We start from the raw sequence: 67,158 nt of genomic DNA, 5'->3' as shown, positions 1-67,158 counted from the left end.
CCGAGCGGGGCTGGGGGTGGCTAGTAACTGAGGAGCCGTCGGGTTCCATGTTCTGCGCAGGCAGCTGCAGGGCCAGGCTGATCCCCCCTCCAAGCCCTTGGGGTGGGTGGGGGGAGTCAGGGACAGGGGTTGACTAGACACAGGCCCCAACCCTCCCTGTGAAGATTGCCAGAAAGGGTCACACGACCCGACCCCCACTCCCCCCCGTGCGGTCAGACAGGGCAGGGCTAGGAGGAAAGTCTGACTCACTGAGAAGAGAAGGAGCCCAGGGTGAGAGACAGGGCCCATGGGGAACAGGAAGCAGCAGAAACAGGCAACAACTGGACACCCCCCCAGCCGGACACAGACACCCCCAGCCGGACATGGACACCCCCAGCCGGACACAGACACTCCCAGCCTAACACAGAGACCCCTAGCTGGACACGGACACCCCCAGCCAGACATGGACACCCCCAGCCAGACACGGATACCCCCATCCAGACACAGACACCCCCAGCCTGACACGGATACCCCCAGCTGGATACACATACCCCCACACTGACACAGACACTCCCAGCCAGACACGGACACTCGCAGACAGACATGGACACCCCCAGCCGTATACACCCCCCCCAGCCAGACACGGACACCCCCAACCGGATACACACACCCCCAGCCAAACAGGAACACCCCCAGCCTGACATGGACACCCCCAGCCGGACACAGACACCCCTAGACTGACATGGACACCCCCAGCTGGACACAGACACCCCCAGCTGGACACAGACACCCCGAACCTGACATGGACACCCCCAGCCAGACACAGACACCCCTAGCCTGACGAACAAGCTGGGGTCACAAAGTCCAAACCAGCGCTCCCTGTCGGATCCAAACATCCACTAAACCCATCTCCTAGGGCACCGTAACCTGACAGTACCTGGACCCCACCACCCAGCCCAGCCCAGCCCGCCCCCAGCCTGCAATGAAGGGGCAAAGCCCAGAGGGTCCCAGCCCAGGGACGCAAATCAGGCCTGGCCCAGTGGGGCCGTCCCCCGGCTCACCAGGAGGGGGGCAGAGAGCTCCCTCTCCGGGCAGCCCCTGTCCGGCTGAGCCCTGCTGGGGGCTGGGCCACATTTCGCCAGCAGGGGGCAGCAACGGGCCAGACGCACCCGGTCCCCTTGGCCTTGCTGGCGCCGGCATCGCGCCGGGGGCTCCCATGGCCTGAAGGGGGCCCTGCCCGGACCCCCCCCAGCCTGCGCGGACAGCCCGCTCCCAGGGCCTGGCTGTGGGTTGCCAGCTTTTTAATCGCACAAAACCAAACACCCTTGCCGCGGTCCCACCCCTTCCCCGAGGCCCCCACCCCACTCACTCCATCCCCCCTCCCTCCGTCGCTTGCTCTGCCCCACTCTCACCGAGCTGAGCAGGGGCTGGGGTGTGGGAGGGGGTTCGGGGTGTGGGCTCTGGGCGGCCCTGACCTCAGGCAGTGCCTGGGAAGAAGCCGGCATGTTCCTGTGGCCCCCTAGGCATAAGCGTGGCCAGGGCAGGACCAGCTCTCGGCACCAGCAAAGCAAGCACGTGTGTGGGGCGGCACAATTCCAGGGGCGGCTCCCCTGATGTGGGGAGGGTTGGATCAGATGTTCAGTCACAATCCCCCGACCCCGCTCCCTGCAGCCCGGGCTCCTAGCACCACACTGGGGCATTGGTGCCAGGACTGGGATCCCTGTGTCTGCAGCACGTTGTTTCATCCCGGGGACTCACCCATGACCCACACGGCGACAGACGCCCAGGCAGTGCGGCTGGTGACGGGGTTGTGAACCAGGCACTCGTATGTGCCGTGCTGAGGCCAGGTCGTGGGGCTAAAGCTCAAGCTGGTCCCGGTCTTCTTCATGTCGGTGCCGTTGAGAACCCAGCGATAGCTCGGGGCTGGGACAGAGTCGGTGACACACGTCAGGTTCAGAAGTGACCCGAAGGTTAGGTTGATGGGTCCAGGCGGGTCTATCCTGGTGGAGTCTGGCCCATCTGCAGAGAGAGAGGAGATCAGGGGATGGACGGAGGGTCCCAGTATAAACAGTGGCTATGCCTCAACAGAGAGATGGCTGCATCTCATCACCAGGCCTGAGAAGCCTGTATAAACAGCCCCCATGATCCACTTCAGAGGCAGCTGCATCTCTGGAAGGGGCCCTCCATAAACTTCCCCTCTGCCCCATGCTGGGGGAGCTGCATCTCCGTGGCTGGGCGATGCTAGCAGGGTCAGGGGCAGCGCGGCCAGGGGACGGGGCTGTAGTTACTCACAGGCCACTGTCACGGTGCTGGGCTCGCTGCATTTGGTGCTGATGAGCTTCCTGACCTTGCACTGGTGGGCACTGGCGTCGCCCCGGGTGACACCCAGCACCGTGAGGGTCCGGTTGTCAGGGGACAGCCCCAGCCGGTCACTGGGTGTGAGGGACACCCCGTCCTGGAGCCAGAGCACGGTGTCAGCGCGAGGGGAGCTGTTACACATGAGTGTGAAGGTCCCGTTCTCCAGCACCTGGACTTGGTCAGGCGTCACTGTGGGCCTGGGCAGCATTTCTGGGAACAGAGAGAACATCACAGGGGTGAACAGCACCGTGGGACTCCTGACCCACAGCCCCGTGGGGGATTCAGCCCCAGCTGCCTGGTAGCAGTAATGAGCTGTTATCCAGCCATAAACTTTAGCGTAGGGCTACTTGGGAAAGAGTGGAATTCTGGGAGCCGGGACTCCTGGGTTCTATCTCAGCTCTGGGAGGGGGGGTCTGGTGAGTTAGAGGAGTGGGGGCTCTGAGCCAGGACTCCTGGGTTCGATCCAGGCTCTGGGGGGTGGGGCGTGTGAGCTCTGCGTGGGAAGGTCTGTGCACCTGGCACCAGGGGGCCCTGGGTGCCCATGCAATGCAGATAATCAATCGCCATAGCGCCTGGGGGGCAGGGTCACTCCCCGTCCATGTTCAGGTCCATGTAGGCTGGGTCAGGTTTTGGCTCCCAGTTCAGGGAGGGGCAAGTTGGGGCTTGAGGGTCCAGAGCCCCACAGTTTGGGGGGTCACCATTTCTCAGGTGTTGGGGTACCTAGGTTGCCCCATGGTGTCTGAGTTTGGGGGGAGGTTCCCCCCGTGACCTAGCCGGGTTCTTCCCAAGGGGGAGACACCCAGAGCCCCATTGCTGGGGTGGGAATGGGAATGGGGAAGGGGCAGCTCTCGGGGGTGACATTTACCAGAGACACGCAGATACACTGTGATGGCAGGGACAGGGCTAGTCGGGCTCTGTATCTGCACTGTGTAGTTCCCGGTGTTGTTGAGCGTTAACCCCGCAATGTGCAGGGAGCAGATCAATCCCGCTGTCTCCCGCCCCGTGTGGGCCAAGCCATTAGTCTGAACGAGGGGTGTTCCTGGGTCATAGGTGAGGATCCGGCTGTTTCCATCAGCGGTCGCTGATTGGTACCAGCTGCAGGACAGGAAGTCCTGTGGAGGATTCTGTGGGACCAGGCTGATGCCCCCTCCCACCACGGGGCTCGGCGGGGTGAGGACGATGGTCACTGGGGTTGGGGTCTGGGCCAGTGCTGGCTGGAGGCAGGAGCCCAGGATGGAGGCTGCAGGGGGGAGACAAGAGAGACAGATACCAACTGGCGCCCCTCACTCCAGACCTGCAGCCCCTCTGCTTTGATTTGCACTGTCGCCTGTTACAGCCACGTGTGTCCCAAACACCTGGGTCCCATGGTCTCTCCGCCCCACCCCGCGCCTCCCAGAGCTGCCTGGTCTGTCAGGGATTTGCCCCATCACCCTTGCCTGCAATGGGACCCACCTGAGTCTCTGCATGGGGCTGGATCGGGGGGAAGGGAGTTCATGGGGGGGGCTGGGTATGTTCCCTCACAAATGCTCTGGGACAAAGAGACACAAACAGCTGATCCCTGCTAATCCCCCCTATGCAAAGCAGGATCTGCAGGGAACAATGTGGCATCTGATGGGTCCCATCCCAGGGCTGTGGGGCAAAGCCTTGGGGGAGCCCAGGGAAGAAATCAGCCTGGGGAAGGAAGCATCGGAATCTGCTCCTACCAGCCCAGCCCTGGGGACCCCCCCACCCAAGCTCTGCCCATGCCCCTCAATCCTGACCCACAGACCCCTGCTAGCCCGGCTCCCCCCAGTTCTGCTGGTGCCCCTCAATCCTGACCTGCAGCCCCTCTACTTTCATTTGCAATGGTGCCTATTGGAGGCCTTTGTGTCCCGGGCACCTGGGTCCCAAGATCTCCCCTCTCCCTGCCCCGTCCCATTCCTCTGACCTGCCAGGAAAATCCCTGTCCAAGGGCTGCCCAGTCTGTGGGGGATTCGCCCCATTGCCCTTCACTGCTGCGGGACCCACCGGGACCTGCCAGGGCAGCAGAGATGCCTGGTTCCCAGCTGGGGGCAAAAAGCAGAGCTGGGGAAAGTGGGGGGAGGGAGCAGAGCTGGCACGAAGCACCTCCCTTGCCCCTCCCAGCCCAGGTATGGGGCAGGGGGTACGGCCCCTTTGGCACCGTGCCCCACCTTTCCTGACAGCCCTGCCTGGCTCCACTGCTGGGGGGGGGATGTGATTCACCTGCCCCCACCTCACAGGGGGGGTGATAGTAAATCTAGTCCCCACAGCGAGAGGCAAACCCAATATGAGCTCTCCAGGACAACTGCTCATGTCCCCAGAGATGGGGCTGGTCCTGATAGGTGTGTGTGTGTGGGGTCACACTGGAGGGGGAATTGACCGCTGCTGAAAACAGGAGCCTCAGTTACTCCCCCCACAAGTCACCCAGTTCAGATCCACGGCCCCTGCGCATCACAGGGTTAATGTGCCCCGACCAGGACCCCAGCCCTGGACAGATCAGCCCGTCTATGGTGGGTGCCTCCCCCGGTCCCGCTGTCCCCATTGTTCTCATGCTCGCCCGGGGCTCCATTCTGCCAGGTGTCACGGGGTGGGAGGGAGTCAGGGCCCTGCACCCCCCACTTCCTGCGATTCACCATGACTCTCAGCCAGCCAGTAACACAGAAGGTTTATTAGACGACAGGAACATGGTCTAACACAGAGCTTGTAGGTGCTGAGAACAGGACCCCTCTGTCTGGTCCATCTTGGGTGGCAGGGAACCCAGACTCAGGTCCTGGGCCTCCCCCTGTCTCCCCAGCCAGTTCCAAACTGAAACTCCCTCCAGCCGTCTCACCGCGCCTCCCCCCGGCTCCTTCTCCAGCCTTTGTCCAGTTTCCCCGGCAGAAGGTGCCACCTGGCCCCAGCCCCCTCCTGGCCCAGGTTATGTGCTGGCCTTCAGGTATTGTCCCTCAGTGAGGTCACCCCCTGATTTCCCATCCCCATCTAGTATCAATGCAGACAGTAAACTAGGAAAACTTCCTTGCAACATTCCCAGGTTAATATTCCACACCAGGTGCTTCACACAGGACAGATTTCAGAGTAGCAGCTGTGTTAGTCTGTATCCGCAAAAAAAAAAGGAGGACTTGTGGCACCTTAGAGACTAACAAATTTATTTGAGCATAAGCTTTTGTGAGCTCACTTCATCGGATGCATTCAGTCACAGGACAGAGATGCGCCCACACCGAGGAGCTAAGGGTGTCAGGGAACGGGGGTGGGAATCCAGGACACCAGGTCCCTTCCCACAAAAACCTCTGTCAGTGCTGACTCCAATGCCCAGTGTGACACTAGGGGGCACTGGGCTGCAAGGAACAGGGGCGCAGAGCAAGAATCCAGGAGTCCTGGCTCCCAACCCTCCCCAGCTCTAACCCACTGGACTAGATGTCTTCAAGTCACCAGGGCCTGATGAAATGCATCCTAGAATACTCAAGGAGCTGACTGAGGAGAATTACAGACTAGTCAGCTTAACTTCTGTGCCCAGAAAAGATAATGGAGCAAATAATTAAGCAATCAATTTGCAAACATCTAGAAGATAATAAGTTGATAAGTAACAGTCAGCATGGATTTGTCAAGAACAAATCATTTCAAACCAACCTGATAGCTTTCTTTGACAGAGTAACAAGCCTTGTGGATAGGAGGGAAGCAGGAAACGTGGTATATCTTGACTTTAGTAAGGCTTTTGATGCTGTCTCGCATGAGCTTCTTATAAAGATACTAGGGAAATACAACCTAGATGGAGCTACTATAAACTGGGTGCAAAACTGGTTGGAAAACAGTTCCCAGGGAGTAGTTATCAGTGGTTCACAATCATGCTGGAATGGCATAACAAGTGAGGTCCTGCAGGGATCAGTTTTGGGTCCGGTTTTGTTCACTATTATCATAAATTATTTAGATAATTGAATAGCGAGTACATTTATAAAGTTTGTGGATGATACCAAGCTGGGAGGGGTTGCAAGTGCTTTGGAGGATAGGATTAAAATTCAAAATGATCTGGACAAACCAGAGAAATGGTCTGAAGTAAATAGGATGAAATTCAATAAGGACAAATGCAAAGTACTCCACTTAGGAAGGAACAACCAGTTGCACGCATGCAAAATGGGAAATGACTCCCTAGGAAGGGGTCCTGCGGGAAGGGATCTGTGGGTCATAGTGGACCACAAGCTAAATATGAGTCAACAGTGTAACACTGTTGCAAAAAAAGAAAACATCATTCTGGGATGTGTTATCAGGAGTGTTGTAAGCAAGACATGAGAAGTAATTCTTCCGCTCTACTCCGCGCTGATTAGGCCTCAACTGGAGTATTGTGTCCAGTTCTGGGCGCCACATTTCAGGAAAGATGTGGACAAATTGGAGAAAGTCCAGAGAAGAGCAACACGAATGATTAGAGAAAACATGACCTATGAGGGAAGATTGAAAAAATTGGGTTTGTTTAGTCTGGAGAAGAGAAGACTGAGAGGGGACATGAGAACAGTTTTCAAGTACATAAAAGGTTACAAGGAGGAGGGAGAAAAATTATTATTGTTCACCTCTGAGAGTAGGACAAGAAGAAATGGGCTTAAATTGCAGCAAGGGCGGTTTAGGTTGGATATTAGGAAAAACTTCCTACCTGTCAGGGTAGTTAAGCACTGGAATAAATTGCCTAGGGATGTTGTGGAATCTCCATCATTAGGGATTTTTCAGAGCAGGTTGGACAAACCCCTGTCAGGGATGGTCTTCTAGACAATACTTAGTCCTGCCATGAGTGCAGGGGACTGGACTAGAGACCTCTTGAGGTCCCTTCCAGTTCTATGATTCTATGACCCCACTCCCTGAGCCGGGGATGGAACCCAGGCCCCTGGCTGTGGGGCAGTATTTGGGGCTGGGTCCCCCAGCGCTGTCTGTGGGGACCCCCGCTCCTGGAGGTGTCACAAGGCCCCAGCTCCTTCCCCACCCCACAGCTCCCAGGGCAGGGTCCACCAGCCACTGGGGGAAGTTTCCCAAGAGCCAGTGGGGGAGGGGCAGCAAGTTGGGTAAGAAACCCATGAGCAACAGCCCCAGATTTGGTGGGGGGGCGGGCGTGGAGCCCTGAATCCAGGGGCAGTTGTGGGGGGGCTGTTTCCATCTCCTGGCTTCCCCAAACCGTCCCCTTTGCCATCACATTCCTGACCCCCCTCCCCCACTGGGAGCGGGAGCCTGGGGGGCAGGAGCAGCAAGGAGTCTGTGCGTGTTTGCTGTGGGGAAGGGGGTGGGGTACAGAGAGTACGGGGGGGGAGGGGGCAGGACTCCCTTGCTCTGTGGGTTTCTTTCTTACCCAATATCCCCTGCCTCGGGGCTTGTTGGGCAACCCCCCTGCCCCGCCCATCCCTGTGCTTCCCCCACCCCGGGATTCACCAGCCGGGCACCCTCGCCCCAGCCCAGCTCTGTTCAACCCCAGCACAGACTGGACATGGGGCATCTCCCAGGCACCCCCCCACGCCCATACCTGGGCCATCTCCTGGACAGGTCCAATCCTGGCAGGTATGGGGGGTGGGCAGCACTGGGATAGGAAGGGGCTGTGGGTCAGGAGTGAGGGGCACCGGCAGAGCTGGAGGGAGCCCATGGCTGGAATAGCTGGGGGCTGCAGGTCGGGAGCGAGGGGCACCAGCAGAGCTGGCGGGATCCCATTTCTGACATCGTCCCTCCCCCCTCCTCCCCGCGCAGTCTGTGTCCTGTTCTCCTGCCTCCCGCTGGCCAGCGCTGTTGATTTTGGGGTGGCAGTGGTGCCCCCCCACCCTACCGTGGGGCAGATGGTGACCCTGCTGGTGGCGGGGGGGCCCGGGGAGTCGCCTAGAGCTGCACCTGGTACCGCAGAACCTCCACAGCCGAGTCTGATTGGATCCTGACCTTCACCTCCCCAGACACACGGAACCAGGGACCGGCGTCCACGGGGCGCGAGACCCTGGGGGGTGACTGCTCCCTGCGCATCACGGGGTTAACCCCCCGGGACAATGGGAGCTTCACCCTCGTCATCCGTGCCAGGGGTCAGTCCCACGCACTCTTCATGCACCTGCAGCTCTTCGGGAAGAGCAAGAAGGGGCGCCATGGGGCAGGGCAGGGGGCTCAGCAGGGGGAACCATGGCACAAGGTGGGGGGCTCAGCAAGGGCCACGATGGGGGGCTTAGCATGGGGTGCCGTGTGGTAGGGTGGGGGCTCAGCAGGGGGCGCCATGGCACAAGGTGGGGGTCTCAGCAGGGGCCACTGTGGGGGGCTTAGCATGGGGTGCCGTGGGGCAGGGAGGGGGTTGGGGGCTCTGAATAGGGGTGCCATGGGGCAAGGGGGTGGGCAGCAGGTTGCTCCATGGGGCGGGGGGGGCTGTCTCCCACTTATGCTCTCTTTGTTCGCAGGGTGACTGGGCGGTGTCCTGGTTTGCTGCCCCCCAGGGGGTCCTGGGGGTGTTACTGGATCCCAGCCCGCCTCTGCCCCGATCCCTGGCCCAGCCACCGAGCAATGCCACCCCCAGCCCCCTCCCTCCAATCCCCCTCCCCGCCCTTCCCCCCAACCCCTTTCTTCCCTCACTCCTTCCCCAGACCCCTCCCCCACATCCCCCTAACCGCCCTCCCCCTCCAGTGCCCCTTCCCCAGACCCCTCCCAAATCTCCCTTCCCCCCAGTAAACCTCAATAAAAGCCTGGAAACTGAGCCACAGCTTGTAGTTTGGGTCGGGGGGGGCAGGTAAATGGGGGGTCAAGGGCAGTCCCCACCTGTAGAGGGGCTGAGTGCATGTGGGAGGCGGGGGGGGCTGTGTGATGGGGGGTCTCGGGTCTCCCTCCCTCTGCCGTCTCCAGGTCACGCTTGGCTCCCAGCAGGGAGCAGGTGAGCCCCCCTGCGCCAGGGGTGCCGCAGGACCAGAGCAATGGAGCTGGGGGGGCTGGAGCCCCCCAAAAGGGGAACCTCCCCCCTTACCACCTCCCACCCGCAGACAAGGTCAGGAGGGGGGCGGCTCGAAGGGGCCCCAGGTCCCAGCCTTGCACCTGTGCACAAACTCCAGCCTCTGGGGGGGGCAGCGTTAACCCCTAGAACAAGTGCCACCCCCCAACAGGCACCAGCCTGGCCCCCCCTCACCTGGCTACACACAGACCCCCCCCCGGGGAGGCTTATTCTGCAGCCCGGCTTTAGAGTGGCACCAGCCCCAACCAATTCAGGGAGGGCAGGGGGGAGCTTTCTGCCCCATCCCACACACCTCTGCTCCCCACTGACCCTCCCCCCAGCTCACCTGCCAGTCCCTGCCCCTTCTTTGAGTTGCCCTGTTGTGCCCCATTTCCTGGGGGAAGCATATGGGGGAGGGGGTTAAGTGAGGAACCCACAGATCAAGGGATTCCCGATGGGGGTGGGGGGATGGGGGGAGGAGGGGCAGACTAGGCTGCAGGAGCGGGGGGCAGACTGCCCAGCATGTGGGGGGCAGGGTGTCCAGAGTGGGACAGAGTGAGGGGCAGCAGGGGGGAAGGGGGCAGGATCTCTGGGGTGGGGGAGAGAAGAGGGAGCAGGAGGTGAGGGGGAAGAAGGGCGGCAGGGGGATAGGGTTCCCAGGGCAGAGGGGGAAGGGTGGGGGGGGAAGTCATAGGGTCTAGCCTATACCCCAGCCTGCAACCAGCTTCTTGGGCGCGACCCCTCACTGGGCCGGGCCCCAGGGTTGGACAGAGGCCCGTGGGCTCCAGGACTGGGCTGCCAGCAACAGCCCCCCTTTTCCCCTGAGGGTCCCTGCCGGAGTGCGGCCCAGCCAGACCCCGCTGGGGGGAGGTGCAGAGCCAGGGGCCCCACTCAGCTCCGGGCTGCAGGCCCGGGGCCTGGGGGCAGCCCAGAGAGGCGGCCGTTAGCCGTGGCCCAGCCTGGCCAGCGCAGTGATGACCCAGCCCAGCCGTGATTGAGTCCATGGCTGGCTCGCTCACCAGCCCCTCACCGGCCCCTCTCTCAGGGGTGTCCTGCTGCTGGGGCCGGGGGTGGGGGAGGCTTGGCCAGTCCTCAGGGCGGCACTTTGTCTGCCTGGACCCTCTGGCACCTTGGGTCGGCTTCAGCCCAGTGCATGTCCCATGCTGCTGGTGCCCCACAGACGTCCCACTTCCTGCGCGGCTCCAGCAGGGGGCTGAGCCCCTTTTCCAGTTTAGATGGAAACTGAGGCACAGGCAGGATCCATAAAACTATTACAGAAAATTCTTACTTTTTTGGGGGGAGCGTGAAGCCGGTATCCCCGCCCTGGCTCCTTGCCCCTGTGTGGCCCTAATGGGTGCATTCATATACCTAATACTGCCCCCCCCCAGTCCTGAGGGGAGAGGCCAGGAGGTTTGGGCGGTACGGGGCAGTTATGGGATGGGAGGGGGAAGGGCAGGGGAGTTTGGGGGGTACAGGGGCAGCTCTGGGACGAGAGGGGCAGGGGCAGTTATGGGATGGGAGGGAGAGGGGCAGGGGACATTTGGGGGGGCACCAGGGTAGTTAAGGGATGATTAGGGGAGGGGGGCAGGACTCCGTTGCTCTGTGGGTTTCTTAACCATCATCCTCCCCCTGCTCAGGCCTCTTGGGCAACCTCCCTCCTGCTCCCCCCAGACCCCTTCCCACCCAGCCTGGCTGCCTCACTCAGTGCCAGCAACATTCGCACAACACAGACTGGACCATGGGGGGACTCCCCGGCACCAACTCCTGCCCCCCATGGCCCCGGGGCACCACCTGGATGGGCCGAATCCTGGCAGGTAAGGGTAGGAGGGAGCCCAGGGTTTGGCTGGCATGGGGCTGCTGGCTGGGAGTGAGGGGCACCAGCAGAGCTGGCAGAGGGGCAGGGCTGGGCTGGCAGGGGGATGTGGGTCAGGATTGAGGGGCACTGGCAGAGCTGAGGGGGGGCAAGGCTGGGCTAGCATCACGGGCTCACCGGGCGATGCTCTGGAGCTGCTCCCCACAAAGCCAGCAGGACTCTGGGGGAGTCTCCTCTCTGGGAGCAGCCTGTCTGCAGGACACACAGCTCACCCGGCTCCCCCCTTCCTGGGTCTGACCCCAGAGCATTCAGCATCCTCTGCCCCTCCGTGCGCTTCCCACAGCGAGTCCGCCCAGGCGGGGACCTGGGGAAGCCAGAGGGTCCTGCCCCCCAACTCCACAGTCAGACGTGACTCTCAGCCAGCCAGTAAAACAGAAGGTTTATTAGACGACAGGAACATGGTCTAACACAGAGCTTGTAGGTGCAGAGAACAGGACCCCTCAGTTGGGTCCATTTTGGGGGGGGCAGTGAGCCAGACAACCACGTCTGCACTTCACTCCACGTCCCCAGCCAGCCCCAAACTGAAACTCTCTCCAGCCCCCCTCCCCGGGCTTTGTCCCTTTCCCAGGCCAGGAGGTCATCGGATCCCTTCATTCTCCAACCCTTTAGCTCTCACCTTGCAGGGGGGAAGGGCCCAGGCCATCAGGTGCCAGGAAACAGGGTGTCGGCCCTTCTCTGTGTCCAGACCCCTGCATGGACCTGCCCTCTAGGGCTCTGCAATGATCATACATCCTTATCCCACCCCCTAGATACTTAAGAACTGAATAGGGGAAACTGAGGCACCCCCACACTACTCAGAGGAAACATTAAGAACAGTCCCACTTCGTCACATCCATATCTGCAGGTCTCCGTTAAGAGCAACAGGGGGCGCTGGGCTGCAGGAAGCAGGGGAAGATGCTCAATAAGGGGGGCACCATGGGGCGGGGAGCTCAATCAGGGGCACCAGGCTGCAGGGGGTGCCATGGGGCAGGGGGCTCAGTAGGGGATCGGGGGTCTGCCACTCTTCCTGCGATGAAGTCTCATCTTTTTCAGGTTGAACGGATGGGGCCGGGATTCGCCCCCAACTGGGCCAGCAAGAATTGGGGTGGGAGTGACCAGGCTCCCCCCCACATCCCAGCCACCAGCAACTCCAACCCCTCCCCCACCCCCCGAACCTCAATAAAAGTCTTGGGCAGCTGAGCTCAGCCTTGGAGGGGGGGGAAGTCAGGCATGGGGAGGGGGTGTCTCTGTGTAATGGCAGTCCCCTAAATCTCCATCCCACCCCCGCATCTCCCCCTGCCCCACACTGCGAGCCAGAACAGAGAAGAAGGGAGACTCTTGCAGAGGAACAAGGTTTAATAGCGGGGATGGTGCGGGTGGTGGCCCCCCCCCATCTGCTCCGAACACCAGCCTCCAGCTCTTCCTCCAGCAGTTTGATCCAGGCTCCAGCCTCGGAGGGACCCCAGAGCAAGCCCCAGGAGGCTGGGTTTGGGGGTGGGGGGTTCCTTGGAGATGTTGATGGGGAGATCCCCAAGGTGCAAGGTCTGGCGTGGAGGCTGAGGTCTCCCGGTGGGTTAGCGCTGCTGGGGGGGTTCCCCAGGGACAATGTGGGGGTGTCTCTAGGGGTTTCCATAGATGCTGGGAGGGGGTCCCTTTGGGAGGGTCAAGGGTGCTGTGGGGGGTTCCCAGGTTTGCTGAGGGGCACCCCACTGGGGGGTGCTCAGGCTCTGTGTGGGTGGAGCTGCCTATTAGGGTCCCTGGGAGAGTACCCCAGTTTTTCTGTGGGTGTTCCCGCTGGTAGGGGATTCCTCATTGGTGGGGTCCTTGGGGTCGGGGATCCCAATTGTGGGCTCCCTGCAGGGGGGGTTCCCCATGGTGGAAGGGGCTCTCCAGGGGTTTCCCCATGGCAGGGGCTCCCTATTGTGGGGACCCTCGGGGGGTTCCCCATGGTAGGGGGATGTCCCTGGGTGGCTCCTCGTTGGGGGATTCCCCACGGTTGGGGGTATCCCTGGGCGGTTCCCTGTTAGGGGGGTTCTCCCTTGTGGACTCTGCGGCTGGTGTCACCTCTGGATCTGGACATACATGGACCCCGCTCGCTGCAGCAGCTCCTGCCAGGGGAGAGGGGCCATTAGGGACAGACAGACGTGGGGGAGGATCTGGACACATGGACCCTCCCAGCCCCTCATACCCAACGCCGGGGAGCTGAACTGGGGGGACTCACCATGTAGTTGGGGTCTGGCTGGGGAGGCAAGGGGATGGCCTGCAAGACAGATGGACATGGGGGAGGGGAGAGAGATTAGTTATAACCTGCCTTTGACACCCCCTGCAATCCCCTCCAGGATTCCCCCTGCCCCCCAGCCCACTGGCAAGGAATAGACCCCAGGGAGAGGCTCCGACCCAGGAGCTTGTGGGGAAGGGGGGCAGGCTCGTTGGGAGGCGGGGGGGGGATGGGGAGGGCAGTACCTGGCAGTGATGGGGGCAGCATGCCAAGGTTCATGTGGGGCAGTGCCCATGGGGCCAGTGCCTGGCCCACCTCACTCACCAGGGGAGCTCAAGGGTCAGTTTGGGGGTTTCTCCTCTCTGGCTGGGGCAACTCCAACGGAGACTCCATCACCTCATAAATCGGCTCAGTGTCATCTGGAGAGAGAATGGGAGATAGAACCCAGGGGTCCGGGCTCTTGGCCCCACCCCAAACCCGGCATCAGGGCTGTGACTCACCCCTGGCAGATCTTGGTGGTTTCTTCCCTTTGGGATCCAATTTTCCTGTGGAGCTAAACAGAGCCAGGAGCTGACATGATAATCCCAAGGGAATCCCCACCCCACCTCACCAGGAGAAAAGAACCCAGGTGTCCTGGCTCCCAGCCCCCCTCCTCCTTCCTGCTCTAACCCACTACACCCCACTCCCCTCCCAGGACTAGGGAGAAAACCCAGGTGTCCTGGCTCCCATGCCCTCTTCTAAGCACAATACCCCGCTCCCTTCCCAGAGCCAAAGAGAGAACCCAGGCATCCTGGCTCCCAGCCCCACCTCACCCCCCCCCACTCTAACCACTAGACCCCACTCCCCTTCCAGAACCAAAGAGAGAATCCAAGCAGCCTCTCCTCCCACCCCACTTACCCTCCGGCCAGGTCTGACCTGCGCAGGACAAGGTGGTAGATGACCACGGCCCCCAGAGCTCCGATCAGCAAAATCCCGACCACAACCCCTGCCACTACCCAGCCCAGGACCTGCGGGGTGCTGGGGGCTGCTGTGGACGGCGGAGGCCCTGTGTCTGAGTCCGGGGGGGGCAGCGTCCTTGGGCCCAGGATGGTCTCCGGGACTGCAAGGAAGAGAGTTGGGGAGAGGTTAGTGTTGGGGGGGGCTGGGGTTTGGGAGGGACCCCAGGGAGTCCCTGTGGACAGAGCAGAGTCCTAGGCTGGGGGAATGAGGAGGGCTAGTGGGGTTTGGGGAGGGATCACCCTCTGGCTCCCCCTGGGGGCTAAAGGGTTGGGGGTCCACGGGGCAGTCTGTGTGGGGGATGGGGGTCTCCAAGACTGTCCCGGGGTGGGGGGGAAGTCTATAGGGGAGTCCCTGGAGGGATGGGGGCCATGGGGGGGGCTCTGAGGCAGTCCCTGGGGGTGTCTCTAACCAGCCTGCAGTCAACACCCTCCCATGGACCAGGCCTCTCGGCCGCTCTCCGGAGCATGATGCTGGGGAACGACCAGCACCCAGGCCAGGCCCCACTGCCAGTGCCAGCCCAACAGCCGAGTACCTTCCTCTTCGGCGTCTGTGCTTTGGGCTTGGACGCGGAGCAGACGCAGCGGCTGACGCTGCCCCTGCGCTCCGGCGCTGCCACCGGGTAAAGGCGTTCGAGCCGATGCAGCTAGGGCTGAGGATCCGGAACCAGGAGCTGTTCCCAGCCTTTGCCAACAGCCCCCTAAGCTTAAGGCTCTGTCGCTGCCCAGGGAACCTGCCCACAAGGGCCTGTGGACAGCTCTGAGCGCGCCGCCTGCCTGCAGCCATGATCGGCGCAGGGCCCATGGGGCTCTTGGCTGGCCAGGGGTTCTCTAGACAGGGGCTCGCTCCTGTGAGGATCTCGGAGAAGCCCGACAGCGGCTCTACACCCTACAAACCAACCCGCCCCAGCTCCATGAATTTCACACCCTGAGCCCCGGAGTCAGGACAAGGGACCCCGGTGTGAACGCAGCTAAGGCCACGGAAGAATTTGTCCCCTGACCTCACGGCCGCCACTCCGGGGCCTGGACTGACCAGGCTGACAGGAGCGTCTCTGCTACGCACTGCAGGGCCTAGCTGCGAGCTGGAGCGCAGACACGCCAAGGAACCAGTGTTCAAGGCTCACCCGCTCCTGGCGGGAGCTGTATGACACAGGCCACCTGCACACTGCACTTTTCTCAGCTTTACCATCCCGGCCACGGAAACATCCCAGATAAACGGTTACGCCCCAGGGACAATGCCCGATGAGTGGGGAAATGGGCCATTAACAAAGGCGTGTTCTGGGTCAGAGGAGCTGACACATTTAGTGGTGCCTTAGAAAGCCAACGGGGTGCGCAGCTCTGTTCTGCATGTCGCACCCAGGGCAACCCAGTGGGCTGGTTTGGAGCCCAACGAAGCCACACCCCAGAATTAAGCCAACCCAGCCCCTGGTACAGGCACACTGATCTAGCTACTGGCGCTTGGAGAACTGGCACTTGTGAACATGGATGGACCAGCCCCTTCTGGCGCTGCAGGATATGACCGCATGACAGTGCCACACCGCACTGGCTGTGCTACAGCAGGTCCGTGCCTGGGGTCGGGCAGGTGACCCAGCCGTGCAGCACGAGTGGCAGTTGCACGCGGAGACCCGTGCGTACGAAGTTCATACTGGACGTCTCGCAGCAGTGTGGGGATAACCCAGCATGGGAATGGAGCCACGGGCCGTTGTCGGGCGCGAGTTCCTGCGTCGCTGTCTCAGGCCGGCGACAGACCAAGCGAGCAAGTCGAACGGGTTTATATCACTGCAGTGCGATGAGCCACTAACCAAGGCTGGAGCCCTGCGCATGGGGAAGGGATGTGCCAGAGAGACTCTGCAGAGAGCATGGCCTGCTGGCAGGGCAAGCATGGGCTGGGCACAGCACGGGCCAAGGGAAGTCACTGCCCAAGCTTGCTGCGACCTGGAACGGAGCCAGCGGGCGGCCAGCGCCTGGTCCCTTGTGCCCCACACAAAACGCGATGGCTCATAGTGGTCATCCCAGCCAGGAGGTTTTGCACCGAAATACTGGAGTTTCCCACTATTGCAAGATGCCGCAGAGGAGACAACTTGTTTCCTGTCTGGCTGAGGAGAGGGCACAGCTCACATCCTGGCTGGATGCTTCAAACCTGGCTTTCCAGCTGGCCACAGCCGCTGTGCTGGGCAGGGAGCAGGCCAGACTGCTGAGCAGGAGCAACACTCATAAAAAACGCCCTGTGCCTCACTGTCCCATGGCAAAGCACCTCGCGGAGAGGCTGGCCCATGAGAACACCCCCGCACTGGGTCACAGCTAGCGCCTCCTCACTGACAGCACCAGTTAGCTCTGCTGGGCCGGGCCCTGGCTAGAGACAGCTGCGAACTCCAGAGAGACTAGAAAGGATCCAGCTGTTCCATAAACAGCGCCCTGAGCAAGTCACCTGGTGAACGCCCGTCTAGCGCCCTGGCTCTCTCTGGTCACTGCAGGAGTGAGGGCAGAACCCATCCATGCCACAAGGGCATGTGCTTAGGTCTGGAACATGTGTAAGCTCCTTGCTCCCAATGATCGTACGATGTTTACCCTGGTACTGTCTCCCGCGAGGGCTGCCTTGGTTACACGTCTCCAGCTGGGTGCGCCTGAGCAAAACCCTGTGGAGGGCTGAGCTCGTGTGGCCTGTTGGCATCACGCCGGCGAATTTAGTTGTAGTGGTGTAGACGCAACTCTGCATCAGTCAGTACCCGAGAGTGCTGAGGCTGGACAAGCTCATCAGACGGCTCAGGCTGAGTCCGACAGGCAAAGCCGCTGCAAGAACCCCAGCATTGAACAGAACTGAGCCTGGCACACGCACACAGATTCTGTGGCTCCCAGACCAAAAGGAGAAGAGGCTCCAAATTGGTTTGTGAGCTGCAGATTGCACCATCAAGCGCACAAAAGCCCCAGCCCTGGGGGCCTGCGGCCTCCCTCACTGCCTGTTTCATGGGGTTTAATGCGCAATAGCCCTGTACACGCACAGCTGGCACCAGTGACTTGGCTCCATTTCCAAATCTCACTGGAGCACTGGCTGGTTGACTTGCATAGGCAGCCCCGTGAGCCCCTTGGCAGACAAGCTGCTTTGGCTCAGGGGCTAGGTCAGTACCAAGTCACCAGCCCAGACCTGTGTAGTAGGAGAAGAACAGCTGCCTTTGAATGAAGGGAAGGGATTGATCGTCCCTCTATAACTGTAGCAGCTCTGCTGGGGCCCAATTCAGGCCGTCCCCAAGGGCCGCCCACCCAGCTGGGCTTCGCTCGCTGCCATGTCTCATTTGCTTTCAATGTTATTTTGCTACTAAACTCGTTCGTTTCTAGTAATTTTCTGGCCGAAGGACACGGAGCCTAAGAACAGCAGGAAGAAAACTAGTTGAAGTCACCGGCTCATTCTGTTATTTAGCCCATGTGAGTTTTATAACCTAGCCTGCCCACAAGTTCGTGGAGGGCTGTGGTTCTGGGGTCCCTCGGGGATGGGTGGATCCTGCAGAGGGTCCCAGAGGGTGGGGTGTCTTTGGGATGTGATTTACCACCCACTGCAGCCCCACACTGTTCCTCTCACTCCCCAGAGGGATGGACACGTTGGGGGGGCCTATGGGAGATTGGGAGTGTTTGGGGGAAAGGGCAGGCCCTTGGGGGGCCACTCACCGCTCACCCGCAGCTCCACGGTGCCCTTCTCATTGCCATGAGGCACCAGCTGCAGAGCGACCCGGTAGGTGCCACTGTCATTGGTCTGGGCGCCCCAGAGGAGCAGAGACCCGTTGGGAAGGCCAACCTCACGGCCCGTGAACTGCACCCCATTGCGCTGGGGGCGGCCCTGCCCAGGGAAGTAGCTGAAGATGCGGGTGCTGCCATCAGCCAGCTGCCCCCGGTACCAGTCGAAGTGACGCAGGGGCTCCAAGCCGACTTCCACGGACAGAGTGACGTTCTGCCCCACGGACGGCGCCTCCGGGATCACATGCACCACAAAAGTACAAACCACAGTGTGGGGACCCCAGCACAACAGGAGACAGCCTGACGGGTCACGGGAGAGGGAGAGAGATGGTGAAAGTGCCCCTCACTCCCGACACGCAGCCCCCTGCTAACCCAGCCCTGGGCTCCCCCCATCCAGCTCTGCCGGTGCCCCTCACTCCCGACACGCAGCCCCCTGCTAACCCAGCTCTGGGCTCCTCCCCTCCAGCTCTGCCGGTGCCCCTCACTCCAGACACGAAGCCCCCTGCTACCCCAGCCCTGGGCTCCCCCCCTCCAGCTCTGCCGGTGCCCCTCACTCCAGACACGCAGCCCCCTGCTAACCCAGCCCTGGGCACCCCCCCTCCAGCTCTGCTGGTGCCCCTCACTCCTGACCCACAGAATTCCAGCCCAGGGCTCCCCCTACTGCTCTGTGTCTCACCTGCAAACAGAACCCCCTTATATGGGGTGTCCCAGAAACAAGGCCCTCCCATCCTCCCTGGAGGCAGGAGCAGAGGGAAGGGTCACAGTCTGTGGAGAGAGGAGAAGGAACCTGAGAGGGTCCCAGTCGGATGCCTGGGTCCCTTTGCTGGAGTGCCTTTGCCAAGGGTCCCAGGCTCAGCTCCTCTGATGGGCTTTGGATGCGGGATCTCCGCCAGCCTCCCACCGGGGTGCAGGGCTGCGGGGGCGGCAGCAGCACTCAAGAGCTGCTGAACCTGTCTGGCCCTGAGTCACCCAGCACCTGGAACGTGGGCTGGAGAGGCAAGTGCCCTGGTGTCGAGCCCAGGAGGGGGCCTGGGAAACAGACTGTAGTGGGGAAGAGAGCCCTGGCATCAAAAATAAGGGAAGAGAACTCAGGAGTCCTGGCTCCCAGCCCACAATTGTGAGAGAACCCAGGAGTGCTAGGCCCTGGCTCTAACCACTCTACTCCTGTCCCAGGGCCAGAGATAGAACCCAGGAGTCCCGGCTCCCAGCCCCCACCACCAGACCCTTTTCCTTTCCCAGAGCCGGGGATAGAACCCAGGAGTCCCGGCTCCCAGCCCCCACCACCAGACCCCTTTCCTTTCCCAGAGCCGGGGATAGAACCCAGGAGTCCCGGCTCCCAGCCCCCACCACCAGACCCCTTTCCTTTCCCAGAGCCGGGGATAGAACCCAGGAGTCCCGGCTCCCAGCCCCCACCACCAGACCCCTTTCCTTTCCCAGAGCCGGGGATAGAACCCAGGAGTCCCGGCTCCCAGCCCCCACCACCAGACCCCTTTCCTTTCCCAGAGCCGGGGATAGAACCCAGGAGTCCCGGCTCCCAGCCCCCACCACCAGACCCCTTTCCTTTCCCAGACCCGGGGATAGAACCCAGGAGTCCTGGCCCCCACACGTAGGTGTCTGCGTCTTACCAAGTGCTGATCCCGCCCCCTCGGGGGGCCGGTGGTGCGGTCGGTCGGTCGGTCCGTCCGTCCGTCCGTCCGTCTCTTGTCTGCCTCCTTCACTGCAGCCTCCTCCCGTCTCTGACTCCTTCCCCCGCAGGGCCCAGGGCTGGGGCGGGACCTGCTACCTTCGCCTGTTCACGGGGCCTCTGCGCTGCTGGGGAGGGGGAATCGGTGCTGTCAGACCCCTCCCCGAATAACACGTACCCCACCCCGCCCCGCCCCCAGACTCCGGTCCAACCCCCCCCGGCTCCCCGCTGGGTTCCGTTTCTGGTGGCTCATTGGGGAGCAGGGAGCGGAGCTCTCGGCGGCGGGCTCCAGTCACACCCCGGGGCACCTACCCCGCTGCCGCAGCTGGGGCAACCCGGCCCCTCCGGGCACCGCCCTGAGAAACTGGGGGGCCCTCCGCCCCCCCACTCCATCCTCCTGGGTCAAGCCCCACCCCACAGCACAGCGCCCCCTGCTGACCCCCCTCCCCTCAGCCCCCGCCGAGGCCACTCCCCACAGCGCCCCTCGCTGAGCCCTCACCCCCCCTCCCCTCAGCCCCCGCCGAGCCCCCTCCCCACAGCGCCCCTCGCTGAGCCCCCTCCCCACAGCGCCCCGGACCCGCTCCCAGCTGCACAGCGCCCCGGACACTAACCCTGGCTCCGTGGGAGAGGCAGGCAGGAGCCCTCCTCTGGCAGCCCCCCCGCAGTGCCGGGGGGGGATTCAGGCTGCGCATTGTCCCGCCTCCATCCAACCACCCACCCCGTCCGCTCCCACACGGGCCCTCGACCGACCCGGACCAATGCGCATTTCCGCATTTCACCGCCAGGGGTCCTCACCCCCCAAATAAACGCCCTTCCGCATCCCTTGAGACGGGCGGCCGGAGTCGGGGGTCCTGAAGGACCGAGCCGTCAGGTCTCCCCGGTTTCAGAGCAGCAGCCCTGATAGTCTGTATCCGCAAAAAGAACAGGAGGACTTGTGGCACCTTAGAGACTAACACATTTAGTTGAGCATAAGCTTTCGTGAGCTACAGCTCACTGCATCGCATGGCTTCTATCCCAGCTATAGGCAGCGAGTGGGCGGTATAGAGGATGGGAACCAGGACTCCTGGGTTCTATCCCTGGCTCTAGTAGGGGAGTCGGCGTATAGGGATTTTTTGGGGAGGACTGGGAATCAGGGCACTCCCAGCTGCCCTTTTGCATTCTCACACCACAGCTTTTTTGCACACTCACCACCATTCTCCTAAAAGAAAAGGAGTACTTGTGGCACCTTAGAGACTAACAAATTTGTTAAATAAATAAATAAATGTGTTAGTCTCTAAGATGCCACAAGTCCTCCTTTTCTTTTTGCGAATACAGACTAACACGGCTGCTACTCTGACACCATTCTCCTGTAATCACACGCTCCAGCACTCACCACCAATTTCTGTCAGCTGTCTGTCCTTGCACACACACCCCCTTTTATCCTCACCATTGATCTTTCTATAGTCATGCAAGGATGCACTCTCTGACCCTTCTTGCACTCTCAGATACCCTGACACGTCCACCACCCAGTCCTTGCACACATACCTACAATGGTGCACTCACTGCACAGCTGTGTGTGCTGTCACCCCACTTTCACACTGGTGCATGCTCACTCTTGTGCTCCCCTGCAGAACACAGCCTCTCAGGGGAAAGGGGGGGTCGCTGCTGGCCCAACCTGAACCCCCCCTGCTCCTTCCCTCCACCCCCCCACCTGTCCCCTGCCCAGTGGGGGATGCAGGATGCAGAGCAGGGACTTTCCAAACCCATTGCTTCTGGTAAATCAGATCCTGCTCCCAGGGGCGGAGCCAGGGAGAAGGGGGGGCTGTTGGAAGGAGTTATGGGCGGGTGGAGGATGGAGAATGGAGGGTGCATGGACAGAAGGAAGTGGGGCAGAGGTGCACAGAGAGCTGAAAGCTTGGTGGTTGGGCCCTGTCCCTCTGTGCTGGGCCCCAGGATAGCTGGCTGTTCTTTCTGTTTGCAGGGCTTTGTGTGTTCTGCAACCCCAGTGCAGCTCGAGCCACCCTCCTGCAGCCAGCGCTGGCACCCCCACAGCCTGGCACTTCTCACTCACATGCACCCATGGGACAGGGATCCGGGGGGGGGACAACAGTATCACTGTAGGGGGAGCAGTGGAGATGCAGGGAGGGGTTACAGCAGTGGGAATGGGGGCAGGGGTCACTGCTGAGGTAGCAGTGGGGGTGGGGCAGGGATCACTGCAGGGGGAACAGTGGGGATGCAGGGAAGGGTCACTGCAGAGGGAGCAGTGGGGACGCAGGGAGGGGTAACTGCAGTGGGGATGCAGGGCAGGGGCCACTGAAGGGGTGCTGTGGGAGAGGGGGCAGGGGTCACTGCTGAGGTAGCAGTGGGGCTGGGGCAGGGATCACTGCAGGGGGAATAGTGGGGATGCAGGGAAGGGTCACTGCAGGGGGGAGCGGTGGAGCTGGGGGGCAGGTTAATTATCTACCTCCCCACCCCAGGAAATTCTCTACTAGATCAACAGGGCAAAGTCTCCCAAGGACCATCTCCCCTCCCTCCACCCCATTCCCAACCACTGGTCCTAGAGCCCCCTGCTCCCCCATCCCCCCCAGCAATGGGGTCCCCATGTCTCTGTTCTCCCCCCTGGCCTCAATGACTCAGTCCTTTGAAGTGGGCTCGGGACCCATCCCTGTCACTGGGGCAGGAGCAACACGGATGTGACTGAGCACTTGGGGGGAGGGGTGGGGAGCCAGGACTCCTGGGTTCCATTCTCAGCTGTGCTGGTGATTTGCTGTGACTTGAAGCAGAGTCACTCCCTCGGTTTCCCCAGCTGTATTTGGGGTCACAGCTGGTGGTGCTGGGAGCCTGGCTGGACCCAGGACACGGTCCCTCAAACCGTGAGCATTTCTCAGGCGCTGTGGGGGAGGGAAGGGGGGCACAGAGGGATGGATACATAGAGGGGGCTGGGAGGAGTGTGTGGGAGGTGGAGGGGGTTGCGCGGAGATGGGGGAGGGATGGACAGACAGGGGTGCACTAGGGAGGGATGGAAGGAGGGAGGGTGGATGAGGGAGGGATGGAGGGGTGTGGGGGGAAGTGGAGGGGGTTGAGCGGAGATGGGGGAGGGATGGACAGACAGAGGGATGGAAGGAGAAGTGTGTTGGGAGAAGGTGGGGGGAGAGCGGACTGAAACGCATCCACCCACAGCTCCCTGGGGGTCTACACAGAGACTCTGGATTCACCCGGGGGTGACTCAGACCTGCCCCTGCCCCGGCATCTACCCTGGGAGCGTGTGTTCCTGGCCCTGCCGCCTCCCTGCCCCCTTGCCATGGCCCCAGGGGGAGACTCCTCCCCACAGCTTCCCAGGGAGCCGTGAGACCCCCTGGCTCCCGGCATTGCTGGGGCTGGTCCATTGGGGACCCCCCACAAACCAATCAATGGGCCTCCTTTGAGCAGCTGGGCCCTAATCAATTGCTTCGTCTGCTTACGCCTGGTGCAGGCTCTGGCTCCGGCTCCCGGTCCCTCCTGCCCTGAACCGGACCCCAGCTCCCGACCAAGCTGAGCCCTGCCCTCCCATGAGCCTAGGGGTTGGAGAGGCCGGGGCCGGAGGGGCGCGCTCTGCAGAGTTGCCAGGAAGTCCTGCACTGAGAGCACAGGAGGGGCATGAGGCGACCAGGTCCGCCCCGCAGCCCCCTTCACTGACAACCCACGTCTCTCCGTGCCAGTGGCGGGGGTGGAGGGGATTAACCGGTCGCCCCGCCCTGGGACCGCCCCACTCCCCGCCCCTCCCTCCTCCGCCGAGCCCGGGGCGTTCCCTGCCGCTCCCCCCCCCTTCCTGGGCGTTTCCGGTGGGGAGGGGAGAGTCCGGGAAAGCGGGCGGTGCGCCCAGGGCGCTGTGCCAAGTGTGCGCCCAGGGCGCACCGGGGCTCCCCTGCTGCCGCTCCTGGGGGTGGACGAGGGGCGGGGGCTGTAATTCTCCACCCCAAGCCCGGGGTAAGAGGCGGCTCTGAAAGTCCCTAGCGTTCAGCTGAGCGGCCGGGGAAGTCCCGGTGGCCCTTCCTCTACCCCGGCTGCCTGCTGCAGCCGCCCTGGCTTCAGTCGGGGGCTGTGGGCACCCACGGGGCAGCCAGGCCGCCCCCTCCCTGCGCGCCCGCTCCCTGGAGGTGCCCCGGGCTGCAGGGGGCACCTGCGGAGGAAATGAGATTGCAAAAGGGCAGAACCGGGTTTGGCTGGTGACCCCTCCCCCACCCGGGGGGCAAAGGACCTAGGAGACCGAGCGGGGTTTGTTTGGTAACCCCCCTGCACCCCACCCCGGGGGCAAAGGACCCAGGAGACCGAGCCGGGTTTGGTTGACGACCCCTCCCCCACTCGGGGGGCAAAGGACCCCGGAGCCTGAGGAATGGCGGAGGAGATGCCCGTGGACCTGAGGACGTGGCGGAAGGGGGACACCCCCGGGTGCCAGGGGAGAGGGGTTCCCCGTCCCAAAGACCCCGGGGTGCAGCGGGCTCTTCAGGGCAGCGGGGCATTGCCTTCACCCTGGAACGGCGCAGCGGGGGGCCCAAGGACTCCTCCCCCGCACCCCGGGGCGCCGATCCCGGGGCCCCTCGACGAGGGGGGCAGGAAAGCGGAGACCTCGCTGCCCCTGCGCAAACGCCGCTATGCAGTGCAGGAGCCGGGCTGGGAGCGGCCGGGGCCCCCAGCCGGGAAGGTGCCCAAGACGGAGAGCAATGGGGGGCAGGAGGGCGTCTCCGGGGCGCAGCGCTCCCCCTTTTGCAACGGCTACTGCCCCCCCTACGTGGCTGTGGACTACACCCGCCTGCCAGCTCCCTATCTCATAGGTGGGTGACCCCCCTGCTCCCCATCGCCTCCGCGGGGGGACCCCTGGTTCCTTCCTTTGCCCGCAGACACCCAGGGCCTCCCCAGATGCTGGTGGGTGGCCAGGACGGGTGCCTCGGGCTGGAGATCCTCCCCCGCCCGGACGGCCGGGGTCCCGGGAAATGGGGAGTGGGGACGGCGAAGGATAGTCCGTGGCCTCGGGCCAGGTGAGGATTTCAGTAAAGCGATTGCTTAAGAGTTGCTCGCACGTAGCACTGGCCCCAGACTCCTGGGTCCCTTGGGGGAGTGGTTATGTGGGAGACCCCAATAAGTGCTGGGCCCGAATTCCTAGGTCCCTAGGAACGTCCCTTGCGATGTATAAGGGGGAATCCCTTATTTCGCTCACGCACCCCCATTCTTCTCCCCCCACCAGGTCTAACCGGACCCTTCCTGGTCCCGGAGCGGGCCCCCATCTTCCACCCCGTGGCCCCCCACCCCCTGCTGCCGGCCCCCCTGCTGGGGCGCCCCGCCACTCCCTACCCCCTTCTCTGCCCCCTGCAGACCCAGCTGGCTGCTGACATCGCTACGGCGATCAAGCAGGACGAGGATGGAGACACGTAAGTGTGTGTGGGGGTGGGGTGAAGTGAAATGGGGGGGGCGTTTAATAGCCCTGGGCCCCAAGCATGGACATGGGGGCAAGTGGCCCATCTGCAAGCCCAGATAGAGTGAGACAGCCGGCTGAGAAGGGGAATCCCCGGCCCATCTGTGTAGCCCCCCCCCGTCCCACCCCCTGCCGACGTTTTCTTCCTGCGTAATGGTCCCGTGTCTCAAACTTCTTACTGGAAGGGGAGGGGGATAGATTTCCTCCCCGGCTTCCTCTTCCTCCACCCTACACGGCCCCTCCCTGCGCCTGGCTGGGCACTGCTGTGGGAAAGCTTGCAGCACTGGGTTCCTGGCTGGGCAGTGACAGGGTACTCTGGCAGGGGAAGCTCGCAGCACTGGGTTCCCTGTTGGGCACTGACAGGGCATTGTCATGGGGGAAGCCCACAGCGCTGGGCTCCTGGCTGGGCACTGACAGGGCACTGTGTTGGGGGAAGCTCGCAGCACTGGGTTCCCTGTTGGGCACTGACAGGGCACTGTGTTGGGGAAGCTCGCAGCACTGGATTCCCAGCTGGGCAGTGACAGGGCACTCTGGCAGGGGAAGCTCGCAGCACTGGATTCCTGGCTGGGCAGTGACAGGGCACTGTCATGGGGGGAAGCTCACAGTGCTGGGTTCCTGGCTGGGCAGTGACAGGGCACTGTCATGGGGGGAAGCTCGCAGCGCTGGGTTCCTGGCTGGGCAGTGACAGGGTACTCTGGCAAGGGAAGCTCGCAGCACTGAGCTCCCTGTTGGGCATTGACACAGCACTCTGGCAGGGGAAGCTCGCAGCGCTGGGTTCCTGGCTGGGCAGTGACAGGGCACTGTTGTGGGGGAAGCTCGCAGTGCTGGGTTCCTGGCTGGGCAGTGATAGGGCACTCTGGCAGGGGAAGCTTGCAGCACTGAGTTCCCTGTTGGGCATTGACACAGCACTCTGGCAGGGGAAGCTCGCAGCACTGGGTTCCCAGCTGGGCAGTGACAGGGCACTGTCATGGGGAAGCTCGCAGCGCTGGGTACCTGGCTGGGCAGTGGCAGGGCACTGTCATGGGGGAAGCTCGCAGTGCTGGATTCCTGGCTGGGCAGTGACAGGGCACTGTCATGGGGGAAGCTTGCAGCGCTGGGTTCCTGGCCGGGCAGTGACAGGGCACTCCGGCAGGGGAAGCTTGCAGCACTGAGCTCCCTGTTGGGCATTGACACGGCACTCTGGCAGGGGAAGCTCGCAGCACTGGGTTCCCAGCTGGGCAGTGACAGGGCACTGTCGTGGGGGGAAGCTCGCAGCACTGGAGCCTCCCAAGCCTGAGCTGCCAGTGGATATCGAAAGTGGCCTGTTTGAGACAGGAAGTGGAGGTCAGCGGAGGGCTGGGAGCTCTTACTGGAAGCCCGGAGACGAGGACACCCCCTCCTCCACTCGGGTCCCGCTGATAAGAGGTTTCCTTTTATCGTAATTCACTGCTGGAGCGATTCTCTGAAATCACCTGCGTCCTTGGGGAGCGGGGGCAGAGGAGTGGGGGAAGCAGAGCAGGAAGTGCGGGGGTGAGCTGGGGTGACAGGGCTTTGGGGGGCAGGACATGGGGGGGAGAGCTGTGTGGCCAAATTCTGGGCATTGTGGGGTGTACCCAAGGAGATGGGCTGAGGGAATCAAGGGGCAGTGGGAAGGGTGGGGTGGAAGATGGGGGCGCTCAGACCCAGTGGGGATGATGCAGAGCAGGAGGGGGACCTTGCTAACATTGCAATGCTTGTTCTAAGCAGCACCAGGGTCGCTAATAGATCTGAAGGGGCCAGCCTCTCTGCAGGGGGGCTGTGGAGCCACGGCGTGGGGCTGGGGACTCCAATGACATTGTTGCACCTGCTGTTCTAGCTGGCATCTGCCCAGGGGTTGCTAGAGAGCTGTTGGTGAAGAGGAGCTCTCTTGGGATTTAAAGGGCGCTCCTCCCACAGCAGTGAGCACCAAGCTGGGATGAGGCTGTGACACTGTTGCAACTGCTGTTCTAGCCAGAACCTACCTGGGAAATTTCTGTGGCTGGGGGAGGGGGGAGGAACTTTCTGTGGAGCAGGGTGACCCTGCAGAGGTTCTACGCCCACCCCCACCCCAGTGATGATCTCTCCTTCCCCTGCCCACAGGGCTCTGCACATCGCTGTGGCCCAGGGGAACCTGCCCGTGGCCCAGCGCCTGGTTAGCCTCTTCCTACAGGGTCAGCGGGACCTGGACATCTACAACAACCTGCGGCAGGTCAGTCCGGGGGGCCTGGGGGTCCCAGGGCAGGATGGGGGGAGGCTGGGCTGTGATGCTAGACTGGTCCCTGGCAGCTGGGTATCGGGGGAGGGGTGCGATGCCAACCTGCCCCTATCAGGTGGCGCCAGGCTGACGGGGGGGAACCCGGGCACGACGTTCCCAGAACCCACGTGCCCAGCCCCGCCCAGCCCCAGCACAGACGGGACTTTCCCCGACAACTTCCTCCCCGGTTGCCTGGGCGACGCCCCAGGGTCAGAGCCTGAGTCACGGGGGAGGGGACGCAGACAGACGGACAAACACGCACCCCTGGAACCTGGAGCACTCATGGGACACAAAGCAGGACGTGGGCAAACCTGGCAGCGCTCGCCCCTCTCCCTCTGGCTCCCTACAGCACCTGCATTCCCAGAGCCCTGGGGCACACCGTGTTGCACACTCACTGTGCACTGTTGAGACACACACACTTCGACACACTCACTCCCTGCAGCACCCGTATTCCCAGAGCACTGCACACTCATGCACCAGGGCATGCTGCATGCCACACTCACTGTGCACTGGTGTGACACACATACTGTGACACATGCTCAGACACACTCGCTCCCTGCAACAAGCGTGTTCACGGACTTCCATGGGCATTGCACACTCCCACTGCGATGGCCCCATGCACCCTCCCCACACACACACACTCACTGCGGTGCACATGCCTGCTCTCACAGAGCCATGACTTGCTGGGACGTGCTCGCTCACTCACACACCATGGCACCTGTGAATACTCTTACACACTCAGCCCCCCCCATTCCCCAGAACCCAGAAGGAGCCACCAGCCCCACCCTATGGACAGGTGCCCCTCACTCCTGACCCACTGTCCCCAGCTCTGCCAGTGTCCCTCACTCCTGACCCACTGCCCCCAGCTCCCCGAGTCCTGGGCTCCCTCCAGCTCAGCTGCAGCTCCCAGTTACCCCAGCCCTGGACTCCTCCCAGCTCTGCTTGGGTCCTGGGGGTGGGGTCTCTAAGCTGGGGGCAGCCTCCCCCAGTCCTGTGTTGTGCGCCCCATTTCCCGTAAACCAGCACCTGAGCCAGCTCCAGCCCCTTCTCAGAATTGTCTGCGTCAACGCGGCTGGTGCTGGGGGCTGCGGTTAGCACCGTCGGGACCGGGCAGCTTCCTCTGGTTACAGGGTGTGCACCAGCCACTCACAGCTTGCGTGTCTCAGTGCTGCGAGCTTTGCTGTGGCAATGCCCTGCCTGTGCCCCCAGCTGGGAACCCCCTGGTGCTGCAAGCTTCCTTGTGAGTGCCCCCAGCTGGGACCCCCTGCCAGGCATTGCGAGCTTCCCTGCAGCAGTGCCTTGTGCCTCTCCCCCCCAGACCCCCTTGCACCTGGCAGTGATCACCACCCAGCCGTCCCTAGTGAAGCTGCTGCTCTCGCATGGGGCTTCCCCAATGGCACTGGACCGGCACGGCCAGACGTCGGTGCACCTGGCCTGCGAGCACGGCAGCCCCCGGTGCCTGCGTGAGCTGCTGGAGTGGGGCAGCGACCAGCCGGAGCTCGAGGCCCGAAACTACGAGGGTGAGCAGGGCAGGAGGGGTGGGGAGACTGGGGTCGGGAGGGGGCGGGGGAGGGAGCTTGCGGTTTTGAGAATTTTTCCAAACAGCTGAGAACTGGAACCAGGATCTCTGGAAAAGCCCTACGATCCCCCCCACCCCACCCCAGCCAGGTCAGCACCCCCCCGTCCCTCCCCCTTGTGCCTCTCTCACCCACCCCTGTCCTGTTCTCTCCCACAGCCAGGCCAGCCCCCCATACCATCCCCCTTCTCCCTCTCTCACCCCCCCATCCCGTTCTCTCCTCCAGCCAGGCCAACTCCCCGTCCCTCCCCCTTGTGCCTCTCTCACCCCCCCCATCCCGTTCTCTCCCCTAGCCAGGCCAGCCCCCCGTCCCTCCCCCTTCTCCCTCTCTCACCCCCCGGTCCCGTTCTCTCCCCCAGCCAGGCCAGCTCCCCGTCCCTCCCCCTTGTGCCTCTCTCACCCCCCTGTCCCGTTCTCTCCCCCCAGGTCTCACTCCCCTGCACGTATCTGTGGCCACCTCGAACCGGGACACCGTTCTGCTTCTGCTGGAGCATGGGGCGGACATCGACGCTGTGGTGAGTATGGGGGGGTCCCTGCCCCCCAGACATGGCACATGGGAGGCTGGGTACGGGGGAGCCAATCCCCTCCAACCCCCCCCACACGCACACGGGGGGCCGGTACAGCAGGGGCGGGGAGGGGATGCAGAGCTGGGAGAGAACTGTGCAAACTGAGGGGGAATTTCTGGGTGCAGGGGGTTGTGTGTACGTGTGAGTGGGGGGTGGCCTGTCTGTACCTGACGGGTCTGACCCTGCTGTGCACCCCACATAGGACATCAAGAGCGGCCGCTCCCCCTTGCTCCATGCGGTGGAGAACAACAGTTTGGACATGGTGGAGCTGCTGATACAAGTGAGGGCCAGACCCCCTCCCCCCCACCTGCTCCCTCTCCCTCCCTTCAGCTCCCCCAAATGTCCCCTTGCCCCAGCCAGGTTCCTGTCACTGCCCCCCCTCCCTCCCAGCCCCCTGCCCTCCCCTGGACAGGACACTCTGGGCAGGGGGCCGTTGTCTGTCCCATCTCACCCCCATCTCTTCTCTTCCCTACCCTGGCAGAACGGGGCAAGTGTGAACGCGCAGTCATACGCGGGGTGCACGGCGCTGCACGTGGCCAGTGGGCGGGGGCTGCTGGATGCCCTGCGGCTGCTGGTGCGGAACGGGGCCGACTGTGGGATCAAGAACTATCACAACGACACGGCGCTCATGGTGGCCAAGAACCGGCGGGTGAATGGGGGGGAACTGGGGGGCAGCAGGGGGCTGGGGAGGGGCAGCAGGGGGCTGGGGAGGGTCGGCAGGAGGACATGTGGGGGGCAGCACAAAGGCCCCTGGGGGGTTATGGTGAGGGAGAGGCGGGGGGTATAGAGGCTTGGAGGGAGGGTGGGGGCCATGGGAATGAGAGGAAGCAGGGATGGGGGAGGGGCCACTGCTGCCATGTGGGGATGGGGGGGCGCTAGGGGGTCTTGGGGTGGGTCGGGGGGGCTCCCAGCAGGACAGGGTAACACACTCCATCCCCCATTCCCAGGTGATCGACATCCTGAGGGGAAAGGCCTCCCGGCCTCCCCCAGCCCCCGATGGCACCAGGGATGGGGCCTCCCCGACACCCAGTTCAGCCAGCTCCCCGGGCGCCCGCCTGACCCCCAATGGTGAGTGCTGGCCCCCAATGCCCCGGCGCCCGCCTGACTCTCAGCAGTGGTAACACCCCGCTGGCCCCCCTAGCCCATGTGCCCACCCCCCAGAGCTCCCAGAGCCCCCTGGGGAGTGCCCTGTCTGAAGGTCACGCTTTGGTCTGCCTGCCCATGACCCCTGGAACCAGCCCCATGGGGAGATGCACCAACCCCCTCGCAGCTGCAGGCTCCCTGGGGAGGGCAGAGTTTCCCACGGGGCAGTGGGAGGGTCCAGAGGTTCTGGGGGGGGGAGTTGGGATCCTCGGGGGGGGCGTGTCCCAGGTTCCTCTTTGGGAGAGTGGGGTTCTGGGGCTGATCCCTGATGTCCCCTTTCTCTCCCCCCAGGTCTGCCCATTGCCTCCCCTGGTTCCCCACCTTCTGCCCCGAGCCCTCCCCACACCCCAGGAGCCTGCAGAACTGTCCCAACCAATCAGAGACCAGAAACTGCTGAGCCAGCCAATGGGGCATCAACCACTGGCCCCCTCCATGGGGTGAAGCTGGAGGGAAATATGACCCCGCCCACCCTGGGGCAGCCAATGGGCTCTGCCAGTGCCCCCAAGCCCTTTCTGCGATTGGCCGAAAGCCTGCTGGAACCTGCCCTCCATGGTGCCATCTATCCAATTGCATCTCCTGGCCAGGACACCTCAACCAATCACCTCTCGCTGCTGCCTGGCGCCTTTCACCCGCCCATTGTCTCGCTAGCCCAGGGGCTGCCACCCAATAGGATTCACCCGAGAGGTGCCGGGCTGGACCAATCACGGACTCCGCGTGGGGCAGGGAGCCCTCCCGCTGGTGCGGCCGAGGGGCAGTGGCTTCACAGTGGGGGCAGCTGACAGTGGAGTCCTGGGGGCTGCTGCCCCTCCCAACCCAGGGACCCCAGGGGACTCTAGCCCTGGGGATGTAGCACTGGGGTGACCATCTCCAAGAGAACCCTGCATCTCCGTGCACAGGACCCCGTCTGTTCCTGATGGACCCAGGCATCCGGGCCTCCTAGTGGGACCCTCACTGCCAGTGACAGCTGCCTATTCCCCTACAGGACCTAGGAGTCCGGGAGGCTCCATGGAGGGGGAACCCATATGCTCCTATGGGGCCCAGATTCCAGCCTGGGTGAAGCCCTGAAGAGAGTGCTGTCTGACAGTCCCCCTTGCATTTGCCTCCCCATGCCTGGGGTGCTGGGGGGGGGCAGTGTGTCCTCTCTTTGCTCTCCCCTCCCCCAGGAGCCCTGCCAGGACCCCTGCCCCACAACTCGGGCAGCCCCTGGGGAGGTCGCCGCAAAAGCCCAGGGTGGAGTTGGCGGAACAAGGCTGGGGGGTCACTGGGGGAGAATTGGCTTCACTGAGACTGGACTCGCAGGGGCCCTCTATGCCCCACCCCCCCCAAAGGCTGCTGGGAGCCAGGCCAAGCCCTCACCCCCCCCATTCACTAGCATTAACCCTTCTGCTCCCAGGCTGCCCCCTCAGTGCTCTCCTGGATGCAGAAGCAGGTGGGCAGTGGGATCCTGCTCACCCCACCTCAGAGTTGCTGCCAGTCACTGATACTTGAATCTCCTTTTTGGGGGGGGTTATGGGGGTAACTTATGGGGGGGGGTCTTTTCTAAGCCTCTAATAAAATATTTTTTGTACTTTTTATCCTGAGACTGAAAGAGACGTGGGGCTGATGGTGGGGGGGTAGGCTGTGGGGCTGGAGGGGCCCATCGGGCTATGAGGCTGGAGATGGCCACAGATACATGCAGAGGGGTGAGACCTAAGGGGAGAGAACAGGCTGGGGGGGGGTGAGAGAGAGGCACAAGGGGTAGGGATGGGGGGCCGCTGACCTGGCTGGAGGAGAGAATGGGATGGGGGTGAAAGAGAGGCAGAAGCGGGAGGGATGGGGGGATGCTCTGGGGCTGGATGGGCCTGTGGGGCTGATGGGGGGTGCTCTGGGGCTGGATGGGCCTGTGGGGCTGATGGGGGGTGCTCTGGGGCTGGATGGGCCCGAGGGGCTGATGGGGGGCGCTCTGGGGCTGGATGTGCCTGTGGGGCTGATTGGGGGCGCTCTGGGGCTGGATGGGCCCGAGGGGGGGCGCTCTGGGGCTGGATGGGCCCGAGGGGCTGATGGGGGGTGCTCTGGGGCTGGATGTGCCTGTGGGGCTGATGGGGGGTGCTCTGGGGCTGGATGTGCCTGTGGGGCTGATTGGGGGGCGCTCTGGGGCTGGATGGGCCCGAGGGGCTGATGTGGGGCGCTCTGGGTCTGGATGGGCCCGTGGGGCTGATGGGGGGCACTCTGGGGCTGGATGGGCCCGAGGGGGGGGCGCTCTGGGGCTGGATGGGCCCGAGGGGCTGATGGGGGGCGCTCTGGGGCTGGATGGGCCCGGGGGGGGGCGCTCTGGGGCTGGATGGGCCCGAGGGGCTGATGGGGGGCGCTCTGGGGCTGGATGGGCCCGGGGGGGGGGCGCTCTGGGGCTGGATGGGCCCGGGGGGGGGGCGCTCTGGGGCTGGATGGGCCCGTGGGGATGTTACAAATGTTTCTTGGAGGATCATCCAGGCAGCGGCGTCACCTAGTGGCCTACGGTAGAATTGCAGGCGGGTTCCAGCCGCAGCCCGAGGCAGGGGCAGGTGAGGCCACAGGTGAGTCAGAGGCACCTGGATTTACAGGTAAGTTCAGGCCCGGGGCGGGTTCCCGGTTGCTCCTGACTCCCCTCTTCCCGGCCAGGAAATCACACAGAGAGCTGCACAGGGTGTGACAGAACTGACAGCTGGTGCTCTTCACTCCTGACCCATAGCCCCCTGGCCGCCTAGTGCTCCTCCCTCCCCAGCTCTGCCGGTGCCCCTCACTCCTGACCCATAGCCCCCTGGCCGCCCAGTGCTCCTCCCTCCCCAGCTCTGCCGGTGCCCCTCACTCCTGATCTGCAGCCCCTTGGCCTCCCAGCTCTGGACTCTTCCCCCCGCCCCCCAAGGCCTGCCGGTGCCCCTCACTCCTGACCTGCAGCCTCCGCTAGCCCAGCCCTGGGTTCCCTCCCCACCCCTAGCTCTGCTGGTGCCCCTCACTCCTGGATCCAAAGGCCCCAGAGCTGCAGGTTCACACTTGCTCTGACAGGTGCGCAGTGTGTAAAAACGCCCCCACACTCCCTCCCCTCTCCTCAGTGGGGGGGAGGGGAGTGACCTGTCCGGATGTGACAGGAGGGTGGGGGGGGGCTCAAAGCTTTGCCTGTGGCCCTCTTGTGAAGCTGCTTGTTTGTGTCGCTTCCTCTACGTTTTTCTCTCTCTCTCTCTCTCTCATTCTGTCTTGTTCTTTTCTTCGTTCCCTCGTTCCCTCCCTCTCGGTCGGACCCGCCCTGCCCAACCCTGGGTGCAGGAAGCACAAACTCTCCCCTCCGGCCTTTCGCCAGCAATCATGGCTGCTGCAGGGGGACCAGGTGCCCGTCGGGGCCCCTTCGCCCTGGGCAGAGCCGCTCGGCACTCGCTGGACAAGACCCTGCAGGGGCTGGAGAAGCTCCAGCGGCTGGTGGAGCAGCCGGGGCTGGGGCTGAGGAACAGCCCCCCCCTGCCTGCCCCAGCTCCTGCCCCAGACGCGCCAGCACCTGCTGCTGATCCGAGGCCAGCCTGGGACCAGCCTGAGCTGCCTCTGGGAGGCCAGCTACTTCCCCGTCTACATCAACAATTTGCAGTGCAAGGTCAAGCAGGCCACCAAGCTCTTCAAGGGAGACCCGGAGGGAATTTTCCAGGAGGGGTCGGCCTCCAGGTACTGGCCCCAAGGGTGCACCGTGGGGCAAGGAGGCAGGGAGAGATGGGGAAGCCCAGTGCTGGGCTAGCAGAGGCCTGCAGGTCGGGAGTGAGGGGCACTGGCAGAGCTGAGGGAGGGACCTCTGGGCTGGGATAGCCGGGGGGTTCCAGGTCAGAATTGAGGGGTACCTGTCCAGAGGGAGGGCTGGCCATGCCTGTTGGACTCTGGTGCAAGGGCGCAGTCCCGAGTTACTGAGTAACCAGTTCCTATTGCAGGGGAAGCAGAAACAGAACCAACAACAGAAAACGCCCAGATCCAGGAACGCTGGCTCCCCGCACTCGCAACCCGCAGCCGCCCCACTCAAGCCTGGGTTCCCCCCACCCCAGCTCTGCTTGTGCACCTCACTCCCAACCCTCAGCCCCCCCACCGCAGCCTAGGTTCCCCCCCCCAGCTCTGCTGGTGTGCCGCACTCCCGACCTCTCCCCCACATACACACCATCTTCTTTCCTTCCCAGTGTCTGTTTCTGGGTGCCTGGAGTGGAGACTGTGGGGTGGGGCAGGGGTCTGTCTGTCTTTCCCCCCAGTCTGGGGTTGTCTGGCTCCAGCAGCATCTCTGGGCCTCTTTGATGCTGCAGAGAAACTGCCCCTCTCCCCTTCCCGGCCGGCCACCCTCCAAGTGTTTCCTGTTGACTGTAGTGGGGAGGGGAGAGTGGACCCCATTTTCACCCCCGCTCTCATCTCTCCTGCAGGAGGAAGCTGACCAAGCTGTCGCTGATCTTCAGCCACATGCTGGGGGAGCTCCGGGCCCTGATCCCCAACGGGCAGGACCAGGGGCACCAGTACCGGCCCAGCCAGCTGCCTGCCGAGGCTTTCTGGAGAGGGACATGGGGGGCACGGTGAGACCCCCGATACCTCCCCCTGCCACCCCTCCCAGCCCCCACTGAGGCCTTCCAGGGAGGGACATGGGGGGCATGGTGAGATCCCCGATACCTCTGCCCTGCCTACCCCCTGCCACCCCTCCCAGTCCCCCACTGAGGCCTTCCAGGGAGGGACATGGGGGGCACAATGAGATCCCTGATACCTCCATCCCCCAGCTACCCCCCCACTATTCCCCTCCCAGCCCTCTGCTGATACATGGACTCTCTGGTATCCCTGCCCACACTACCCTCCTCCCCCATGCTTGCTCCCCAGATATCCCTTTCCCTCTCCCACCCTGATACCCCCCTTCTTCCCCAGGGCCTCCCAACCTGCTACTTCCAACCCTCCATCAGCCCCACAGACCCATCCCCCCCTCACTGCCCCCTGCCCCCACAGGAGCCTGGTGCCGTGGAGCGAGTTCCAGGTGGGGCTGCAGCAGGTTCACCCCGTGGCGCCTGGCCCCATGGCCGCAGCCCTGAGAGCCACCATGGACCTGACCTGCAGTGACCACGTGTCCATCTTTGAGTTCGACATCTTCACCCGCCTCTTCCAGGTACGGTCGGGGGGAGGCAGGGCTGGACATGGGGGGCCAAGCTGGAGAGATGAGGGCTAGGAGGGGGAGCCCTCTGCTGCGCACCTGCTCCCTCCCTCCATCCTTCCCTTCCCCAGCCCGTCCTCCATCCCCCCAGATCTGCCCCATGGGCACATCCAGATTGCGGGGGGAGGGGGGGGCAGCTGCTGTGGCCAATCCCTCACAGTGCCCCTCCAGCCGGTTTCACTCTAGTCTCAAACCCCCCGCCCCTCCGAGCAGGGCCCAGGCGCTGGCCTTGATCCCCAGCAGGATGTGGCGTGTCTATCCCCGCTCAAGCTGAGCTGACCCGTGGGCGGTGGGGGGGGAGCACTGCCAGGGGCGGGCGGGCGGGAGGCCTGAGGGTTTCCGGCTCAGCAGCTGCAGAGCTGCAGTGGAGTGGGGGTGGGTGGAGAGACGCAGGGCAGATGGGGTGGGGGAGTCGCCCCTGGCAGCACAGAAAGGCAATGGGGGTCTGGGGGAGGGTCTGCACGACCTTGGTGTCCAGCGCGACCCTTGTGCCCTTCCAGCCCTGGCCCACACTGCTGAAGAACTGGACGCACCTGGCAGTGACGCACCCGGGCTATGTGGCCTTCCTGACCTACGACGAAGTGAGGGCGCGGCTGCAAACCTATTCTAACAAGCCAGGCAGGTACGGACCCATGGGCAGGGGGTGGGGGGGTGCTGAGTCCCTGTCCCACTCCCTGTACACAGACCCCCTAGTGCCCATTGGAGCCAGCACTGACTGCCAGGGGAGAGCACCCCCTGCTGAGCCCCCATCCCACTCCCTGCAGCCTCTATCCCCTTGCGCTCCCCTCAGACTTTGGGGTCACCCTCTGCCACTGACCCCGTTTTTCCCCCAGCTATGTGTTTCGGCTCAGCTGCACGCGGCTGGGGCAATGGGCTATTGGCTACGTGAGCCGGGACGGCAGCATCCTTCAGACCATCCCCCAGGACAGACCCCTCTTCCTGGCGCTGATCGAGGGGCACAAGGAGGGCTTGTGAGTGGGGAGCCTGGCAGGGAGTGGGGCAGCTGAGGGTGTGACGGAATGGGGCACAGCTGGGACCCTGCTGGGCAGATCGGGGCGGGGGTCTGGGGGGCAGAATCCTATTATGTGCCCGGAGTCTGGTGTGATCTGGAACTTGGGCCAGGGTCGTTGTTTCTGCGTCGGGCAGGATGGGTCAGTTCTGGCCAGGCTGAATTGGGTTGTTTCGAGTCGGCTCTGGCCAAGGTTGGTTCTGGTCAGGGCCGTGCAGGTTTCATTCCGGGTCGGTTCTGGCTCAGGTTACTCTGATTTGGGGAGCATTGATGCCGACCCGCTGGGTCCTGGTGTGGATCTGAGGGGGGTTCTGGTCGGACCAGGCTGGTTCTGACAGTTTCCACCCCACAGTTACCTGTATCCGGACGGGAAGAATGTGAATCCGGACCTGACGGAGCTGACAGAACCAACGCCTCAGAACCGGATCGAGGTCTCACCGGTTGGTACCGGGGCTGCTCCATGCCAGCCCTGCCCCCACCCTGAGCCCCCATCCTGGTGCCCTCCCAGCCCCTAGGCCAGGCCCAGCCTCACCCTCTGTCTCCCCCAGGACCAAGCCCAGCTCTACTCCCAGATGGGATCCACTTTCCAGCTCTGTAAAATCTGCGCCGAGAACGACAAGGACGTTCGGATCCAGCCATGCGGGCACCTGTTGTGCGGGGGCTGCCTGAACGCCTGGCAGGTGAGCCTGACCCCTGACCCCAGCTATGCGGGGGCTGCCTGAACGCCTGGCAGGTGAGCCTGACCCCTGACCCCAGCTGTGCGGGGGCCGCCTGAAGGCCTGGCAGGTGAGCCTGACCCCTGACCCTTGACCCCAGCTGTGCGGGGGCTGCCTGAAGGCCTGGCAGGTGAGCCTGACCCCTGACCCTTGACCCCAGCTGTGCGGGGGCTGCCTGAAGGCCTGGCAGGTGAGCCTGACCCCTGACCCCAGCTGTGCGGGGGCCGCCTGAAGGCCTGGCAGGTGAGCCTGACCCCTGACCCTTGACCCCAGCTGTGCGGGGGCTGCCTGAAGGCCTGGCAGGTGAGCCTGACCCCTGACCCCTGACCCCAGCTGTGCGGGGGCTGCCTGAAGGCCTGGCAGGTGAGCCTGACCCCTGACCTTGTTGTGACCCCTGACCCTGCAATGAGGTGATTGCAGGAGCACTGGCAAGAAGCTGGCAAGATCAGCCTGACCCCTGACCCCCATCTCCTCCCAGCAAACCCAGGCCCCGACCTGCCCCTTCTGCCGCCGGGAGATCCTGGGGCGCGAGGAGATTCGCATCGACCCCATCGGCGGGCGTGGGGCGGGGGCGGCTCCGGACGAGGACGACGACGACCTGGAGGATGTGGAGTCAGTGCTGCAGGAGCTGGCGGCCCTGAGGAAGGTGGGGGCCTGGGGACGCCGGGGGGGCAGTGGGGGGCAGGGGATGGGGGGATGAAGAGACAGGAGGAAGGTGGGGGGCAGGGAACGCTGGGGGGGCATTGGGGGGCAGGGGATGGGGGGATGAAGAGACAGGAGGAAAGTGGGGTTCTGGGGGGCAAGAGGGGTGGGGGGCAGGGGATACGGGGATGAAGAGACAGGAGGAAGGTGGGGGGCTGGGGACGCCGGGGGAGTGAGGGGGACAGGGGATGGGGGTAGGAAGAGACAGGAGGAAGGTGGGGGGCTGGGGATGCCGGGGGGGTGAGTGGGGCAGGGGATGGGGGGATGAAGAGACAGGAGGAAGGTGGGGAGCTGGGGACGCCGGAGGAGGGCAGTGGGCAGCAGGGGATGGGGGGCAAGAAGACAGAAGGGGTGAAGCAGGGGCAGGGAGAGGGCAAGGAGACAGAAGGGGGATATAGTGGGTAGAGAAGGAGCTGGAGCGACCCTCACCTCTGTCTCCCACCCACAGGCAGGGCATCCTGCGTTCCCCGCCTGTCCGGACCCTGAGCTGCCTGGTCCCCCCGTTCCCCCCCGGCTGGACCTGCTTCAGCCCAGGGACCCGGACCCCACGCCCCAGGTGAGTGATGCTGTCTGTGGGGCAACCGGAGTGAGCACACAAGGGGCATGGGCAAGCCAGTGCAACAGTGGGGGGGGAGGGATAGCTCAGTGGTTTGCGCATTGGCCTGCTAAACCCAGGGTTGTGAGTTCAATCCTTGAGGAGGCCATTTAGGGATTTGGTGCAAAAATTGGGGATTGTTCCTGCTTTGAGCAGGGGGTTGGACTAGATGACCTCCTGAGGTCCCTTCCAACCCTGATATTCTAAGTGTGCAAAGGAATGTGTATGAGTGTGCGAGAGCGAGTGTGCAAGTTACATCCCCTCTAGTGTAACCGTGTCCCTCTCTCTCTCTCCAGGACCTCCCACTGCCCCCCTTGGGCCACCCCAGTGACTGGATCCGGCATCGGCCTCTGCCTCCCAGGCCCTGGAGGCCCCCTGCCCCTCCCCTCTCCCAGGGGCCTGAGGAGCCCAGCTGATCGGGGGCAGGTGGGGGGGGTTGACAGTGCCAGAGACACAGTGAGTGATGGGGGGGAGGGGCAGACAGACGTGGGAGGCAGATGGTTGGTGAAGAGACAGACAGACAGGCCTTGACCACTAGCTCACAGCCTCCTTTCTCCTTCCTCCAACCCCAGCTCTACCTTCAACCCCACGGACCCAGGTGACCAGAGAACCCAGGCATCCGGGTGGCTTCAGCTCAGCTCCCCCCACAGCACAGCCAGGGTGAGTCTGTCCTACTGCCCTGCAGCCCCCCCACTTGCTCCAGCCCCCCGGTTTCCCCACCGAGCCCCCTCACTGTCCCTCTGTCTGTCCCTGATGTGTGCCTCTCTCTCATTCTAGGTCACCACCCTAGGACTCCCTTGCAGACAGCCCCAGGACCCATGGCCAGCGAGGGGGGGCTGACCCTGTACTGACCTTGGGGCCTTGACCCATGGCCCCCTATGGAGGGCTGCGTCCCAGACCCCCTGGTCAGTACCGCACAGAGACCCCCGACCGATGACCCAGAGACCAGCCAGAAAGGCGTGACACTTATGGGACCAGAGGCTGGGGGGATCCAGCAGCACCGGGGGGTGGGGCGGGGCTGGGGAATTGTTTAACTGGGGGGTCTGGACTCCTGTAACTCAACGAAAAGCAATAAAACAGGAAAAAGGACCAGTTGGCCCATGCGTCTGCCCCTCTGGGTCTGGCTCTGTCTGCCCCCCGCTGTCTGCTCCGCACCCCTCCCCAGGAGTGTGGGGGTGAAACGTCTGTGGGGGTGCAATGCCAGCTGCAGCCACGAGGTGTCACCAGCACCCCATGGCAGGCAGGCTGCGGAATGAGGGACAGACAGCCTCTGCTGATCCCCCTCCTCTCTCCAGGTGGCTGGCTCTAGTTTGGGGGCTTCCAGCTGATACCCCCACCATGGCACTTCTAGGACTCTGACCCCCAACCCCTCTCTGCCCTCCATGGGCTGCCCTTTCAACCGTCCCCCTCCTTCCCCATGACTTCTCCACACCAACCTCTGCCCCCAGCCCCCCACGTGGCCCCCTGCTGCTGCCCCCCTGCAGGAGGGGGTTAACCTTGGGGCCCCACATCTGGGAGTGGCCCTAGAACACGGGGAGGGGAGACAGGTGACACCCCCTCCTTGTGGGGGAGCAGGGGCTGTGCAGAGCAGCTGGGGGTAGGGAGGGGAAGCTGGGAAGAGGTATCGCTGTGCAAGGGGGGGCGTTGAGCAACTGAGGAGGGGTGAAGGGGGTGCAGTTGGGCCCATGGGAGCTCCATGCTCCCCCCCACCCTGGGAAGCATGCCCCTCCTGGCCCCTCCTGAGCTCCCAGCCCTGCCCCCCCAGCAGGGATCGATTCCCTGCACACACACACCCCCGCCCCCCCAGATGTGAGCTCATCTCACTTCCAGGAACAGCTCGATCAATGAGCAGTGGAGCTGGAGGCTGGGGTGGGGGAGGGGCAGGGAGGGGGGTCCCTGTGGGGCACAGATGGAGCATTCTGGGGTGCAGGTGGGAGCGCACAAGGGAGGTTTGGGGAGGCAGAGGTAGGGAGAACCCAAGAGCTGGAGGATGGGTCCCTGCAGGGCAAGGTGCGGGGTGGTGGTGGCATGGGACCCTAGGGCCAGAGCTATAGGGCTAAGACCCTCACTTTTCTTCCTCCCTCCCCCCATGAGGGGGTCTTTGTAGGATCCATCCCCCACCTAGGCTCAGTCCCTCTCTGACTTGCTTGGGGGGACTGGTCCATGCTCTGCTCCCCCCCATACTCACAGCAGCCCCGGTGTTACCTCTCAAGCCCCATTTATCAGTCAGCCCCATCCCCAGCTCCTCCAGGGCAGCCTCAGCTGGGTCTCCCCATCCTACTCAGAGCAGATGGGGGGGAAGCTGTGCCCTGAAAGGAACAACCCAGCCACTGCTGTGCCCCCAACGCTGTTCCCCAGTATATTCCTCTCTTCCCCTTGCAGCATTTCCCCACTCTGCTCTCCCTCCCCCCTTCTCTCCTCCACCGGGAGCCCCAGATTTCATCAGCGTTTATAGCTGCAGCCGCTCTCCATTCCCCCACCCCACCTTCCCCCGGCTGGGGAGAGCGGAGCCAACAGAAGTGGGGGGTAGGACTTGGGGAGCCATGGGGGGAGCAATCCCACCCCCTTGTGCCCCCCTTAGGGACTGTGAGGGAGCCTCAGGGGGAAGGGGGAGGTTTATGCAGGGAGCCCAGATGATTCATCCAGAGCAAGGACCCCCTCATCATCGCTATAATGGAGGGGTGGTCCCCAGGGCAGCAGGAGGCTGTTTCCCTGGGGTTGGCAAGAAGCAACTGGGCCAACCCACTGATTGTGGGGCAGGTGACATTGCTGGGAGGGGAGAAGCAATGGGGAGTGACAGAGACATGGCCTGGGCTACCCTCCCACAGCTCTGCCGGTGCCCCTCACTCCCACCCTTCAGCCCCTGCTAGCCCAGCCCTTGGCTCCCCACCTCCAGTTCTGCCAGCGGCCCTCACTCCCAACCTGCAGCCCTCCCACTCCCTGCCCCAGCTCCTGTTTGTGGGGCTGGTGCCTGGATGGGTTTATGAGCCTGTTAATGACTTTGCTCTGTTTGTTGCTGACGGCAGCTCCCTGGCAGCCCATTAAATCTGCCTGGTTCATTAGCCAGCCCTGCGCCCACGCCCCCATCTCCCGCCGTTCCCACAGGTTGCTTTGGCTCTAGGCCAGGGGGCTGCAGCGTTGGGGTGTTGCAGAGGTGCACAGCGACCCAGAGACACTGCTTGATACCCCCCGCTTTCTGTGGTCATAGGTGCACCCCTGTGCATCCCCCCCGACCTCTGGGTTTCTCCGCTAGCCCAGGACAGCAACGGTGAGTGTGTGTGTGGGGGGGGGGGAGTGATGTGTTAAAGGGGCAATCATTCATCAGACTTGTTCACCACCAGCTGGGAAACTGAGGCACAGGACCCTGCCCAACACACTGCGGGGCTGGGTTTGTGTAGTGGTGCCTGCTTTTCAATGTGGGTATGGAGTTTTCCCTAATGCTGAGGTCCCAGTGCCTTTGAATGGAAGTTCTTGGTTCTGCGTGTGAGGAGTCATGCTGCCGCAGAGCCGCCAGGGGGGTGTGTACGTATCCCAGATTACTGGCTGGGGGCTCGAGCTGGGTCTGTGCTGTATGGGTGAGAGGAGCCCTAATTACTGACCTGGCACTTGTTGCTGCCAACTCCACCTGGCGGTAGGTTACAGATTTTTGATGGGAATTTCCCACCCACTGTGGGTTTGGGGGTGCCTGGGGGGCTGTTCCTGTCTCCTGCCCAGGGATCTGGGGTTCCCTCTTCTGAGGCACAGGGGCTGTCCTGTCCCCCGTTCCCCCTGCTGGAGACTGGCTGGCACAGGTGACTAGCCAGGCCTATTTGTGGCAGCTGCATCCGGAGCCATACATGGGGTCAAAGGGAAAATCACTGAGCCAGCACACGGAAACGAGCAGCCTGTCCCCCCTCCTTCCACTCCCATGTGCCCCTCTAGCTGGGCACAGGGGGACTTGCCCCCCCATGAAACTACTTCACCCCACTCCCCTCCTAGAAGGGGCTAAACTCCTGGTTAAAACCCAGGAGTCCAGGCTCCCAGGCCCCTGCTCTAACCCACTAGCCCCCACTCCCCTCTTGAAGATGGGCTGGTAAAATAGAACCCAGGAGTCCTGATGCTCTTTTTCCAGTGCTGCTGCCTCCCGCTGCTCCCCAGCTGCGCCCGCCCACCGCTCCAAGCCTGTTGCACTGATGCGGCGCCAAACAGCAGCTAATGCTTTAATTTCCTTCTCTGCCGTGGGAGGATGCGGCTGGACGAAGCCTCCTCTGCATTCTCCCCGCTGCTCCCCTCAGGTCCACAGGCTCCCCACCTAAGCCATGAAATTGGTGCCCTGAGGGCTCCCAGGCTGGGCAGCAGCTGAGTGGGGCGAACCGGGCTGCATCAAAAATAACCCAGGCTCTCAGGTGCCTGGCTCCCTGCCCCATGCACTTTGCCCCCTGGGCTGTCGGGCTGGGGGGACCAGTATCAGTGTCGCACTCAGGAGCCCACAGCCCGCAATTGGGACCCTTGAGGTGCTACATAGCCCAGGGCCGGGGTCAGGGCCAGCACCTTGCATAGAGCAAGGGGCCAGGTGTGTGGGACACAAACCAGACTGGCCCAGCTGCCCCCTCAGCAGTTGGAAAACCTCCCCCCCTCACACAAACGCTGGTTCCCTGGGCCCCCCAGGACAGGTGAAGCTGGGTGTGCACCTGGCATCGGCGAACTCTGCCTCACTGATGGCTTTGTGCTGGCCGTAGCAGGGGGACAACTGCCCGTGGGGAGGGGGAGCTGGGCACAGAACAGTCAGCATGGGGGAAAGGCCAGGGGATGCCGCACAGCTCAGAGACACAGATGCCAAGGGGAGCTGGGCCTAGTAGTTAGAGCAGGGGGGGTTGGGAGCCAGGGCTCCTGGGTTCTCTCCCTGGCTATACGAGTGGGGAGGAAGCCCAGCCCAGGTGGCGCTAGCTGACTGTCAAGTGATCTGGGCCCTGCATGTAGCTGCTGAGGTTTCCATAGCATGGGCTCCCCAGGGACAGGGGTGGGAGAGGAAATGCCTTTTCCAGTCCCTCTGCCAGGAAAACAGGGACTTGTGCAGGACAAAATCCAACAGGCACCTCTTAGCCAACCTCCTTCCATGATGTCCTGGAGCCGGATTGGAGCCAGTGCACCTACCCGTGAGATGGAAAGCCCCCAGCCCACTCCATCCTCCCCACCCAGATTAGCAGGCGTCTCCTTGGCTTTGGCCACAGCCCAACCTGCAGCCTTGTGTCTTCCTGGCTCTCTCAGCATCTCTCAGCTCTTAGGGCCCCAATTATCAGGGTAGGGTAGGGTAGGGTGGGATGGGGAGTGGCAAACCTGCCCAGCAGGGCTACAAGAAGAGGCCACGTCCCCTCTGCCTACAACCATCGTCCCCTCTGCCTACAGCCATCGACATCCCACACAGAGGCTCATGCTGGTTGGCGCTGGTGTAAACGATGGGAGAAAGTCTACATGCGCGCTGCACCCGTGCAGAAGTTAGCACAGGGTTTGTACAGGTGTGCGTATTGGCCTTTCCTTGCGCCCCCCTCGCCCCGTTCCCGCTCCCCTGGCGCCCCCCTCGCCATGTTCCCGGTCCCCTGGTGCCCGCCCCATTCCCATTCCCGCTCCCCTGGCGCCCGCCTTGCCCCATTCTTGCTCCCCTGGAGCCCCCCTCGCCCCGTTCCCACTCCTACTCCCCTGGCGCCACCCTTGCCCCACTCCTGCTCCCCTGGCACCCTCCTCGCCATATTCCTGCTCCCCTGGCGCCCGCCCCATTCCCATTCCCGCTCCCCTGGTGCCCTCCTCGCCATGTTTCCGCTCCCCTGGCGCCCGCCCCATTCCTATTCCCGCTCCCCTGGTGCCCTCCTCGCCATGTTTCCGCTCCCCTGGTGCCCGCCCCGTTCCCATTCCCGCTCCCCCGGCACCCGCCCCGCTCCCACTCCCCTGGCGCCCGCCTCATGCCGTTCTCGCTCCTGTTCCCCTGGCGCCCGCCTCGCCCCATTCCTGCTCCCCTCATGCTGCTCCCACTCTCCTGGCGCTGGTTTAAATGGCCTTGCTTTTCACCGTCTCTGCAACTGCAAACAACCCCCTGGCGCCAGTGACACCCAGAGCCTAAAATCCCCCACCCCATCCACCCTCCCTGGGAAATCCCTGAGGGACTTGCCCTGCCCACGTGCAACTTCCCAGCAGGAGCTGGGCCAAGGGGGGGGCAGAGGCATCCTCTGTTTACACAACCACCCCAGCACCCCACCCTGCAGGCAGGGAGTTCAAAGGAGCCCAGGACCAAGCCAGGGGGCAGGAAATGCCTCTCAGAGCAGCAGGGGAAGCGCTGTACAGACCAGGAGCCAGGTGGTGGGGGAGGCGTTACAATCTTTAATACTTAGCCTCAGTGTAAAGTAGAAGGGGGGCAGCAGTCAACAGGCAGAATAATGGGGAAGCCCCACTGCAGCTGCAGGGGGGTGGGGTGACCAGATGTCCTGATATTCGGGGCTTCGTCTTACCTATGACCCCCTCCCCGCTTGCTAGCTGGTTACCCTATGTGGGGGGCTTGTGGATTAGACTGACCAGTCACTGGGGATGGGGGGGAAATTCACCCTGGCAGGAGCCCCCTCGCCCAAGGCTCTTCCCAAGGGGTGGTGGCCCATGCTGGGGGAAGGTTGCTCAGAGGATGCTGCCCCTTGCTGGCTGGCTGGGAAAAGGGGGGCCTAGGGTCCTAGCCCCATCCCCTTCTGGTGGAGCTGGGGGGGTGCCAATGAGACAGAGGGACAAGGGCGCTGGGATTGATGGGGCCTCGTCAGGCCTGGAATGATGGTGGGGATGGATAATTCTGGTGAAGGGAGAGCCCGTGCTCCCCCCCCCGCCCCTCCGTGGTGGCCCCTAGGGCTGGCGGCAGGAAAGAGCCATTAATAGCCCCCAGTTGGGCTCAAGGCGGGGAGGAGTCAGCACTTGTCAAAGGACTGCAGCTCCTGAGGCTGGGAGGATGGGGCATGGCCCCTGTGGCTGGAGCAGGGGTCCAGGTCTTTCATTGGGTGAGGGCGGCAAGCTCTTGGCACATCGGAGCAGGAAGGTGGAGGTCTGGGGGATCCCATGGAGGGGTTGAGCTGCCAGAACTGGGCTCCTGTAGGGGGCCTGCCCCGTCTCAGGGATCCCCCAGGTTCCCCCCCGCATCTCAGCTCCAGTACCCCCAACAGACATTACAGTAAAATAAACACCCCCATCCCAAGCCAGTGTCACGACTAGAGAAGGCCACGGGGAGGGGGCACAGATAGGAACAGACCCCTTGCGGGGTCAGCAGAACCACCCCAAAACGCTGGGAAACAAACAGGTCTCGTAAAAAAACATTCACAACCAGAGACAAATACAGTACCGGGCGGGGGGCCACCTGGTCATACAGCCCTGTATGGGGGGGGAGGACAGGCTGTAGGTGTTGGGGGACACAGGGAAGGGCAGAGATGGGGGGAGGGGCGTGTGTTCTGGGGTTACCAATGCCAGGTATCAATGCAAGGTGATGCAGGGCTGCTACCATGAGCAATTGGATCCCGAGGGACATGTGCTGTGGTAAGGGGGACCCTGGTGCTAGGGCAGGATAGATCCTGAGGGTGCCAGAACTGGGGGGGGGACTGCTGGGGGTGTAGTGGATGTGGGTCACGGGGGTGCTGTGGGAGTATTGGGCATGGATGAAACATGTCCACCTGGCCCTGACCCCCATAACTGGGGACAGGTGGGGGTCTCCCTTTCTCCAGATGCTGAGGGGAGCAGGGAATCCATGGAGATGGAGCTCATAGGGGGACAGTGTGTGCTGGGGGGCTGGGGAATCCATGGGGGCTCAAGGGGAGCCCCCCAGGCATCTGAAAAAGTCTCTTGATATAAACAAAGCATTGACACAAAAAAAACTGGGGGTGAAGGAGTAAATGCTCCCCCAGCTCCCTGGGGGGAAACGGGGGACAAAGCCCTTCTTCTCCCAGCTGCAGTCCCAGCCTCCTCTTCCTCTGGGGGGGGTTCCCGGTACAGCCATCCGCTGGGGGCAGGGCTCAGCACTGGGAGGGGTGGGGGGAGGGTAGAATCACACACTGACCCCATGTCACAAATCCATCCCCCACTGGCAGCCTCCACCCCACCCCAGCCGGTGACAACCCAGGGTGCAATCAGCAGCTGCTGCCCCATTCTCCTTCTCCCCACTCCCTCCATGACTCCCTGGCTTAGAGGACAGTGTCCCCTCAACTCTGCCAGGGTCTTCACCCCCATTCCCCAAGGGAGGGTCTTCCCTATCCTCCCCTCCACCTCTAAAGCTGCAGCCCCCTCACTTCAGGCCTCCCGTTCCCTCCCGCTGCCCACCCAGGACCCTCCACCCGTCTCATCTCATGCTGCCCCCAGCAGCACCCCATGGCTCACCTCATGGCCCCCGTCACCCCTGCCCCCGCTCAGGCTCAGCAGCCCCGTCTGCTCGTTCCGTTTGTCCGTCTTCATCTCCACAGCCGGGTCCTCCGCGCTGCCTTCCTTGGGTGTCCTGCGGGATGGAGGGAGGAGTGAGCCCCACAGGGAGCGGACAGACAGACGGGGGACAAGGGAAACAGACGGGGTGGGCGTGGGGGGGGCTCACACAGGGATTTCTGCCACTCGCCCCAGGCAGGGGGATAGGGAGGGGGAGGGGTAGGAGGGTTCTTGACAATCTCTCCCCCACCTCAGGGCAGGTGTCCCCAGTGCTGCATTCAGTCAAGGGGGGAGGGATGTTCTGGTTGGGGGGCGTTGTGGGAATTGGGGGGTCACTCACAGTGATCTCTTCTCCCCCGCCCCACATGACAGATGTCCCCGGCGCTGCATGCAGTAGAAGAAGCCGACGATGAGCAGGAGCAGCAGGACACAGACCACGACAGCCACAACCGCAGCGCCGCTGCCACCCTGGGGCTCAGAGCCCCCGACTGTGGGGGGAGAGGGGGTGGTGAGCATGAACGTCTGGGTCCCCTATGCTCCCCCTCAAACCGCTGCTGCTCCCTGGGGCTCAGAGCCCCCCCACTGTGGGAAAATGGGTGAGCCTGGACACCTGGGTCCCTGTAATGGGGTGTCTAACTCCAGGCTGGCAATGACAGGGGAGCCTAATTAGCCCATTCCGACATCAGGAGAGAAACGTGTGATTACGGATCAGACCCAGCTGGGGAGAAGCAGGCCAAGGAGGTTCCTACAGCAGGAAGGTCTGAAGGCAGTGAGCAGGGGGCTGAAAGGTCCAGGCAGCCCCATGTGCGGCTGACCCCGAGAAAGGCCAGGAGAGCATAGGCTGCGACGAATGCTGGGACCAGGCCAAGATAGGAGCCACAGGGGGATCTGACAGGCTGTGGCTGGAACACAAGCGCCGAGAGGACCTGGGGCTCCCTGACCACGGGCGTGAGGATGGTGGAAGCCTCGGGAATAAAGGGACAGAAGCTGGTGATCCCAGATCGGGGTCACAGGCCTGGTCCTCGGGCCCCACGACTTTGGGGTTTCGTTTGGACTCTGTTCCTGGGGAAGGAGCAAGGCGCCAAGTGCCCCGGCTGGAGGGGGATGACGGAGACGGAACAGGACACCCAGGTGCACACCATTGACTAAACCATCTAGAGCCCCCTATGCATTCCCTCTCCCCCCTCAGGGCTCAGAGACCCCCCACTGCAGGGAGACAAAGGGGTCCCGCCATTGCCCCACGCCCACCTGGACATTCTGGGTTTGGCACCCAATAGGATTAATCCCCCACCCGCATCCCGCCAACACCCACCTGTCTGGAGCACAGGGTCCCCTGGGCAGCACGAACGAGAGGGAGAAGGAGGTTAGTGGGGGCATGACCCCCAGAACCCCCTGGGGCTCCAGCATTGGTGCCAGACACTGTCTGGGGGGCACAGCTGCTCCAGGCATCACCCCCCCACCCAGCCCCATGGAAAAGGGGCACTCACCTGCTGGGGGGGAAGAGGAGGGGGTAGCTGCTGGGGGTTCTGCCATCGGAGGGAAAAACAGACACACAGGTCAGTGCCCAGATGGAAAGATGCCCCCCCTCCCAATTACCTCCTGCTCCGTTTCCCTACTACCCCTTCCCAACCCCACCCTGACCATCCCTGCCCCCCCCAGCTACCTGCCCCCACTCACCTCTCCAGGTCTCCCCCTGCAGCCCCGATACCACCCCCCACTCACCAATCTTCAGGATGAAGTGCTGCGTGGCCTCCCCAAACTGGTTCCTGGCCCGGCACCAGATCCCGGATTTGGCCAGTGTCGCCGTCACCTCCACCATCACCTCGCTCGTCACTCGGTTCCCCGTGCTGCTCACCACTGGCTGAGTGGGGACACGGGGGGTAAAGGACCTTCTCCCAGTTCTGGTCATGGCCCAGTGGGGACACTGCCACTCTGGGGGTGTCTGCGCTGCTCGCATCGGGCTTGTGGACTCGCTATTTCAACGCCCCGAGCGTCACAGTTGCCCAGCCCTTCTGCCTCGGGACTGCAGTGTAACCTGCGTCCACACTACAGAGTTTGGACTCTCACAGCCTGTGAAGGGGGCTCTCTCCCACCCCTAGCAGGGTCCCAGGACCTGGGTCCCAAGCACTCGCTGACCCGAGTCAGCGGAGAGTGTGTGGAGAGAAGCAGAGGCTTGGGCTCAAACCTGAGTCACAGCCTGGGTTGTGTGCTGTGTAGACACGCCTCCTGGGGGCAGGTACACATCCCAGCACCATGGGGCCCAGATCCTCCCTGCTGCCCCCTCAGCTCTATGTGCCTCCCGCAACTCCTCTGCCCCCCAAGTGCCCCTCCCCTTTGGGGTTCTTCCTGGCCTGCTGCCCTGTCTGGCTGTTTGGGGCTCGGGGGGTGGGGGGGGAAGGTGTCTCGGGCAGTCACACTGGGACGAAGCAGCAAATCAAGTCCCAGCCTCCAGCACATATGGCCAGGGGGACTTGAATCATCCCGCCTCACACGGCTGTGTGCCAGCACAGGGGGTGTCACCCCCACACATGCCCTCTGCACAAGGGCTAACACTGCAAACCCCCTCTGCCCCCCCGCCGCCAGGCCGAGACCCTCTTCACAAAGGCTCTGCAGAGGCAGTGGCGGAGCTGCACTGCAGCAGTGAGACCCAGGTCCTGGGAGTGTGGGGGAAGATCATGACCCCCGTGTGGCCCCCCGGTTCCCAGGCCCAACTCGGTCACGAATGCCTGACTCCTCTGAAGCTGCCGACCATGCAGCTGTCACTGGAGCAGCTGGGCACTGGGGGGAGAGGGGAGCTCCCTGCCAGGGCAGGGAGCAGCCCAGGCTGGAGGGGGGGTGTGCAGTGCCGCATCCAACTCTGCCCTCCCTAGGTACCAGCCCCCCTGAACCTCCCCCGACCACAGCACCAGGTCCCCTGCCCCTGCCCCCTCACCTTCACCCCCGGCAGACTCCAGCTGAGCTCCGGCTCAGGGTGCCCCAGAGCAGAGCAGGTCAGCTGGATGCGCTGTCCCTCGGCCAGGAGCTGGTGCCGGATCGGGCGCTCCTCCATCTCCGGCTTCCCTGGGGGAAGGGGAAAAGTCATAGATGTAGACACCCCTTGGGTCCCATGTCGACTGCCCCCCTAATTCCCTGCACCCAGGGACCCCCAGCTGGCCCCAGAGACATGCCCCCAGCTCCCCTGCCATTGGTCCTCCCTGGGTACCAGTCCCCAGCTGCCCTGGCATGGACCCCCTCCCATGCTGCTACCAGGTGTACCCCTACCCCAGTTCCTGACCCCAGGGAGCCTCATCCTGCATCCCCATGTTCCTGGACACCAAGCCCCCACCCTGACCCTCTTCCTGGGCATCACTGGCCCCTGCCCCATAAGAGGACACCCCAGGGCCCTGCGCCCCCTGAGCCTGGAACACTCCCCGCCACGGCATCCAGGCACTCCAGGATTCCCCAGGCACAGCCCCCTACGGTATGGTTCTGAGCCAGGGCCTGTCCACCACCTCTGCCCTGCCACCCCCTGGGAGGTTACAGGACAACCAGCTTTGTCTGGCACAGCAGGGCAGGCCGGCGGTGAGGAGAGGCTAGAACTGACAGGTCTGAATGGACGAGTCTGCACCCACAATGCTCCATGGCTGGACATGGAGATTCAGGGGTCCACACGAAGGCAGCGGAGATGCCGGAGCGCATCTGGAGGTTGGATTCTCAGTCTGACGCTCCTGCCCACACAGGCTCTGCCAACGCTCTATGGTACCAGGCGAGCGTCTGTGTATTCTCTGATGTTCTCACCCCCTGGGAGCCATCCCGTCCGTCAGGGGTGTGAAAAATCCAGTTCTTTCGCGCACGGCTTTGCTGGCAAACGCCTCCATCCTCCGGTGTAGACACAGCATCGCTAACGTTCTTGCAGGAGGTCGTGCGGCTCTGCCGTCAGTCTTATGCTGCATCCACACTGGGGGCTCTGCCCAGAGACAGATGCGGCACTAGCTGCTGTGCTGGAGATGAGGCCTTGGGAATTCGACATTGATTTGAATAGGCTGTGCTGCGTAGACCCTACAGATCAGCCACCCCATGCCCTGTCCCAGCTGGTGGGCACGCCCCACATCTGTGCACCGGGGGGGAGCTCCATACCTTCCACAGTAACCTGGATGGTCTGGTCCCGCTGCAGCCCCGGGACGCTGGGCATAGAGGCCTCACAGGTGTAAGTGCCGGCCATGTGGTACGAGACCGAGTGCAGGGTGTGAGTGTCACCATGAGCCACTCGCTCCTTGCCCTGCAATGAGAGAGGACACTGGGGCACTGTGCTGCAAGGAGCAGGGTGGGGGCTCAATAGGGGGCGCTCTGCCCTGGCAGTCAGTGCTGGCCCCAATGCCCCCACGTGGTACTGGGGGGGCTATGCTGCAGGGCGTGGGATGGGGGTTCAGTAGGTGCAGGTTCCCCAGAATCAGCTATTATCCAGATGTCCTAGAAAAATCACGGTTTGTGAGATTTCTGCCTCATTTCACCCCAGAGGAGGCTGCATCTTCGTGCCAAGCGAGGGATGCCTGTATAAACAGCCCCTGCACTCCACCCCAGAGGTGGCTGCATCTCAGCGCTGGGGGGAGGGTCCCTGTATAAATAGGCCCCTCTGCAGGGCCTGCCGATACCTAGTCAAGCCCCGGTGGATCTCACCTTCCTCCATACCAGTTTGGGGGGCTGGGAGCCCTGTCCGGAGCAGGTGAGTGTGACATCTCCACCCAGGGGCACTGTCACTCCTCTGCCTGGGTGCAGGATCAGGGGGTCCAGGTCTGTTGTGGGGGGAGAGAGGGGCAGGGATGGGCTAAGCTGTAATGCAGAAGGCTCCTCAAATCATACCCCCTCCCTTCCCGGCCTGAGCAACCCAAGCCAGCTCCCTGAGGCATTTATGCCACCCCTCCCCTCTCCACCCTGGGGCTCTCCCCCCACCCCTCCCCCAACTCGTCCTGGGGCACTCCCCCCACCCCTCCCCCACTTCAATTGCATCTCCCAGCAGCCCCTGGGACACTCACAGTGGATGTGTGTGTGGGGGGGGAGGTGATGGCGTGTCTCCCAGCAGCCCCTGGGGCACTCACAGTGGATGTGGGGGGCGGTGATGGCGTATCTCCCAGCAGCCCCTGGGGCACTCACAGTGGATGTGTGTGTGTGGGGGGGAGGTGATGGCGTATCTCCCAGCAGCCCCTGGGGCACTCACAGTGGATGTGTGTGTGTGGGGGGGAGGTGATGGCGTATCTCCCAGCAGCCCCTGGGGCACTCACAGTGGATGTGGGGGGCGGTGATGGCGTATCTCCCAGCAGCCCCTGGGGCACTCACAGTGGATGTGTGTGTGTGGGGGGGAGGTGATGGCGTATCTCCCAGCAGCCCCTGGGGCACTCACAGTGGATGTGGGGGGCGGTGATGGCGTATCTCCCAGCAGCCCCTGGGGCACTCACAGTTGACGGGGGAGGGGAGGGGGATGGCGTATCTCCCAGCAGCCCCTGGGGCACTCACAGTTGACGGGGGAGGGGAGGGGGATGGCGTATCTCCCAGCAGCCCCTGGGGCACTCACAGTTGACGTGGATGATAACCTCCTTCTCCAGCTGCACCTCGGGCGGGCTGTCGAAGTCCAGCACCTGGCACCGGTAGGTCCCGCTGTTGGCCCTGGAAACGCTGGGCAGGGTCAAGACCCCGTCCTGCTTGGTGGCCAGTTCCACGGCCTGGGAGGCCTGGGGGGATGGGGAGGTGTTCAGGGCAGCCCAGTATCCCTCCCTGGGCTCAGACCCATGGGGCCCGGGAACCCCTCCTCCTCCCACAGGGCTCAGCCCCATGGGGCCCGGGCACCTTCTCCACCCCCACAGGGCTCAGGTGCCCGGGGAAACCCGGGATCTCCCACCCCTGGGGCCTGGGCACCACCAATACCTGCACTCGGTAGAAGATGTACTCCGGCTCAGGCTGTCCATCCCCCTGGCACCGCAGCCTCACATCGTCCCCCTCCTTGATCACCAGGGGAGACTCCAGCGTGAACTCCACGTTCTCTGTGAAATCTGGGGGTGGGGGGTGGGATCAAAGGTCATGAGTTAACACCCCTACCCCAGCGGGGGGGGGGGTGTTACAGAGCAGCACCAGGAGTGCGAGTGTGTGACCAAGGGTCTCTGTGCATGCAGTAGCCTAGTTCACACACCCCAAGGCCAGAAGGTCTGGCCCCCAGCATAGTGCGGGCCAGAGACCTGCCCCGAATCATTCTTAATGTTTTCTTTGAATACTGTGCGGGTGCCTTAGTTTCCCCATGCAATTCTTAAGTAATCTTGGTGGTGGGATAAGCTGTGTGATTGTTGCAGAGCCTTAGAGGGCCAGTGTGATGCTGTCTGCACAGAGAATGGCCAACACCCTGTCTCCTGGCCACTGATGGCCTGGGCCCCTTCCCTGCAAGGTGCCAACTGAAGGTGTTGAAAAACAAAGAGATCAGGTGGCCTCCTGGCCTGGGCTGGAGAGTTTCAGTTTGGGGAAAGGGAGTTGGGCCCAGATGGGACTCTGGCCTCCTTGGCCCCAAGATGGATTTGACTGAGGGGTCCTGTTCTCTATACCTACAAGCTCTGGTTTAGACCATGTTCCTGTCATCTAATAAGCCTTCTATTTTACGCTGGCTGAGAGTCATGTCTGACTGCGGAGTTGGGGGCAGGACCCTCTGGCTTCCCCGGGAGCCCGCCTGAGCGGACTTGCTGTGGGAAGCAGATGGAGGGGCAGAGGATGCTGAATGCTCTGAGGTCAGACCCAGGAAGGTCAAAGCCGTGTGAGCTTCTTGCCCTGGAGACAGGCTGCTCACAGGGAGGAGGCTCCCCCAAAATCCTGGCTGGCTTCGTATGGAGTAGTTCCAGAGCATCGCCTGGGGACTCTGTGACAGTTCCTGTGGCTTATCTCCCAGGAAACAGCCTGTCTTGGTTTAAAAATCAGCAGTGACAGAGAATCCACCACAGCCCCAGGTAGGTTGTTCAATCCTGAACTCTGCAAATTTCTGTCTGCATTTGTCTAGCTGCCACTTCCAGCCGCTGGGGCGTGTCAGACCTTCCCCTGCCCAACTGAAGAGCCCGCTAGCAAATATTTGTTCCCCAGGTAGAGACTTGGACTGGGATCACGTCACCCCTTCATCTTCTCTCTGTGAGACTAAATAGCCTTGAGTTCTGAGGCAATCACTATAAGGCAGGTTTTCTGACGCTTTCATCGTTCTCTGGATCTTCTCTGACCCCTTCCAATTGACCAACATCCTCTTGGACCCAGGATCCCAGCAGCGGTCATGCCCATGCCAAATCTAGAGGGAAAATAACCTCTCTGCTCCTACTGGCAGTTCCCCTATTTACGCCTCTAGGATCGCAGGAGCTCTTTCAGCCACAGCTTCGTGCCAGGAGCTCGCATTCAGTTGCTTATCCGCCTCCCCCGCCCAAATCTTTTTCAGAGTTTTTGCTTCCCAGCACCCTCCCGTAAGGGTGGCCGAGAGTCCCAGATGTGTGATTGACATTTTGCCATAGTTAAATGCATATTGTTTGTTGATGCCCCGCTTACCGAGTGAGCCAGATTTCTCTAACTCAGTGACCCGTCCTCTTCAGTATTTACCACTCCCCCAATTTTTGTGTTATCAGCAAACTTTATCCGGCAGGATTTTGTTTTCTTCCAGGTCACGGATAAAAATGTGAAATAGCACAGGGCCAAGAACAGACCTCTGCAGGCCTCACTGGATAACCACCAGCTCGAGGACAATTCCCTGTTTAGTTATGTTTTGAGATCAATCAGTTAGTTTTAATCCAGCTAATGTGCGCTATGTTCATTTTCTATCTTTCTAAATTTGTAATCAGAACATCCTGTGGTACCAAGCCAAAATCCTTATAGAAGTCTAAGTCTATCATGTCAATACTGTTATCTTGAGCAATCAAACTTGTCATCTCATCAAAAACAGATACCAAGTTAGCTTGACAGGATCTATATTCCATAGACCCCTGATGATTCATATTAACTACATCACCCTTCTTTAATTCCTTCTTAGTTGAGTCCTCTATCAGCCACTCTGTTACCTTGCCCAGGCTCAGGGTCAGGCTGACATGCCTATAATTACCTGGATCACCCTGTTTACCCTCTTAAAAACTGGCACCACCTTTTTTTTTTCTTCCAGACTTTTGGAACTTCCCCAGGGCTCCAGACTTATTGAAAATCAACTTTAACAGCCAGCTCCTTTAAACTCTGGGATGAGATTTATCTGGTTCTGCTGACTTAAAAGGTCTAACCTTAGTAGCTTTTGTTTAACATCCTTCAGAGATACTAGTGGAATGGAAAGAATGTTATTACCATGTGATAAGATATAATCTGTTTTATCCCCAAATACAGAGCAGAAATATCTACTGAGCACTACTGCGTTTTCTGCCTTATTAGTGATAATTCTACCATAGTTGTATAATAATAGACCAATACCATTATCAGGATTAGTTTTGTTCCTAATACATTTTTTAAAGCTCATAATTGTCCTTAACTCTGCTGGCCATAGATGGCTCCTAGCATCTTTTCGCTTCCCTTATCAATTTTCTACAATTCCTAACTTCTGATTTATATTCATTCCTATCCACTGCCCCTTTCTTCCATTTATTTATATATATATATATATATATATATATATATATATATATATATATATATATATAATACATACACACACACATTTTATAGTTGCCTTTCACTTCCCCTCTAAACAAGGTTGGTTTTTTAACCAGCACAGCTCTCTTCCTCAGTTGTGGAATTGTGGTTTTTGGGCATCACGTAAGGTGTTCTTAAATTATTCCCCTGTTTCTGTGCAGCAGTTGCAAGATGCTTTTGCACAAGAGCCCCATCATGCACATACACCAGGAAGAACCAATGGCACGCCTGTGAGGGGAGAGTCTGCAGGGCAGGGCTGAATTCACAGCACTATATCAGGCTGAATGTCTTACATACAGTACTGGCTGAAATGGTGCTACTGCACACAAGCGTGTGCAAGGTCTGTGTCCCTGCACGTGTCTGTGCAAGGCAGGGGGGAGGTTTCCAGTCTTGGTGCATGTGTCAGAGTCAGTGCCAATGCAAGCCTAGCGTCCCTGCGCACGCACACAAACACACTTGTGTAAGGCTAGCACCCTTGTGCATATGCCATACCTGTGCCAGTACACTAGTCCTGCCAGTGTCCTGGGAGTGCGAGGGTTACTCACAGTGCAGCATGAGGCTGAAGCGTTCTGAGGTGGTGTTGCCCACCTGCCCCCGGGGCAGCGGATACTGGACCAGGCACTGGAACTGGGCATCCTTATCGGCCTTGCTGGGGCGCAGATAGAGGGTGCTGGACACAGACTGTAGCCCTGAGGCCTCCTTCACAGAGCGAGACACCACGTACAGGTCTGGGGGAAGAGCAGGGGGGTCAGCACCCAGGGGGACGAGGACATAGGGGTCAGCATGGGGGAGGGACGAGGACACAGGGGTCAGCATGGGGGGGGAAAGCGGGGAGTGCAGGGGGCACCACCAGTAGGAGGTCGGGGAACATGCTGTTGGGGAGGTGGGTGAGGGGCAGGCCGGGGGGTCCTGGCAGCCAGGCAGGGGAACTGGAGGGGCCCAGCAGCAGCGCAGGTGTGGGGAGGGGACATTGTCTCTGTTACCGTCATTGCGTTCAGTGGGGGCTTCCAGGCGGGCCCCATCCTTGAACCAGCTGATGGTGGGGGCGGGGTTGGCATTCCGGCTGCTGCAGGTGGCGATCTGGGCACAGGCACACGACATCACTCCCAGCACAGCCCCCCCTTACCCATCCCCCCAACTCCCGACATAGATGTCCCCTCCCCCCTCACGCAGTGCAGGGACCCCTTGGTCAGAGGGAGATGCCAGGGGCTGGGAACCCCAGTTCCAGAGTGCTGGGTCTGAGTGATCCTAATGAACTATGGGACCCGACCCCCACCCAGGGAAGGGCCCCCACTCCTGCAACTTAGTGCCTCCCTGGGTTGCCTCACCTCTGATGCCGACCGCTCCATCACGGACAGGATCCCGGAGTTAGCAGTGAGCGCTGGGGGCTCGGGCGGTTCTGTGGGGAGGAGAGCGAGTGAGCGTGAAAACCGAACTGAACCAGGCTGGGCCAGGCTAGGCTAGGCCCAGAGTACCGGGGTGGGGGGGGGCAGTGACACAGAACCCCGCCATGGAGGGGTCTGCAGGGCAAGGGTCAGTCAACTCCTGCCTCACAGAGGCACGAGCAGCCGGGGCTGCAGGAGATCACACATGTGAAAGGCTGGCGTGTGAGGGGCCAGCGTGCAAGGCCCATTCCCTGTAGCATCTGTGTCCCTACACCCAGACATAAGTGAGTGGGATCCCTGGGCCTGCCTCAGCGAGCTCGGCTAGGGGCAGCTCCATCCATGGAACCAGCCTCAACCTAGCGAGCAGGGGGCTCACGCGAGGGGAGGGCTCAGGGCTGGCTGGGCTGGAGTGGGGGGCTGAGGAAAGGGGGCGCAGTCCCAAGGAAGGGGTAAGATTAGGGGCATGGCGGTAGTGAAGGAGGTGCAGTGCCAGCTGCCGGAGGGTGTCTACCGCCAGCCTGGGAAGGGAAGCTGGGGGGTACCAGGGCACATCGGGGGTGTCTCTCACCATACACCCGGAGCTGGGCCACTCCCTCGGCGCTGCCTGCGGCGCCCGCTGTCACCTGGCAGGAGAAGGCCCGCTCGTCGCTCACATCAGCCTTCGGCAGGACCAGGCTGAGATCGGGGTCCATGTTGACACGTCCTGAGTACTCGGTGCCCTGGTCCACCCCCTCGCGACCCCCCTCACTGTAAGCCACACGGCGCCGCTCCCCATCCCGGTCCGTCTGGGGGGAGGGGAACAGAGTTAGTGACTGCCCCCTTGCACAAGCGGGATTCACCCGCCAACACCCTTTTGCACAGCAAGTGTTGGATTCACCCCAAACACAGGATATAAGTGTTGCAGATACAAGTGAACTGGATAAATTCCAGGTTAAGTCCATTAACGGCTCTTAGCAGGATGGGTAAGGAATGGTGTCCCTAGCCTCTGTTTGTCAGAGGGTGGAGATGGATGGCAGGAGAGAGATCACTTGATCATTGCCTGTTGAGTTCGCTTTCTTTTGGGCACCTGGCATTGGCCACTGTCGGCAGACAGGACACTGGGCTGGATGGACCTTTGGTCTGACCCAGTCTGGCCATTCTTATGAGTGTGGGATTCACCCCAATGCCCCCTCCGTGCATACATGTGTGACAGAGTTACCCTCAATGCTCTCCCTCGCACACACATGTGTGGGGTTCGCCATCAACACCTCCCTCGCACATGCATGTGTGGGGACACCCCTTCGCAGCTCCCTTTCTCACACATGCAAACACAGGATTCGTCCCTGCACTCATGTCACATCCAGCCCCACCCATGGGATTTTGACATCCCCTTTGAGCACAATTGGATTCACACCCACAGCACCCCCAAGCAGTAACACAACCCCCACCATGTACAGTGAGACACGTGCACCCCTCCCTCCTCAGCCCCCAGGGACAGGATTCACACCAGCCCCCCCATGACACCCTCTCCCCGAGTAACACTTCCCCAGCCGCTTGCACACACATGCCAGGATACTCACGATGAACCATTCCACCAGGCGGGCGTCAGGCGACCCGGTGATACTGTGCGTACAGGGGATGGTGACCGGGGATCCCAGCAGCACCTCGACCTGTGCTGGCACTGAGATCTGCACCACGGCCAGGCAGCCTGGGGGGCAGGATGGGGGGGGAGGAGTGAGACAGGGCCCCGTAGTTCCCACAGGGCCAAGAGCACCCTGGATGCTCCCTATGGCTCACTATTGCCCATCCCATCTCCGGGCCAACACCCCCCCATGGCTTCTTATCCCCCTCCTCCAGCCCCGGAGAACCAACAACCCCCCTATGGCTTGTTGTCCCCACATCTCCTTCAATCCCTCACAGTCCTGCCCCCAGAGCTCTGCAGATCTCAGGAGCTGGGGGATGGGTGAGAGGCAGAGGAAGTGGGGGGATGAGGTAGGAGAAGGGAGGTGTGTAGGGAGTGGGGGGGGTAAAGAGGGGAGAAGCGAGGGGGCCAAGGGAGTGGGGAGGTTGAAGGGGGACGAAGGGAGGTGTGTAGGAGTGGGGAGGTTGGAAGGGGGAAGAAGGGAGGTGTGTAGGGGGGAGTTGGGGGAGAAGGGAGTAGGGGTAAAGGGGGGAGAAGGGAGGTATGAAGGGAGTGGGGGGTGTGACGCATGGCCCAAAAGGGTTAAACATACTGCAAAATAAATAACCCACAGAAGACCTGTGGGGAGATACACATACAATATTTACATATGTCTGAGTGGGGTCGACAATGTACTCATCAGTCCCTGTCTGTGCTGTATTCTGATAATTCAGAGGTTAAAAGAAGATCCTAGCATTTAAATGAACTGTAAACATGGGATATCTCGGTATTCATCTCTCTTTGAACTGTGCTGGGAATGGTGGAGGAAAAAGCAAATCATAGAATCATAGAACTGGAAGGGACCAGTCGAGAGGTCTCTAGTCCAGTCCCCTGCACTCATGGCAGGACTAAGTATTACCCAGACCATCCCTGACAGTGGTTTGTCCAACCTGCTCTGAAAAATCCCCAATGATAGAGATTCCACAACATCCCTAGGCAATTTATTCCAGTGCTTAACCACTCTGACAGTTAGGAATTTTTTCCTAATATCCAACCTAAACCACCCTTGCTGCAATTTAAGCCCATTGCTTCTTGTCCTATCCTCTGAGGTTAAAAAAGAACAATTTACCTCCCTCCTCCTTGTAACAACCTTTTATGTATTTGAAAACTATAATCATGTCCCCTCTCAGTCTTCTCTTCTCCAAACTAAACAAACCCAATTTTTTCAATCTTCCCTCATAAGTCATGTTTTCTAAACCTTTAATAATTTTTGTTCTTCTTCTCTGGATTTTTTACAATTTGTCCACATCTTTCCTGAAATGTGGTGCCCGGAACTGGACACAATGCTCCAGTTGAGGCCTAATCAGCGCAGAGTAGAGCGGAAGAATTACTGCTTGTGTCTTGCTTACAATACTCCTGCTAAGACATCCCAGAATGATATTTGCTTTTTTTGCAACATTGTTACACTGTTGACTCATATTTAGCTTATGGTCCACTATGACCCACAGATCCCTTTCCGCAGGACTCCTTCCTAGGGAGTCATTTCCCATTTTGTATGCGTTCAACTGACTGTTCCTTCCTAAGTGGAGTACTTTGCATTTGTCTGTCTTGAATTTCATCCTATTGACTTCAGATCATTTCTCCAATTTGTCCAGATCATTTTGAATTTTAATCCTATCCTCCAAAGCACTTGCAACCCCTCCCAGCTTGGTATTGTCTGCAAACTTTATAAGTGTACACTCTGTGCCATTATCTAAATCATTGATGAGGATATTGAACAGAACCAGCCCCAGAACCGATCCCTGTGGGACCCCACTCGTTATGTCCTTCCAGCATGACTGCGAACCACTAATAACTACTCTCTGGGAACGATTTTCCAACCTGTTATGCACCCATCTTATAGTAGCTCCATCTAGGTTACATTTCCCTAGTTTCTTTACGAGAAGGTCATGTGAGACAGTATCAAAAGCCTTACTAAAGTCAAGATATACCACATCTACCACTTCCCCCCCATCCACAAGGCTTGTTACCCTGTCAAAGAAAGCTATCAGGTTGGTTTGTCATGATTTGTTCTTGACAACTCTGTGCTGACTGTTATTTATCAACTTATTATCTTCTAGGTGTTTGCAAATTGATTGTTTATTTGCTCCATTATCTTTCTGGGTACAGAAGTTAAGCTGACTGGTCTGTAATTCCCCGGGTTGTCCTTATGTCCCTTTTTATAGATGGGCACTAGATTTGCCCTTTTCCAGTCATCTGGAATGTCTCCTGTCTTCCATGACTTTTCAAAGATAATTGCTAATGGCTCAGCTATCTCCTCAATCAGCTCCTTGAGTATTCTAGGATGCATTCATCAGGCCCTGGTGATTTGAAGACATCTAACTTGTCTAAGTAATTTTTGACTTGTTCTTTCTCTATTTTAGATTCTGATCCTATCTCATTTTCACTGGCATTCGCTATGTTAGACGTCCAATCACCACCAACCTTCTTGGTGAAAATCGAAACAAAGTCATTAAGCACCTCTGCCATTTCCACATTTTCTGTTATTGTCTTTCCCCCCTCATTGAGCATCTGGCCTACTCTGTCCTTGGTCTTCCTCTTGCTTCTAATGTATTTGTAGAATGTTTTCTTGTTTCCTTTTATGTCCCTAGCTAGTTTGATCTCATTTTGTGCCTTGACTTTTTTAATTTTGTCCCTACATATTTGTGTTATTTGTTTATATTCATCCTTTGTAATTTGACCAAGTTTCCACTTTTTGTAGGACTCTTTTTTTGAGTTTTAGATCATTGAAGATCTCCTGGTTAAGCCAGGGTGGTCTCTTGCCAGACTTCCCATCTTTCCTAGGCAGTGGGATAGTTTGCTCTTGTGCCCTTTATAATATGTCTTTGAAAAAACTGCCAACTGTCTTCAATGGTTTTTCCCCTTAGACTTGCTTCCCATGGGATCTGACCTACCAACTCCCTGAGTTTGCTAAAGTCTGCCTTCTTGAAATCCGTTGTCTTTATTGTGCTGTTCTCCCTCCTACCATTCCTTAGAATCATGAACTCTGCCATTTCATGATCACTTTCACCCCAGTTGCCTTCCACTTTCAAACTCTCAACCAGTTCCTCCCTATTTGTCAAAATCAAATCTAGAACAGCCTCCCCCCAGTAGCTTTCTCCACCTTCTGAAATATAGCCTTATGTTAATTCATATAGCTAAGTACCAGTGATGGACCTCCTTCAAAGTCATCCTGATTACCTTTTGTTCTGCAAGAAAATCCCAACTTGTCAAAGAGGACATGAAATTGTATAAAAGAGCCTTGGGTCCTGATTCTGTCATCTCAGATCTGCTTAAGCTTCATCAGTTTGAGTCGCAAGACTGAGGTCTCAGTTATGCTGGTATGCCCTGAATATGAGATTTGGACATTGGACTATGAACTGAATTCTAAAGGAACTCTTTGCAACTACAAAGCTCACCATCTCTGCTATGAATCTGAACCTCAAGAATTGAACTCATGTCTGTATGTATAATGATGTTTTAACCACTCTCTCTCTCTCTTGTTTTTTAATAAATTTTAGTTTGGTTAATAAGAATTGGCTGTAGCATGTATTTGGGTAAGATCCGAAACATTCATTAACCTGGGAGGTAATGTGTCTGATTCTTTGGGATTGGTAGATCCTTTTCCTTTATATGATGAAATAAGATTTATGGAAATTTTCATCACATTTGATGTGGGTACCTGGATGGAGGCCTGAGGCTGGATCACTTTAAGGGAACTGTGTTGTTTGGACTTCTGAGTGACCAGTAAGGTAATAAAGGTGGTGTTTTATGCTGGCTTGGTGAATCTAAGTATTGGAATATCCACCAGCTTTTTGGTGTTTGGCTGCCCCATTCTTTGCAGTTCACCCTAATTGAGTGACCATAGCTGGCTCCCCACTAGGACCCTGGTCACAGAGGTGTAGTCATGCTTGCATACACATTACCACAGGTTAATTGGGTTTTTCGATCAGAACCACACGCTTGTCAAGATTTAATTTTAATATTGGAGAGTTTAAGGGTTAAAAATCAGTTACAGTGAGTGACCCATGATCAAGATCCTGACAGAAAGAGCCTGGAAGAATTGTGCTTACAGAGAGGGTTGTCTTTGAAGCAAAAAGCCCCAGAGCAGGAACTGAAAAATCTATTAAATTGCCAGTGATAAGGAAGCAGACCCTGCGAAAATGCTTGCAGTGAGAAACCAGCACCTAGAACTTGAACAAAAGCAAAAAATAGCTGTTATGGAAGGAGAAGCTGCTGAAAGAGAATGCCTCTGTTTTGAAGATGAACAAAGAATAGCATATGTTCGATTGCAGGAACTAGAAGCTAAGGCAAAAGTGGACAGACTTAAGTTCCAACTCAAGAGAATAAAGGAACAGGAACTGTATCATCCTGAAAAACCAGCTCCTCTCACCAGCAAAGATGGGGATAGAATCTATCAATTTGGAACAATGTTGGTATGTTGTTTGACTCTAAGCAGTTGTTTTTGTGTAACCAAATTTATCCCAACACTGCCACCTTTTATGTAAATGCTTTTACTGTGAGCTCAGATGAAGGTAACCCCATAACTTGTGCAGAGAATGTAAAAGTCAATAGTAAAAGCTGTTTAGGGCAAATTACAGCTTCTAACATAACTCTTGTTAAAGCAGATCTTGTCAAAGAGGAAGATTACTTACCAGATAAGAGTGTGAATATTGTAATCCTCTATGAATTTACTGTAAGTGTGCCTTTAGCCAGAACCCATCTTGAATGGAAAGGTGTTAAAGATGAAGTTATAGCTGGTGTAAGGAAGCTATTGCCCAAGGATCTTTTGATTGGGGATAATATTAAAACTTTGTTCAGTCAAGTTGATGACATAAACCTGTCACAAGAAAGAAATAATTCTGAATCTGTGTCTACTAGGGGCAAGGATTTGCCTATGGAAGGTTTCTCCAAATGTTTGTATGAGGAAGATAGCTGTTTATCTGTGAAGAGAAGCAGTGCATATGTGGAAGAAATTTCAGAGTGTCTCTCTGTTATCTCAGAAGTGAATCTGGCATTAGATAGGGCTCAGGGAAATGTTTCTCTAGAGCAAATTAATGTTGGTGATCAGGTTAAATCTCTAACTGAGGAAGGAAGGACAGTCTTGGTGAGCGATACATTGTTGGCTAGTAAAGCTTGGGAAAGTTAAGCCTAACCCAGGTAAAAGGGATGTGCTTAAAGTAGCTCCGTGTAATAATACACTATTTGTGGGAAACAGCAGTTTATCCGTTAAGGGAGGGGAAGGCAAAGAGAGTTTAGATGAGCCTAGGCAGCCTTCAAGGTTAGTGGAACATGAGTATCCCTATCCCTTACCTGTTACCGCTGCGGAGAATTGTGTCAGTGAAGGAAATGTTCCTGTGTCTGTTAGGGGTATTGACTTGCCTATGAAGGGAACTACCCCGGTCTCCAAGCAGTTGTCTGTGAACAGCCCTGTGTGCTTGGACAAGGGAAATGAGATCCCAAGCTGTTTGTCTGTTAAAGGGGAATGTTTCTCCAGCTCTTTTCTATTTGTAGACCATACAGAAGCCTGTCAGCCTATGATGGTTGAAAATGTATTAGTTAACCCAGAGTTAATTCTGAATATAACTAAAACCCAGGAAGGAAGTGGTCCTGAATTTGTGTTTGCTAGGGATGATGACATTGCAACTAGGTTGCATCCAGCTGATGTCATAAAAATCTCTGAGAGACCAAGCGATTCTGGTGCGTCTATTTTGCCTGTTGCTAGTGTGTTGCTGGGTAAAGATATGACAACCTTGTCTGATCAGGGTGATATCATAGCATGGGCACAAGGAAAGCATGAAGGTGATTGGACTAGGTTACCCACTGACAGTGTGGAAACTTGTAACAAGGAAGAGGATGCTTCTAATCTTGTGACTATGAAGTCTAGCAATTTACCCAAAAGGAGGTTTTGTGAAAATCCTCCTGAGGGGCCAGAGGTGATTCTGGATGTCTGTGAAACTCAGAAGGAGTTTGGTGATCTGTCTGTTGTGCCAAAGTCGGGTCTCGACATAAAGCAAGCTCAGAAAGAACCTGTTGCAGTGCAGGATATTGCAGAAGGAAGGAATTTCTGGGTGAAGTCTTTGGCGTCTGTGAAAAGGAATTGTTTCCATTGACTCTTCATGGGCCATGGTGGATAGTAAACAGTCTCTTCTGAGGAAAGTGTGTTGGTGCCTAGTGGACAAAGTCTTTCAAAGGAAAATGAATCCACTGAATTTGCTTTGAAAAAAATCCATTGTGGATAGCTTTGAGGAGATTTCAGATGGAATAAAAATTGTTAGAGAGTTTAAACAGCCCTATAAACTTAACCAGCTTGCCAGGGAGACAATGGTGTTGGGACATGACTGTCTCCATGTTGATTCTTTTGAGTAAACAGTCTGTATCTCAGGTTCAGAGGGATGACTGGACAGCTGAATCTGTAGAGCAGAAGGACAGAGGTGCAGTTAATCTCCAAAAAATACAGGGGAGGGCAGGTAAACTCTCATCTCCACATATTTTGGATATGTCTTGTAGTCTCTTAGTGGACTTGACATCCAATTCCATGTGGAAGCAGAGGTTGGTAAGGAAAGGACAAAATGAACCTTGAGTCTAACATGCTAGAGAAAATGGATGGTCTCTCTTCAAGACAGAGTCCAGCTTTGGAATTGGTAACGGCTGAGGATCTGAAAACTGGTAAACAGGCTAGTGTCTGCATTGATGCAAATTACCTGACTGACTGGGGGGAGAAAAATTTGCCTGTAGCTGTTAGAAAAAGGACGCACCCTGCTGGCCAATGGATCCTGTGAAGCAAAAGAGTTCCGATATTGAGCCTCTGGAACAGGGAGAAAGGGAAAAAGTTTATCATGCTAATGAAAGCCACAGGTTAACCTTAGGTTTAAGAGTAGCAGCCGTGTTAGTCTGTATTCGCAAAAAGAAAAGGAGTACTTGTGGCACCTTAGAGACTAACAAATTTATTTGAGCATAAGCTTTCGTGAGCTACAGCTCACGAATGTCAAAACCCCAATGATATTGAGCCAAAGGCGTGGCCTAACAAAAACGATTATGAATGTACACTTGTAATACATTTGATGTTAATGTTAATGCTAATGTTAACTTTTGTGATGTGGTGCTGATACCAAGAACTGTAAAAATGTACAATGTCCCTGGTCTCTTGAAAAACCCCTTAAACATGTTAAGAGTGGTGCATAATAGAAACCCTTGTGATTACATTGTTTGGTTCAACAAGAACACACTTTGTATTAAAAAGCCTAATAATGTTAGGGTTTCACATGTAATGCATAGACACATTTCTAAAACTTTCCATAGGAGTAAAACCACTACAAGCTTGAAGTATACAAAGGGAAACTGAGGTACAACACCTCACAGCCGTCATGGCTGAATGTCAGAGTAAGTGCCCTTTGAAAAACATTAATGGCTATGTTAAATTAACACATCGACCAAATCCTGGAATCACTAAAATGTTTCACAAAGTATGGACTAAGTTTTTGGCTAGGGCCAAAGCATGCATCAATAATTTGGCCTTACAAATAATTCAATGTAAACACAACTTAAATCAATGTTGGAAGGTCCTTAAGGTGTATCTAGGAGCTGTAATTTTGCCCTTCCACACCAGTCTCACATTCGTGGTGTGATGCGTGACTAAAAAGGGTTAAACATCCTGCAAAATAAATAACCCACAGAAGACATGTGGGGAGATTGTAGATAAATCTCTGCATTAAGCATCTTCGCATAACTGTGTATCATTTTCATATGACTTTGTATTATGCCTCTTCATATAACCTTGTATTAAGTCTTTCAATATAAAACCTCTATTTTCATGCAACTATGTATCAAGTCCTTTGATATAGGAACTTGTATCAAATCCTTATATTTGTATTGAGCCTTGGTATAATGTTATAGCACCTAAGGATAGTTAAGGTGGAAGAAAAATGTCTTTTCGCTAGGAGTAGAACAAGATTTCCCCTCTTTTAATCAATTGCCCTGTTGAATGAATGAGGTGTAAATGAGTGAGGCGTGGAAGGCAGCATCTCCTGACAGTTGCAACAGTTGGAGAGGGATGGAAGCCAGACTTAAGAACAATAAAACTTGTCAAGTGGGCTCATTAAAGAAGATCAGACATATTGATGGCCTTGGGGGTTAGAAGCTAGCACCTTCTTTTGAAAACACCCTCTTTGAAAATAAATGTGGCAGCATTA

General features: G+C 59.9%; 5 protein-coding genes across 10 annotated transcripts in view; 2 read left to right on the top strand and 3 right to left on the bottom strand.

The window, feature by feature from the left end:
* LOC119847913 (carcinoembryonic antigen-related cell adhesion molecule 8-like) overlaps positions 1-4,557 on the bottom strand; it is a 10,305-nt gene extending 5,748 nt beyond the window's left edge. The window contains exons 1-4 of the mRNA XM_043502281.1: positions 4,265-4,557; positions 3,203-3,577; positions 2,272-2,547; positions 1,738-1,998 (exon numbers count right to left, since the gene is read on the bottom strand). Of these exons, the coding sequence (XP_043358216.1) occupies positions 1,738-1,998; positions 2,272-2,547; positions 3,203-3,577; positions 4,265-4,319 (967 nt within the window). The 5' untranslated portion in view covers positions 4,320-4,557. The remainder of the gene's footprint in view (positions 1-1,737; positions 1,999-2,271; positions 2,548-3,202; positions 3,578-4,264) is intronic.
* Positions 4,558-12,417: 7,860 nt separating this feature from the next.
* On the bottom strand, positions 12,418-20,399 carry CEACAM19 (CEA cell adhesion molecule 19). Of its 2 annotated transcripts, XM_038383565.2 has the most exons (9): positions 20,340-20,399; positions 19,670-19,856; positions 18,721-18,809; positions 17,979-18,344; positions 14,221-14,422; positions 13,824-13,876; positions 13,648-13,742; positions 13,327-13,365; positions 12,419-13,213 (listed from the first exon to the last, which is right to left on the bottom strand). In XM_038383565.2, the coding sequence occupies exons 3-7, from the start codon at positions 18,770-18,772 to the stop codon at positions 13,657-13,659; spliced, it is 759 nt and encodes a 252-aa protein (XP_038239493.1). In that variant the 5' UTR covers positions 18,773-18,809; positions 19,670-19,856; positions 20,340-20,399; the 3' UTR covers positions 12,419-13,213; positions 13,327-13,365; positions 13,648-13,656. The 2 variants fall into 2 exon arrangements, with proteins under 2 accessions (XP_043358045.1, XP_038239493.1); XM_043502110.1 differs by lacking the exons at positions 13,327-13,365; positions 20,340-20,399 and having other exon boundaries at positions 12,418-13,213; positions 19,670-20,112.
* BCL3 (BCL3 transcription coactivator) lies at positions 19,167-32,264 on the top strand. 3 transcript variants are annotated; one of them, XM_043502094.1, is made up of 10 exons: positions 19,167-19,177; positions 23,893-24,518; positions 24,929-25,112; positions 27,254-27,362; positions 28,726-28,927; positions 29,410-29,498; positions 29,752-29,829; positions 30,031-30,198; positions 30,497-30,617; positions 30,984-32,264. In XM_043502094.1, the coding sequence occupies exons 2-10, from the start codon at positions 24,080-24,082 to the stop codon at positions 31,469-31,471; spliced, it is 1,878 nt and encodes a 625-aa protein (XP_043358029.1). In that variant the 5' UTR covers positions 19,167-19,177; positions 23,893-24,079; the 3' UTR covers positions 31,472-32,264. The 3 variants fall into 3 exon arrangements, with proteins under 3 accessions (XP_043358029.1, XP_038238655.1, XP_038238656.1); XM_038382727.2 differs by lacking the exon at positions 19,167-19,177 and having other exon boundaries at positions 23,504-24,518; XM_038382728.2 differs by lacking the exons at positions 19,167-19,177; positions 29,752-29,829 and having other exon boundaries at positions 23,562-24,518.
* Positions 32,265-33,824: 1,560 nt separating this feature from the next.
* Positions 33,825-39,538, top strand: CBLC (Cbl proto-oncogene C). Its single transcript, XM_043502096.1, is given in 12 exon segments — positions 33,825-34,163; positions 34,165-34,358; positions 35,090-35,236; positions 35,655-35,811; positions 36,357-36,478; positions 36,690-36,827; positions 37,218-37,305; positions 37,414-37,545; positions 38,060-38,227; positions 38,732-38,839; positions 39,175-39,334; positions 39,451-39,538. Coding segments are annotated over 11 exon segments (1,527 nt in total). The 5' UTR covers positions 33,825-34,010; the 3' UTR covers positions 39,295-39,334; positions 39,451-39,538.
* A 5,671-nt stretch (positions 39,539-45,209) lies between these two features.
* BCAM (basal cell adhesion molecule (Lutheran blood group)) overlaps positions 45,210-67,158 on the bottom strand; it is a 28,974-nt gene continuing 7,025 nt past the window's right edge. Inside the window, exons 2-16 of one of the 3 annotated variants that reach the window (XM_038383321.1) lie at positions 58,887-59,014; positions 57,896-58,112; positions 57,271-57,341; positions 56,926-57,022; positions 56,488-56,670; positions 53,186-53,310; positions 52,836-52,992; positions 51,944-52,059; positions 51,404-51,545; positions 50,220-50,347; positions 49,010-49,148; positions 48,775-48,813; positions 47,628-47,775; positions 47,249-47,363; positions 45,210-46,893 (exon numbers count right to left, since the gene is read on the bottom strand). In XM_038383321.1, the coding sequence (XP_038239249.1) occupies positions 46,888-46,893; positions 47,249-47,363; positions 47,628-47,775; positions 48,775-48,813; positions 49,010-49,148; positions 50,220-50,347; positions 51,404-51,545; positions 51,944-52,059; positions 52,836-52,992; positions 53,186-53,310; positions 56,488-56,670; positions 56,926-57,022; positions 57,271-57,341; positions 57,896-58,112; positions 58,887-59,014 (1,811 nt within the window). In that variant the 3' untranslated portion in view covers positions 45,210-46,887. Of the gene's footprint in view, positions 46,894-47,248; positions 47,364-47,627; positions 47,776-48,599; positions 48,621-48,774; positions 48,814-49,009; positions 49,149-50,219; positions 50,348-51,403; positions 51,546-51,943; positions 52,060-52,835; positions 52,993-53,185; positions 53,311-56,487; positions 56,671-56,925; positions 57,023-57,270; positions 57,342-57,895; positions 58,113-58,886; positions 59,015-67,158 lie in introns of all 3 variants that reach the window. The other 2 variants (XM_038383322.2, XM_038383323.2) reach the window with 2 other exon arrangements.

Source organism: Dermochelys coriacea, chromosome 24 (assembly GCF_009764565.3).
Source record: "Dermochelys coriacea isolate rDerCor1 chromosome 24, rDerCor1.pri.v4, whole genome shotgun sequence".
Taxonomy (NCBI): Eukaryota; Metazoa; Chordata; order Testudines; family Dermochelyidae; genus Dermochelys; species Dermochelys coriacea.
Note: the sequence above shows the minus strand (reverse complement) of the source record. Positions and strands in the feature narration are given on the sequence as shown.

Bases quoted from the DNA above. Each gene is read 5' to 3' on its own strand.
- BCL3 (XM_043502094.1), top strand. From the start codon at position 24,080: ATGGCGGAGGAGATGCCCGTGGACCTGAGGACGTGGCGGAAGGGGGAC. The intron at 28,928-29,409 runs GTGAGCAGGGCA...CTCTCCCCCCAG, and splicing joins CGAGGCCCGAAACTACGAGG to GTCTCACTCCCCTGCACGTA. The intron at 29,830-30,030 runs GTGAGGGCCAGA...CTACCCTGGCAG, and splicing joins TGGTGGAGCTGCTGATACAA to AACGGGGCAAGTGTGAACGC.
- CEACAM19 (XM_038383565.2), bottom strand. From the start codon at position 18,772: ATGGGAGGGCCTTGTTTCTGGGACACCCCATATAAGGGGGTTCTGTTT. The intron at 18,345-18,720 runs GTGAGACACAGA...GTGACCCGTCAG, and splicing joins TAAGGGGGTTCTGTTTGCAG to GCTGTCTCCTGTTGTGCTGG. The intron at 13,743-13,823 runs GTGAGTCACAGC...TTCTCTCTCCAG, and splicing joins ACCACCAAGATCTGCCAGGG to ATGACACTGAGCCGATTTAT.